Source organism: Bos indicus x Bos taurus, unplaced genomic scaffold (genome assembly GCF_003369695.1).
Source record: "Bos indicus x Bos taurus breed Angus x Brahman F1 hybrid unplaced genomic scaffold, Bos_hybrid_MaternalHap_v2.0 tig00000169_arrow_arrow_obj, whole genome shotgun sequence".
In the NCBI taxonomy this organism is placed as follows: Eukaryota; Metazoa; Chordata; class Mammalia; order Artiodactyla; family Bovidae; genus Bos; species Bos indicus x Bos taurus.
The window spans coordinates 20,333-89,147 of record NW_020867147.1 but is presented as its reverse complement, the minus strand read 5'-3'; the positions used below and the strand labels follow the sequence as shown (position 1 = coordinate 89,147).

Below are 68,815 nucleotides of genomic sequence, written 5' to 3'. Positions count from 1 at the left end.
AGCAACAGCTCAGAGACAGGGAACCTGGTGGTGGTGATGGGACCTCTGGAAGATGTCCAGGATGTCCTGGGGGTGAGTCAGAGCACGGCCACCACCAGGGCCAAGGCCCGGGGAGCTGTTACTTCCTGCCTTAAGAATATTTATCCCTGTACAGATTAAACTAAAAAAAAATATTTCCTGGCCTATTCATGGATAATAAGAAAAAAAAATTTAGAACATGAAACCAACAGATTTCTTCTTGAACAAGTTGGCAGGAAAACTCAGGAATTAAGGGGAAATATTTTAATTCTCAAGATACTGAAATTTACTGGCTTTCACCAAAACATGTAGTTAAGCAAATTGGTTAATTTCACTGCCCCCTCTCTGACTGTTACTGATTAAAGAAATGGTTCATGCAAATATTTGGATCAAGCCATGGATAGGGAACAATTGGCTAAATGGCTAAATGATTTTTAAAATATCCAAGTGTTTTTCAAAATATATTAAAATAAAAATTATTTTAGGTATATTTTTCCCATTATCCCTTGGGAAGAACCAGAAGGCAGAGCATTCTCCCCTGTTGCCTCATTTTTCTTGCTGTTTCCTTTCGTTCATCAGTACTCTTAATGTCCTTTAGATGTCCTTTAGATGGGCCATCATTCCTCTCTCTGATTCAGACTCTACACTTTTTACTTGTGAGTGCAGATTATCAGTTTTCTTTCTGAAGAAGGGGGTTGAGAGTAATTACACATGACAATTTCTTCTCTGTCATGTATGCTTTGAACATGAAATATTTACATACAACCTCAACTAGTGGACTGCAGGCGCTAAATGTGCCATGCCCTGGGTCTTGGTTCAGGCTGCTCTAACAGGTCCCAGAGTCTGGTGGCTCATCAGTGATAGAAGTTTATTTGTCACAGTCCTGGGGGCTGCAAGTGTGAGCTCAGGGTGCCAGCAGGGTGGAGTTCTGGTGAGAACCCTCTTCGGGGTTGCAGACTGCCAGCGTCTCTCTATGTCCTCACATGGTGAGGAGCAGCGAGGAAGCCAAGTATCTTGTGAGCCTCATGAAGACAGTAATCCTGTGCATGAGGAATCCCCTCTCATAATCTCCTCTAACCCTAATGATTTCTCTAATATCCCACTTCCTGATATGATCACATGGTGGGGGTAGATTTTAATATATGAATTTTGGGAACACACACATTCAACCTGTAACATGGTAACAAGAAGATACTGTGGCATTGTGTTTATTGCAGATTCATTAGACTATATTTCATTCTTGATGTTTATTTGAGGATAACACATTCCTTGATGCTGTCATCCCTTATTATGGCTCATTCATCCTGAATTGATTACTAATTAAATGTTATAATGCTACTGGGAACATGATTACCAAGAACTTGCCAAACAAATTCCACAGACTTTCAGTCTTTATAAAAAATGATGTTGACACCAATTACAAATTCCTTAACCCTTAAAAGGGACACTTAATCCTTCCAACATAGTTGAACCTGAGTTGTAAATATTCTCATTTCCAGGAGCCACCTGCTAAGACTTTATTTGAATAAAACAATCTAATAAGAAAATGGCAAATCCAGGTTTCAAAACCTATTATGTCAAATTCCAAACTCCACCTCCCTATCCATACCATAAACACTGTGCAAATTGTATGTATTGAACCATCGCTTATTTTCCTATTTCACTAACACACATTGTGCCTTTGTATTCCTTACCTTGCTTTTACAGTACTCTATATTTTCATTAGTTTATCGTCTACCTCCAAATTTCTAGATGAATTGAGCAATAGACAAAGTATCCTGATTATTTTATGTAATAAGCAAAATGAAATTATCAACTGGTAATTCTTTCTGAGAGTCTAAATGTGACTGACAAAGTTAATATTTCTAATAATTATAAAATATCATATTTAACTGTCCAAGATGATTCATATAGATTGCTCAATTAACTGTCACCATAAACTTGAGATGCATGATAGATAAGACCCTTGAGAATTATAGCCATTGCAAGAGATTGGATTACAAACATTTCAGTGAGTCTCTGTAGGAAACAGGCTTCCCTGGTGGGAGAGAATCTTTCAGTGGATTAAAGAATCCACGTGTCCATGCAGGAGAGGGGTGTTAGATCCTGGATTGGGAAGGTCCTCTGGAGGAGGAAATAGCAACACACTCCAGTATTGTCTGGGAACTCCCATACAGAGAAGCCTGGCAGGCTACAGTCCATGGGGTCACAAAGTCGAATAAGACTTAGCAACTAAACAATGAGAACAACTGTAGAAAACACCAAGCTGACAGGGCTCTTGTGGATTTAGGTTAAAAACAATGCTACCAAATTACATGAGTATGGGAAATGACTGGAAGAATAGAAGACGACATATGCTAACAGGTGAAATGTTAGGGATGGAGCAGAGCATCCCCGTTGCCATCAGCAGGGAGACCAGACTTTCAGAAATTCGGCACTTCAGCTGGGTCTCAGTGAAACAGCTCAGGTCCTGCACTAAGCTAAGTTCTCCAAGTTCCCTTCGCTGAGCCCCAGCGGCCAGGATGTGCACCTGAACTCTCAGTAATGCACGGGACGCACCTCCAGGTCCAGCGCCGAGAACTCCCGAGCAGGATCCAGGGAGAACCGAGGAGTCCCCTTCGACAAGAGTCTTGACCTGGCCAGGCGCCGCCATAGCCAAGCGAGCCCGTGGGGCCGCGGGAGCAGTGAGGAAGCTTCCTTTTTGGTCCCACTGCCCAGGGGAGCTTTAATGCTACTTTGCTCAGATTCTTAGATTTCTGCACCTGCCCCCATGTCCACCCTCGCCTTCCTAGGAGGAGATTTTGGCCAGAGTGGTTTACACCGGGCTGTTTATGCTGCGATTGATGGCTGGAAAATAGAGCATGTTGTGAAGTATTTTCAAATTCAGGATTGTTTCTGGGGAGAAAGACTAATTCTTTCAGGGATTCAGGGAAAAGGGAAAGGCACCTGAAGTCTGGACAGGAATCTATGAGATATTCGGACCCTCCAGTGTGAAGACTTGGGACAAGACTGAGACTTAATTTAAAGGGAAAATTATTTCATTTAATATTAATATCAATGGTTAATTTCTCTTGCAATGTTAACTGGTTAAAAATATTTCAAAATTTATAGTGAAAGCCGTTCAGTCATGTCTGACTCTTTGTGACCCCATGGATTATATAGTCCATGGAATTCTCCAGGCCAGAATACTAGATCAGATCAGATCAGATCTGATCAGATCAGTTGCTCAGTCGTGTCCGACTCTTTGCAACCCCATGAATCGCAGCACGCCAGGCCTCCCTGTCAGAATACTAGAGTGGGTAGGAATTCCCTTCTCCACGGATCTTCCCAACCCAGGGTTCGAACTCAGTCTCCCACATTGCAGGCAGATTCTTTACCAGATGAGCCATTAGGGAAGCCTAAGAATACTGGAGTGAAGCCTATTCCTTCTCCAAGGGAATCTTCCTGACCCACTCATCGACCTGGGGGTACCTGCATTGCAGGCGGATTCTTATAATTTATAAGTAATTACAAATAACTTAAACTTTATAAGTCTTAAATATCAAGTTAAGATATTTTCTCTAAGACAAAACAAAATGTTAAGTTCTTGGCTTCAGTAGAAACAAAATTATCAGTAATGTTTCCAAAATTTCTTCCTAGTTTATCTCACTTCATTGTATGAGCCGTATTTGACTAACAATGCCAAAGAATGCTAAAACTACCTCACAGTTACACTCATCTCACACGCTAGTAAAGTAATGCTCAAAATTCTCCAAGCTAGACTTCAGCAATACATGAACCATGAACTTCCAGATGTTCAAGGTGGTTTTAGAAAAGGCAGAGGAACCAAAGATCAAATTGCCAACATCTGCTGGATCATTGAAAAAGAAGAGAGTTCCAGAAAAACATCTGTTTCTGCTTTATTGACAATGCCAAAGCCTTTGACTGTGTGGATCATAATAAACTGTGGAAAATTCTTCAAGAGATGGGCATACCAGACCACTTACCTGCCTTTGAGAAACCTGTATGCAGGTCAGGAAGCAACAGTTAGAACTGGACATGGAACAACAGACTGGTTCCAAATAGGAAAAGGAGTCTGTCAAGGCTGTATATTGTCACCTTGCTTATTTAACTTATATGCAGAGTACATCATGAGAAACACTGGGCTGGAGGAAGCACAAGCTGGAATCAAGACTGTGGGGAGAAATATCAATACCCTCAGATATGCAGATGACACCACCCTTATGGCAGAAAGTGAAGAACTAAAGAACCTCTTGATGAAAGTGAAAGAGGAGAGTGAAAAAGTTGGCTTAAAACTTAACATTCACAAAACTAAGATCATGGCATCTGGTCCCATCACTTCATGGCAAATAGATGGGGAAACAGTGGAAACAGTGGCTGACTTTATTTTTCTGGGCTCCAAAATCACTGCAGATGGTGATTGCAGTCATGAAATTAAAAGAAGCATGCTCCTTGGAAGGAAAGATATGACGAACCTGGACAGCATATTAAAAAGTAGAGATGTTACTTTGTCAACAGAGGTCCATCTAGTCAAGGCTATGGTTTTTCCAGTGGTCATGTATGGATGTGAGAGCTGGACTATAAAGAAAGCTGAGCACTGAAGTATTGATGCTTTTGAACTGTGGTGTTGGAGAAGACTCTTGAGAGTCCCTTGGACTACAGGGAGATCCAACCAGTCCATCTTAAAGAGATCAGTCCTGGGTGTTCATTGAAGGGACTGATGCTGAAGCTGAAACTCCAATATTTTGGTTACCTGATGAGAAAAGCTGACTCATTTGAAAAGACCCTGATCCTGGGAAAGATTGAGGGCAGGAGGAGAAGGGGACAACAGAGGATGAGATGGCTGGATGGCATTGCTGACTCGATGGACGTGAGTCTCAGTGAACTCTGGGAATTGGTGATGGACAGGGAGGCCTGGCGTTCTGCAGTTCATGGGGTTGCAAAGAGTTGGACATGACTGAGTGACTGAACTGAACTGAACTGATGACCCAGTAACTATCGTAAATAATTAATTTCAGTTTACAAAATCCCTTTTTCTCTCATTTCTTTCAAACAAGGGTCTTCCCTTGTGGCTCAGACAGTAAGGAATCTGCCTGAAATGCAGATTCCAGATTCCATCCTTGGTTGGGAAGATCCCCTGTAAATGGCAACATACTCCAGTAGTCTTGCCTTGATCATCCCATGGACAGAGGAGGCTGGTGGGCTACAGTCTAAGGGGTCACAAAAGAGTCAGACTTTACCAAGCAACTAAACATAAAACGGTAAAAAATTCAAGAAGTTCACCTTGATAATATTTAATAAATAAAACATTGTTACAAATTTAATGAAATAAAAATGTGAATGTATTTGTTAAATTTTAATACAATGTAAACAAAAATATTTTATGTGGAAAAATGAATATGAGGAGACAAAAGAATAAATATAACAAAATAAATAAGCAAACAAACAATACAATCAGGGCAGTCTTCACTTCAGGACTGATGCACCTGCAGCCACAAAAATTTATATATATTCATTTACTACTGACAAAGTATTGGCTGAAGTAATTCAATAAATTTTGTGGCTAAAGCAGAAATTAGAGTCTTCTGAAATGGCCGCAAATGAGTGTGCAAAGATGATGGGGCATCTCAGTCAGTGAGAGTCATGTCAAGGTGAGTTCAGGTCTCCATCCATCATTCTTAACCTTTCTTGCAAGCTGGTTGATGAAGACAAGGATCTCATGATTTCCACTATGACGATTTCCCAGGCACAGTCACTGTATTCCTTCTCTTTCAGGTAGACATGGATGCCCTGGAAGTACCTCTTCACGGCCAGTGTGGGGCCCGTCCTTCCCAGGGCAGAGTCTTCCTCTCCTGTCACCGGGCCCAGGCAGGCGTCCAGGTCGTCCAGCTGCTGATGGAGTCCAGTGCGGAGCTGCTCCAGGAGGGTGGTGTCCCAGGCAGCAGAGGAGCGCTCTGTGTGGAAGAGGTTGAAGGTCTGCTGGAGCATCTCGTGGAGCACAGAGATGGCCTGGGCCTCCTGGAGCTGGCCGCCCTCCACCATCTCCTGGGGGAAAGCGAAGTGTTTTCTGTCCTGCAGACAGAAGCAAGGGGAGAGTCTCCTCATTTGGCCCAGGAACCTGAGGTTCTGCCTGCCAACCAGCACATGGTTCTGAGACAGGTCACAGCCCAGGGATCCTCCAGAGCTGTAGCTGACCAGCACCAGGGCCATCAGTAGAGAGAGCACGAAGGCCATGGGGAAGATGAGGCTGCTGCTGGGCTGGCTGAGATGGCGTCTGGTGGAACCCTGAGGTAGGTTCTCTGATGCCATGTTTTCTAAGCAAGGCCATTAAATAGAGAACACAGCAATTTTCATTTTCTAGTCATTTCTATACACTTTTACTTCCTTTTTTGATTTTCATTTATTTATTCTGAATATGGTCAAAGAAATTGTCATCAGTCTAAACCCTTAATTTTATCTATTTCCCAATAACTTCAAATGTACCCATCTACATGGATATTTATCAATCAAATGAGAAAGGTCTTTGTCTTACATCAGAAATAATGTAGGTTTCTTAGTACAAACATTATGACTCTTTCTCTTTCATGTGTAAATGTAGCTCTTCTCTGTTCCATGAACAGATCTTTGGCCCTGATCCTAGGCTCAATTTCTGTTTCTTACTTTACTTAGGAAGGCAGGCTCTGTATTTATCAGGGATTTACCACGTCACTCTAGCAAAGAAACTGTTTGAAACAAAGGATGGGTTTTCTTGAGTGTTTGATTTAGAGAAGAGGCTGATTATTGTGAGTCCATGAGCTCCTCCCATGTTTCTTTTCCTTCTAGAACACATTCCTGCAGGTCCATGTGGTTGTGCTTCAGGGAACCACGAAGGCAGGGCTATTACAGACATCACGCTTGCTTTCACCATTTTCGTACTGGAGACCTATTGTCTATTGCTGGCCCGGCCATTACCCCTACCAAGAATTCTGGTTCTTCTCAGATGATATGGGTGGGGAGACTCTAATTCCAGGATAATTGTATTTCCCCAGCAGCACCTCACTCACACGGGAGAGATCACATGGAGCCACCCCCTGTCCTCTGGAGTGACAGAGTCCCCTTGCTCACCTGCTGGGCTCCCTCCCTTAGGGCAGGCTCACCACATCCTGAGGACTCAAAAATCTCCTTTCTGTGGAGGGCTCATTTACTTGTGAAAATGAATCGTCTTCCTGAACCATCAACTCTCACCTGCAGTGTTTGTGTGAAGGACCCTAGTTCTCAGTGGTGACCTCCTCTTCTCTGACCCGTTTCCCCACGTGTCCAAAGTGTCAGCAAAGCTCAGTCCTTGAGAGCAAAAGTGCGTTTGTGCAAGTTGGTGGAGGAATTTCCAACTGCAGTTATTTTGCTTTTAGTAGATAAATAATATCTACCCTGCTAAGTATAGTTTTTATTATTCAACTCTTTTACTTAAACTGACACTTGTTCTGCTCAAACTTTCTGAGCTGGAGGATGGAGATTCAGTATTGGTGTTGTCTCTTGTTGGAAGCTTATGTCACAGAATCTAGTGAGTTACAGTTGTTCATTCAGGCAGTTGATTCCACCAGGCATCTCTGTTCCTCTGTCTCTGTTCCTCTGAGAATGCAGGGCAGTGAGACCCAGCCTACTAGATCAGGAGAAATAGTCTTCCTTCCTTGAGTGTAATTTTTCATTTAAACTTTTTATATTCACTTAGTGACTTCTTTTGGGTAGGCTCTGGGAGTTGGCAGGAGAAGGCAATGGCACCCCACTCCAGTACTCTTGCCTGGAAAATCCCATGGACGGTGGAGCCTGGAAGGCTGCAGGCCATGGGGTCGCTGAGGGTCGGACACGACTGAGTGAATTCACTTTCACATTTCACTTTCATGCATTGGAGAAGGAAATGGCAACCCACTCCAGTGTTCTTGCCTGGAGAATCCCAGGGACAGGTGAGCCTGGTGGGCTGGCTGCCGTCTCTGGGGTCGCACAGAGTCAGACACGACTGAAGCGACTTAGCAGCAGCTGTGAGTTGGTGGTGGACAGGGAGGCCTGGTGTGCTGCAGTTCATGGGGCTGCAAAGAGTCGGACACATCTAAGCGACTAAACTGAACTGAACTGACTGAGTTATTGGGCAAGATTTGTCTCATTGCTCCTGTTGTGGTTGCAATTCATGATGACGTAAGAACAACAAAGGGAAGTAAAGAAAGCCAGAGGGGCTGTATCTCTATCACTTTCAAGACGTCAGATTTTTTGGTTTCTCTTTGCAACTTTTCTAGAAAGTAAAAGTGCACAGTTTTTTTTGTGGGCAACAAGAAAACAAGAGTAAGTCTCAATGTCATGAATATGAAAGAAGAGAAGTGGTTTTCCCCTGACCCAGCATGCATTGGAGAAGGAAATGGCAACCCACTCCAGTGTTCTTGCCTGGAGAATCCCAGGGATGGGGGAGCCTGGTGGGCTGCTGTCTATGGGGTTGCACAGAGTCGGACAGGACTGAAGCGACTTAGCAGCAGCAGCGGTGACGTATTCTGAGTTAGCAAACTGCAGTGCAGCACAGCTGGGGACAAGTCTGAGGCAGAGGGAAACGATGAGGCCAGTGTGAACAACAGAAAGGCTGGGACAGGGCTGCTTCTTACAGAAGCTCAAAGGACAAGTCCTTGATCGGTTGACTGCTGTCAGCTTTGTAAGACCAGCCTCCTAATTTTTCTTTTCTTTAATCAACATTTGGTCAGTATAAGGGGAGAAGGAAGAAGTCATACTCACCAGCTCACAAGAGACAGACAATCAGAGCCCCAGTTGCTTCAACACTAATCCTCTCTGGCAGGGTCGACAAAACCAGCCTTGCTGAGCATCTGCGTAGGTGATAAATCCACTTGGGCAAAGAGAATATGCTTTGAAACAACTAGAATGAAAGGAAAGTAAATGATTCCAAAAGATCCTGATATTAGTCTAGCTAATAGTAGTTATGACATTAAAAATAATAACTGAATTTTGTTGATTACTAATCCTAATGATCTCCCTAATATTCCAGCTCTTGATACTATCACACTGATGGGTTGGGTTTCTGTGGGCTTTTAAAGAATTTTTAAAATATTTATTTCATGTGTTTATTTGGCTGAGGCATGTCTTAGTCGATGTATGCTGGATCTTGGATCTTGGTTGCTTCGTGCAGGATCTTTACTTAAGCCACGGGAAGTCTTGCTTGCCATGCAGAACCTAGTTTCCTGACCAGAGATCCAGCTCAGGCTCCCTGCTTTGGGAGCATGGAGTCCTGGCCCCTGGAGCATCAGGGAAGTCAAGGGGTAGGGTTTCAATATATGAATTTGGAGAACACACACACATTCAGTCCGTAACACGGTAGTAAGAGATACCAAGGTATTGTGTTTATGGCAAGGATTCATTAGGATCTATTTCATTCTTGATATTATTGAGGAATAAGAACACATTCCCTGATGCTGCCCTCACTTCTCATGGCACATCCATCCTGAATTGATTACTAATTAAATGTTACAAGACTACCGTGGACATGATTACCAAGGACCTGCCAGACAAATTCCACAGACTATCAGTGTTTATCAAAAATGACAGTGACAACAACTACAAATTCCTTAGCCTTTGTGAGGGACTCAGGCAATCCTTCCAACGTAGTTGAAACTGAGTTAATATCTTTGCTTAGAAGAGCCTCCTGCTAAGACTTTATTTGAATAAAATAATCTAACAATGAAATGGCAAATCCAGTTTTCAAAATCTAGTGTGTCAGATTCCACACTGCTGATGTAGACTGTCACACCTGCGCACACCGCATGTGCTGAGCCCTCACTTAATTTCCTGTTTTATTTGTAACACGAGATGCATCCTTGTGTTTCATACCTCGATGCTACAAACCTCTTGTTTCCATCAGTTCACATCTACCTCCAATTCTAGATAAGCTGATCGATTTACAACATGTCTGATTATTTTGTATAAGAAGAAAAATGCAATTATCAACTGGTAGTTCTTACTGAAAGTCTAAATGTGATTGACAAGATTAATAATTCTAATAATTATAAAATAATCATATTTAACTGTCCAAGATGATTCATATAGATTGTTCAATGAATTCTCACCATAAATTGGAGATACATGATGGACAAGATCCTTATGAGTTATGACCCCAGCAGGAGATTGGATTACAAACATTTCAGTGAATCCTCTGTAGAAAACACCAAGCTGATGGCTTTGTGAATGTAAGTAAAAAAACTACTTAAATCTTTTGAGAGGGTAACAGACAGGAAGGCCAGGGGTCTCCAAACAGAGGAAACAGGCTGCAAATGTCAGACACTTTCTTTCTCTCTCTTCAGTGGCAGGAGGAAACAAACTGGTGTTAGAATTGTTCCCCTTCTCCATACACATTTAGAAAGAGGTTTCTCTTAAACTTCTGTGTTGCCATAATGACACCTGGTTCCACCTGAACTGAACTTTTCCCAAACCTTGAGCTAACCAATGCATTTTTCTAATGGAAATGTTTGTCTTAAGCTAATAATGTACTGTGTATTTATCCTAGACTCTGTGTTCAAGTCAGTTCCACCTAAAGGCTCAGAACCGACTTGACAAACCAGTATGTTACACTCATAGAGTGTTCTCCTGATCTGTGTTAATGATACTGTATATTTGTTTGAAAATCTGCCTTTCTTCAAGATTCATGTCAATCGTTTTATGGCCAGGGATGACTCACCTGGTGCCAGTGTTGTCTCATGCATGTTGTGGGTGAGGGGCCTGGTGCCATCCTCTGAGTTTTGAGACATTTCCTGTCTCTAATTAGCAGAATGCTAGTAGCTAGTAGCTATATAGGAGAAGGCAATGGCACCCCACTCCAGTACTCTTCCCTGGAAAATCAAATGGACGGAGGAGCCTGGTAGGCTGCAGTTCATGGGGTTGCTAAGAGTCAGACACGACTGAGTAACTTCACTTTGACTTTTCACTTTTCTGCATTGGAGGCACCCCACTCAGTGTTCTTGCCTGGAGAATCCCAGGGACGGGGGAGCCTGGTGGGCTGCCGTCTGTGGGGTTGCACAGAGTCAGACACGACTGAAGCGACTTAGCAGCAGCAGCAGCAGTAGCTATATAACATCTGGCTGAAGACTAGCACAGGGCACTCTTTCTGCCCCCTTCTGATGTCTATGTCAGAAGCTTTCTCTATCTCTTTTATACTTTAATAAAACTTTATTACACAAAAGTTCTGAGCGATCAAGCCTCGTCACTGGCCCTGGATTGAATTCTTCTTCTTGGAGGCCAAGAATCCTGGTGTCTTTCGTGGTTCAGCAACAAACTTTTGCTTCCAAATTATATGAATTTGGGAAATGACAGAATAGAAGACGACCTAAGCTAACCGGTCAAATGTGAGGGATGGAGAGAGCCTCCCCATTGCCATCAGCAGGGAGACCAGGAGTTCAGAAATTCAGCCCTTCACCTGGGCCCCTGTGAAACAGTTCAGGTCGTGCACTATTAATCTCCTGAGCCCTCCAAACTCCTTTTGCTGCGCCCCAGCGGCCGGGAGGGGGCGCCCGATCTCTCAGTAACTGACAGACCGGCACCGCCCACCCAGCGGGACCCGCCTCCAGGTACAGCGCTGCCGGCTGGGGCTTCAGATCCACGGGGACAACAAGCGGGTCGCCGTGGGCAGGAGCCGCGACCGGAGCGAGGCGCCGCGGGGGCCCAGGGAGAGCTTGGGGCCGCGGGAACAGAGAGGAAACTTCCTTTTCGGGCCCCACTGCCCAGGCGAGCTTTGCGCCGCGTCGCTCAGAGCCTGATTTCTGCACCTCCAAATTCTAGATAAGCTACCATTGCGTCCATCCTCCCCTTCCTGGGAGAAGATTTTAGCCAGAGCGGTTCCACCGATGCCCTTTTATGCCGCGATTGACGACTGGAAATCGCAGCATGTTGTGGTATGTTTTCGGATTCAGAATTGTTGTGGAGTGAGTGAAAGTCGTTCAGTCTGTCTGACTCTTTGCGACCCCATGGACTATACAGTCCATGGAATTCTCCAGGCCAGAACACTGAAGTGGGTAGCCTTTCCCTTCTCCAGGAGATCTTCCCAACTCAGGGATTGAACCCAGGTCTCCCTCATTGCGGGCAGATCTTTACCAGCTGAGCCACAAGGGAAGCCCTTGTTTATGGGGAAAAGGAGTAATTCAGGGAAAGGGGAAAGGTATCTACAATCTGGACAGGAATCTACTAGATATTGGGACCCTCCAGTGGGAAGACTTGGGGACAAAACTGAGACTTGAAATGAAGCTCCTTGGTACAGGGAAAATTATTTCATTTAACATTAAATGGTTAATTTCTCCTGTAATGTTAATTGGTTGGAAGATGTTTTAAAATGTATAAGTCTTCAACTCACATCAAATTCAAATATTTTCCTTACGCCACAACAGTACTTTAAGTTCCTGGCTTTAATGGAAGCAAAATCATCAGTAATGTTTTCAATATTACTTCTTTGTATATCTCTCTTCATCTGATCGAAAGCCATATTTGACAAACTTGTGACCCAGTAACTACTTTGAATAACTCATCTCAGTTTACAAAATCCTTTTTTCCTCTCATTTCTTTTAACCAAAGGTCATATTAAGCATTTTTTTTAGTCAGTTTGTCATGGGAGAGTTTCATTAACTTTTCAAAATGTCTTCTCATATGGATAAGTTGTTTAAAAAATTGCAATTAAAATGCTTTTGATTTCAGCATAATGTGTGCTCAGTAGACACCAACTGTGAAATAGGCAGTTGGGCATATGATTCCAGCATGTGTCTTTGGAAGACATCATCATCAAGATAGATTTTTAAAGGCCTGAAAACTAGAGCAGGTCATGACCTAGTTCATCAATTTGAACAGAAGACAGTTCTGGACCCTGAACACAGGAAAACCACAAGTGTCTTTGTCACAAATGAAACTCAGACTGGATAGCAGCCAGATGGCAGGAGTGCAGTGTGAGTGTGGAGCCTGGGATCTGGTTGAGGGCCTTGCAATCTGTGTGTCTTCTAGCTGGAGATCACGGAGTTTGACTGAAAATGAATGATGACCTTCTTTACGTGAGTAAAGTGAGTGCAGGAGCAGTGGGTGCGTCTGTGTGGATCAGAAATTCACAGGGAAGCCGCGCTTGCAGTGGATGTGATGGGGAAAGGCCGTCCTCTATCCTAGTGCAGCGGTCTTCAACCAACGTCTCAGCTCCACAGCTCTTCTCCTCAACTCTACTCTGTGATGCTGGGGCTCTAGTTCCTTCCAGTACATTTCTCCTTTGCCTGCGGATTGTTTGCCTTTCCCATACCAGTTCCAAGGGTGGACTAGAAGGCTGGAAGGAATTTTCTGTTTTCCTGACTGGAGTATGACTGATAACAACCGCCATCAATTAGGGAAAGGAAAACTAATGGTTGCTGCTAGATGCTATGTGTCACCAGTCAGACTGGCAAAAAGTAAAAAGGATGATAAGATCCTGTTTTGGTCAGTGAGTGAGAATGTATAAGTGCTTATATGGTCTTCAATATGGATTAGTGTAGCCACTGTTGTCATGGACAGTTGGCAGTATGCATGTTTAAGGTTTATGTGTTTTGATCAATAAAATTGACTTCATGGCCCCGTGTTCAGAGAAAGACTCTCGCTTGGGTATAAGACACCTGCATACACTTGTAGCAGTCTCTCCTCAAAGGCACTAATTTCTGAGAAGGACCGACTCTAGGAGGTGACACTGCCGGCACTTAGGGACTGAAGTCTTCACGGAAAACAACTAGGATCAAACCCAGGACAGCCCAGGGCTGGAGAGCAGAGCCTCATCCTGCATGGCCCTTGCTCTTTTCTTCCCGCCTCTGCTTTGCTGCTGAAAGACTGAAACCCAACAGCGAGTTGAGAAGGTAATTTTAGAAATGTCTTCAAGAAGTAGTAGAGTAGTACTCTTACTAAAGAACAAGAAACATTATTAATGAGTAATGTGTGTGATATTCTGCAGTCCTATGAGATTTCTATGATTTCCCTATTATTCATTTTTATAGTAGATGAAAGCATTTTCTACTAATCCTTCTTTCTCAAAGAATTTCTATGAACTCCTAAGAATGCTTCTAGAAGTCTGAGATACTGAAATTGGAACTGTCTTCAGCATTGAGCACAGAAGAGTTCACAAACTAAACTGTGAGATTAGCACCCAAGTTAAATATTTTTACCAAGGACCTAGCATCTTTCCCGTGTTACCTTCCAGTCACTGCCTCCGGCCAGCTGTCCCGTCTGCTCCCTGTGGGCAGCTACTGTGGGACTCACTGTCCTGATCATTACTGCCAGGCACTCTTTTATGCTTCTTGTAGTATGGGCTCATTGATCCTAACAGTAGTCCTATGAAAAACTACTCTTATTTTCCCCATATTAAAGAAGAGGATCAAGACAGCATGCGTGCCTGCGTGCATGCTAAGTTGGTTCAGTCGTGTCGGACTCTTGTGACACATGGACTGTCGCCCACCAGGCTCTTCTGTCCATGGGATTTTCAAGAAAGGATACTGGAGTGGGTTGCCATTTCCTTCTCCTTAGTGTTTGTGATATTTTGCAGGGTCACACTGCTGTTAAATAGCAGAGCTGCAATTCAAAGGCTTTGAAATTTCTAGAACTCTCCTTTCACTTGCGCTCTCTTCCAGTGATTTCCACTCAGAGAAACTTTGAACCAGAAACCACCCCAGAACAGAGATCCTGTGTGGGAGGCAGTGAGGAGATTGTGTAAGGGAGTAGATTGTTCAGTAAAGCAGGACTGAGGGGAAGGTGGGAGGAAGAGTAACAGGTGTCGGGATCAGCCACTCAGCACCACATGTTGGCAACTTTTCTGGAGGAGATGAGTCTTCCCCCCAGATACTGACACCAACAGTTCTTTGCTGACTGGGTATAAATTAGTTTATCTGTGACTCCAGGACTAATTCATTTACCACAGTTTCAGAACTCCTTTATACCTTTTTTTTTTTTGGAGGGGTGGAATGGAGGGCTGCCCTCCGTAGCCTGCAGAATCGTAGTTCCCTGAGCAGATATCCATGGCACCTGCGCTTCCTATACTGGAAGCGTGGAGTCCAAACCACTGGACTGCCAGGGAATTCCAGGAATTCCACCTTTTGACAATCAAGTCCTGAGAAGTAATAGAGCCATTCCATAGTATACAAGGGCAAATGCTATTCCACAATAGGTTTATGTACACAAAATAAAGATTTAGGTCTTCAGAATGAAGAAACAAGTTTACCTTCATAAGAGTTTAATAAAAACAAATTAGAAAATTAAGGAAATGAACACATTTTCTAAATTTTATTAAAATGTAAACAAAATTTTATATGAAAATATAAATATGATGAGATAAAATAATAAATGAAAATATGTACATAAGAAACATGAATAACATCAGGGCAGTCATCGCTATGCACTGATTCCTGTGCAGCTGAATAATTTTATACCTACTTGCTTATTACTACTGAAAAAGGATTTATTTATTTAATTCAATAAATATTGTGGCTAAAGCAGAATTCACAGTCTTTTAAATGGCTGCAGGTGAGCGTACAAGGGTGATGTAGCATCTTAGTCAGTAAGAGTCATATCAAGGTGAGTTCAGGTCTCCATCCATCATCTTAACCTTTCTCGCAAGCTGGCTGATGAAGAGAAGGATCTCATCATCTCCACTCTGACAATTTCCCAGGCACAGTCGCTGTATTCCTTCTCTTTCAGGTAGATATGGATGCCCTGGAAGTACCTCTTCACGGCCAGTGTGGGGCCTCTCCTCCCCAGGGCAGAGTCTTCTCTCCCATCACTGCCCCAGGCAGGCGTCCAGGTCGTCCAGCTGCTGATGGAGTCCAGTGTGGAGCTGCTCCAGGAGGGTGGTGTCCCAGGCAGCAGAGGAGCGCTCTGTGTGGAAGAGGTTGAAGCTCTGCTGGAGCATCTCATGGAGCACAGAGATGGCCTGGGCCTCGTGGAGCTGGCTGCCCTCCACCATCTCCTGGGGGAAAGCGAAGTCTTTTCTGTCCTGCAGACAGAAGCAAGAGGAGAGTCTCCTCATTTGGTCCAGGAGCCTGAGGTTCTTCCTGCCAACCAGCATGTGGTTCGGAGACAGGCCACAGCCCAGGGATCCTCCCGAGCCGTAGCTGACCAGCACCAGGGCCATCAGTAGAGAGAGCACGAAGGCCATGGGGAAGATGAGGCTGCTGCTGGGCTGGCTGGGACGGCGTCTGGTGGAACCTTGAGGTAGGTTCTCTGATGCCATGCTTTCTAGCAAGGCCATTAAACAGGGAACATGATAGTTTTCATTTTCTAGTCATTTCTGTGCACTTTTACTTCCTTTTTTGATTTTCATTTATGTATTCACAGTATGATCGAAGAAAATGTCACCAATCTAAACTATTAATTTTTCCTACTTCTTGATAACTTCAAATGTACCCATCTACATGGATATTTATCAATCAAATGAGAAAGGTCTTTGTCTTAAGTCAGAATTAATGGACATTTGTAATTATATACATTATTGCTCTTTGTCTCTCATGCATAAATGTTGCTCTCCTCTTATCCGTGAACACATCAGGAGCCCTGATATTAGGCCCCTTTTTCCCCTCTTACTTTACATGGGAATAGAGGCTCCCTCAGCTCTGTGGTTCGGTATTTATTTAGGGATTTACCAGATCACTCTGTCAATTAAGTTCTTCAAAACAAATGATGAGTTTTCTCGAGTGTTTGATTTAGAGAAGAGGCTGATTACTATGAGTCCATGAACTCCTCCCCTGTTTCTGTTCCTTCTGGAACCCATTCCTGCAAGTCCATTTGGCTGTGCTTCAGGGAACCTGAGGTCAGGACTATTACAGATATCATCATTTTTTCCCACCATTTTCTTACTGGAGACTTGTTGTCCTCCACAGACTGGGCCAATACCCCCACCAGAATCCTGGTTCTTAGAGAACATTGGAGAGGAGACTCTCAATCCAGGATAATTGTATTTTCCCAGCAGCACCTCACTCACAAGGGAGAGATCACATGGAGCCACCCCCTGTCCTCTAGAGTGACAGAGTCCCTTCCTCCCCTTCTGGACTTCCTTTTTGAGGAGAGGCTCACCAAATCCTGTGGACTCGAAAATCTCCTTTCTGTGGAGGGCTTATTTGTTGGGAGAATTAATCATCTTCCTAAACCCCCGTCCTCTCCCCTGCAGTGTTTGTGTGAAGAACCCTAGTTCTCAGTGGTGACCTCCTCTTCTCCTGACCCATGTCCCCAGATGTCCAAAGTGTCAGCAGTGCTCAGATACTGAGAGCAAAGATGTATTTGTGCAAGTTGGTAGAGGAATTTCCAACTGCAATTATTTTGCTTTTAGTAGACAAATATTAACCGCTTTGCCAAGTATAGTTTTATTATTCAATCCTTTTACTTAAACTGTTCAAGACTTGTTCTGCTCAGCGTTTCTGAGATGGAAGAAGGAGATTCAGTGATGGTGTAGTCTCTCACTGGAAGCTTATGTCACAGAATCTAGTGAGTTACAGTTGTTCATTCAGGCAGTTGATTCCACCAGGCATCTCTGTTCCTCTGTTTCTTTCTCCCTCTGAGAATTTAGGATTGTGAGAGCCAGGTACTCATTCAGGGAGAAATAGCCTTCTTTCCTTTACTTGAGTGTAATTTTTTACTTAAAGTTTCTACATTCTTTTAGTGACTTGTTGGTCAGGATTTGTCTTGCTGCTTCTGCTCTGGTTCTAATTCACGTTGAGGTAAGAACAATAAAGCAAAGAAAGGCAGAGGGGCTGTAGCTCTATCATTTCAAAACTTTAGTTTTTGTTGTTGTTGTTGTTTCCCTTTGACACTTCCCTGGAAAGTAAAAGTCCACAGTTGTTTTGTGGGCAAAGAGAAAACTAATGTATTCTGAATGTCTGAAAGAAGGGAAGTGGTTTCCCCTGATGGAATGACTCATTCTGAGTTAGCAAATTCAATACAGCACAGCTGGGGACGAGGCTGTGGCAGAGGGGAAGCATGAGGCCAGTACGAACAACACGGAGCTTGGGGCATGGCTGCTTCGGACAGAAGCTCAAGGAAGGCCAAATCCTGGGTCAGTTGACTGCCCTTTGCTTTGGAAGATCAGCTATCTCAGTTTCCTTTCAATTAATCCATGTAGGATTAGTTTCAGGAGAGAAGGAAGAAGTCAAACCCACCACCTAACAAGAGCTGAACAACTAGAATGCCAATTGCTAGAACACGAATCCTCTTTGGCAGTGTCTTGGAGCCCAACCTTCCTGAGCATCTGCCTAGGTAACAAATCCGCCCAGGCAATGAGAAGATGCTTTGAGAAAAACTAAAAGGAAATGGAATTAAATGATTCCAAAAGACCCTGATCTTAATCAGGGAAATGGTAATTATGATATTAAAATAATCACTGAATTTTATTGCTTGCTACTAATGGACTAGCCACTTTCCAAGTTCTTTACAATTTTAACTGAATCCTCTCATTAACTCTTAGGTCACACGTACTTAGAATCCTGGAGAACAATATAAATCTGGACAAATGAACTATTCCAATAGCAGCAAAGATTCAAGGGCAAACCTTGGCGGCTTTGATTTGTCTGGAGGATCCCATTAAAAAATAAAAGGAAGGGTGAAAATCAGCATGACGTTAAGGAACCAATGAAGTAAGTGAGGAGGAGAATGAGATGACAAAGACCCCTTCAGTTCAGTTTAGTTCAGTTCAGTTCATTCGCTCAGTCGTGTCCGACTCTTTGTGACCCCATGAATCGCATCACGCCAGGCCTCCCTGTCCATCACCAACTCCCGGAGTTCACTCAGACTCACGTCCATCGAGTCAGTGATGCCATCCAGCCATCTCATCCTCTGTCATCCCCTTCTCCTCCTGCCCCCAATCCCTTCCAGCATCAGAGTCTTTTCCAATGAGTCAACTCTTCGCATGAGGTGCCCAGAGTACTGGAGTTTCAGCTTTAGCATCATTCCTTCCAAAGAAATTCCAGGGCTGATCTCCTTCAGAATGGACTGGTTGGATCTCCTTGCAGTCCAAGGGACTCGCAAGAGTCTTCTCCAACACCACAGTTCAAAAGCATCAATTCTTCGGCACTCAGCTTTCTTCACAGTCCAACTTTCACATCCATACAGGACCACTGGAAAAACCATAGCCTTGACTAGACAGACCTTTGTTGGCAAAGTAATGTCTCTGCTTTTCAATATGCTATCCATTTCAAATGCCACTATCTATTGTTTTGTAGGGCCACAGGATGTGGTCTAAAGTCAGCAGAACTAAGATTTAATTTAAATAGCGAAATCACTATTAAGCAGTTAGAAGGGAATATATTGTTCTGCCAGTTTAAAAATAAAGCAGGTGTTTGCTCATTGGCTAGTGGTTAGGATCCAGCACTTTCACTGCTGTGACCTGATTTCAGTCCCTGGATCCCTGGTTGGGGAAGTCCAATCACACAAGCCGTGCAGAAGGAAGTCTAAGCTTTTATGAGTGGTTTCTTCAATGAAATATAGTGAAATAACTTTATTATCCCTATGAGAAGTGAGCCCTCTTTTCTATATATTTTAAACTCTTGACCTTTCTTGTGAGTTTAAGTACAAAGAAAAAGCATCCTACAGTTTCTCGCCACATGAGCTCTGACGTTGCTCCTTCAGGATGACAATGAAAACATCTTTCCTCAGCAGGTTCTGCAGAATGAAGTCACTACTCACTGCAGTCCTGACCTCCAACACACCCTGATAGGAGTTCAGGATGGAGATCAGGAACGAGGCACTCTGTGCTCTGGGAAAACTGACACAGCAGGTCAGCAGAGAGTTAGATAATTTCCAGAGGAAATTTATGAACCCAATTTTGCACCTTCTCATGGGTAGAAAAGCTCTAAAATCCTTCAGAGAGACATCTGTTCCTCCTGATTCTCAGCCACATTCTCCCAAGATGTGAGCTTATCTGCACGTCATCCCTTCACCACAATCACATGCATACTGACCTCCCCAACATCCGTGGAGCAGTCCCTTAGAGCAGAAGAGAGGCTGACCTCCAGCCTGTAGTCCTCAGCAAGTCCTCCTGAAAAAATGAACTCCCACAGCCTGCTGTTCTCATTCTAAAGGAGGATACCTGCATTGCTCACCTCCAGTCCAGCTGGGTCATCCTGGTGTCGAGTCCAGTGAAGAACCTCTGCTCCTTGTTTTCCAGCTTCTGCTCAGGACGTGGCTGTTGAGGAGGCCTGTTTGTGACAAAAGGGAAAAACATATGTGCTTCCTAGACAGAAGCAGTGAAGATTTTTCTCCTTAGCAGGGAGAGACTGGCTTGAATTGTGAAGTAAGCCTCAATGCCTTATGTAGTTATCTTTTTTTTAAATTTCTAGATCAACTTATTAAATATCATTAAGTAATAGTATAGAATTGACATTGAAAAGTTATTTAGAAAATAATTTGTTAATAAAATTATACTTTTACCAGTAATAAAGGAATGTTTTTTACTTGTTTTAGGACCCTAATCCTCAAGAAGCTTTCTACAGCTCTCAATGTACTTTAAATGTCCTCCGAGGAGCTCCCCTGGTGGCTCAGTGGTAAGGAATCTGCCTGCCAAGGCAGGTGACACATAGGACTACACGTGGTCTAGAGGCTGTGAAGCCCGTGCACCACAGCCATTGAGCCTGTGCCTAGACCCCGGGACCGCCAGGACTGAAGCCCGAGTGCCCTAGAGCCCAAGCTCCTCAATGAGAGAAGCTACAGCAGAGAAGCCTATGCACCACCACTAGAGGGAAGCCCAGCTTTGGGCAAAAGTTCATGCAGCTATGAAGACCCAGTACAGTGAAAAATGAATAAATAAATTAAATTATATAAAAATTGCCCCTCTGACTTTACATGTAGCTATATGTGCTATGTGTCCCAACTGGGAAGAAGAGAAAGATGATTGATCCATCAATGTCCTCCTTCAAAATTGCCTACATTAAATACACGAATTTCCACAAAGATCTTTGTTACACTGAGAAATTGCGATCTCCCAGTCTGCACATTACTGACATATGTCCTGGGGGGATGGCTCTGTCCCACTGTTAATGAATGTTCTAAAGGCCTGCCTGTGACTCTTTTATTCAAGCTCGTTTGACTTTGTCTCTCAAAGATGCAAAGACATTATGGAGGAATTTAAGAACTTTGTGGACTGCATTGTCCCCAGGTACATCTTGCTCTGCTCTGAGATCCCTTGCTGGGTCCTAAGGAGGAAACATGTCTGGAGCTGTGACAGGAGTGGCCGTCTTGCCCCAGTGCAGCTCATCTGTGTGGTTCCATGTCCTGAGGACCTGCCGCTTTCCAGGGAACACTTTATACTTCTCTGTTCTCCTTGAGAGTTCTCAAACTGCGCTGACTTTCAACTCCAAGTTTGCTGCGCTTTGGGCTTTTTGAGCAAGTGAGACTCCTGACCCAGGCAAGCTCCTCCTAGTGCAATCAGCACGTGGAAGAGCCAGGTGGAGGCACAGAGGAGCCCCTGGAGTCTCCACCATTGTTCACTGTGGTGCGGGGTTCCCTCTATTTACTGTGTTTCTCTTTGAGGCGGGGCAGTCTGGACCTGCAGTGCTTGGCAGGCAGAGCAGGTGATCTCATAGGGGAGTGCCTGACAAATCTAGAAGTTTCACTCAGGTTCTGCTTTCAGTTGGTGGCTTTGCAGTCTTAAAGGAAAATGACAACCAGAAACCATAATGGAGAATGAAACAGCTATATGAATGAAGAGGACACCTTCATGCAGAGTGAATGAGGAGAACATGCTGGGGATTCCTACACCGGGAGGAAGTGAATGATTGTGGTATTTGAGTGTAAAGGTAAGATATTCACCTGACCTCTCACCAACTGACCACCATCTCTTCAAGCATCTCTACCACTTTCCAGGGAAACAACTTCGACAACCAACAAGAGGCAGAAAGCTGTTCCCAAGCTCTCATCAAATCCTGAAGCATGGATTTTTTGGATCATTGCTTTTACGTTACTTTTCTTTTGAAAAAATCTGAGTTACAAAACGTATTGGAGTAGTTATGTTCACTTCAAGGTCTTCAGAGCAACAAAAAACATAGGTAGAGCTTGTGAGTTTTTACTTCTAACATCCAAATCCTAAAGAAGGGACAAGGATTTACAAAATGCATTTTTTTAAATAAGCAGCCATTCAGGTTTGGTGTTTTAGGGAAAAAACAAAGTAAGATTTTTACAGTAAGAATTTAATGAGTGAAAAAAAATCACAAATTAACTAAATACAAAATATACATTTTCCCATAAATACACATACATAATATTATATCAACAAGATCATTTAAATATTTATAAATAGGTAAATAAATACTAAAATAGATAAATAATGGACCAGGTAGTGAATAAGTAGATAGATCAACTTCAGCATCTGTAAGGACCAAGTGCCTGTAGAGTAGAACATAATGTCACTTAATATTCCAGGAAATATTCGACAAATTGAATCAATTCAGGCCATGATGACAGCAGAAATGAGAGTCTTCCACATGGCAGTGCAGGAGGAAGTGTGGTCTGTTGGTCCATGAGAATCATTTCCGTGTTGAACCAGGTGTGTCAGTCCTTTCTCCTGAATCTCTCCTGCAAGTTGGTTGAGGAAGAGAAGGCTCTCATGACTTGTGCTCTGACAACCTCCCAGGCACAAGGGCTGTGTCTCTTCTCTTGCAGATAGAGAGTGAGTCTGTGGAAGTATTTCCTCACAGCCAGGCTGGAGTCCTCCTTGAGCAGGGGAGCCCCTCGCAGCCCCTCCTCCTGCCTCAGACAGGCTTGCAGGTCAGTGAGCTGCTGATCCAGTGCAGCGCGGAGCTTGTCGAGGAGGCTCTGGTCCCACACAGCAGCCAAGCCCTCTGTGCTGAAGAGCTGGAAGGTGTGCTGGGTCACCTCGTGGAGCACAGAGATGGCCTGAGCCTTCTGCAACTGGCTGCCATGCAGCGCCTCCTGGGGGAATGAGAAGTCATTTCTGTCCTGCAGGCAGGAGGAAGGGGAGACCCTCCTCAGTTGTCGCAGGAGTGTCAGGACCCTCCTGTTGGGCAGGCTGTGGGTGTGAGGCAGGTGGCAGTCCAGAGAGCAGATGGCGTTGCAGCTGAGCAGCAGCAGGGCCAGGAGGAAGGACCAGGCTGGGGCCATCTGGGACCTTGCAGATGCTTGTGGCCTGGGGAGGTGGGTGACTCTGTGAACTTGCTCTTAGTTCTCTGAAGACCTTTCTTCAGGCCTGTGTCTTAAGTAGGAGCCCATGGTTTCCATTTTCTGAAAGTTCCCTCTTGCTTTCTACTTTTGTTTTTGCTTTTCATTTTACACTCTCCAAATGGGTTAAGGCAGCATTTCTCAATCATTTTTTTTTTCATGTTGCCCTTCTTTCTTCTGACCACAGAGCCTTTTTAGATATATTTTAGGTGCCCTGATTGTGAAATTTTGATAGCACAGATATACTGGGTATGTTTTTATGTATTCTATGGGTATCTTTTCTCTGTACATAGAAAAAGGAAGTATAAATATTACTCTTTGTATTCAATGTAGAGTTGAGAATCATATAAAATTTTAAGCTATAACTTAAATGTGAAAGCTACTGATTTTTTAAAATTTATTATTTTATTGAGGATAATTGCCTTACAGAATTTTGTTGTGTTCTATCAAACCTCAACATTAATCAGTCATAGGTATACGTATATCCCCTCCCTTTTGAAACTCCCTCCCATCTTCCTCCCCATCCCAATCCTCTAGGTTGATACAGAGCCCCTGTTTGAGTTTCCTGAGCCATTCAGCAAATTCCCGTTGGCTATCTATTTTACATATCGTAATGTAAGTTTCCATGTTACTCTCTCCATACATCTCACCCTGTCCCCTCTCCCCATGTCCATCAGTTTATTCTCTATGTCTGTTTCTCCATTCAGTTCAGTTCAGTTGCTCAGTCATGTATGACTCTTAGTGACCCCATGAATTGCAACACGCCAGGCCTCCCTGTCCATAACCAACTCCCGGAGTTCATCCAAACTCTTGTCCATCGAGTTGGTGATGCCATCCAGCCATCTCATCCTCTGTCATCCCCTTTTTCTCCTGCCCCCAATCCCTCCCAGCATCAGAGTCTTTTTCAATGAGACAACTCTTCACATGAGGTGGCCAAAGTATTAGAGTTTCAGCTTTAGCATCAGTCCTTCCAAAGAACACTCAGGACTGATCTCCTTTAGAATGGACTGGTTGGATCTCCTTGCAGTCCAAGGGACTCTCAAGAGTCTTCTCCAACACCACAGCTCAAAAGCGTCAATTCTTCAGTGCTCAGCTTTCTTCACAGTCCAACTCTCACATCCATACATGACCACTGGAAAAACCATAGCCTTCATTAGATGGACCTTTGTTGGCAAAGTAATGTCTCTGCTTTTTAATATGCTATCTAGGTTGGTCATTACTTTCCTTCCAAGAGTAAGCATCTTTTAATTTCATGGCTGCAATCCCCATCTGCAGTGATTTTGGAGCCCAAAAAATAAAGTCTGACACTGTTTCCACTGTTTCCCCATCTATTTCCCATCAAGTGATGGGACCAGATGACATGATCTTCGTTTTCTGAATGTTGAGCTTTAAGCCAACTTTTTCACTCTCCTCTTTCACTTTCATCAAGAGGCTCTTTAGTTCCTCTTCACTTTCTGCCATAAGGGTGGTGTCATCTGCATATCTGAGGTTATTGATATCTCTCCCTGCAATCTTGATTCCAGTTTGTGCTTCTTCCAGCCCAGCGTTTCTCATGATATACTCTGCATATAAGTTAAATAAACAGGGTGACAATATACAGCCTTGATGTCCTCCTTTTCGTATTTGGAACCAGTCTGTTGTTCCATGTCCAGTTCTAACTGTTGCTTCCTGACCTGCATACAGATTTCTCAAGAGGCAGATCAGGTGGTCTGGGATTCCCATCTCTTTCAGAATTTTCCACAGTTTATTGTGATCCACACAGTCAAAGGCTTTGGCATAGTCAGTAAAGGAGAAATAGATGTTTTTCTGGAACTCTATTGCTTTCCCCATGATCCAGCGGATGTTGGCAATTTGATCTCTGGTTCCTCTGCCTTTTCTAAAACCAGCTTGAACATCAGGAAGTTCATGGTTCACATATTGCTGAATCCTGGTTTGGAGAATTTTGAGCATTACTTTACTAGCCTGTGACATGAGTGCAATTGTGCGGTAGTTTGAGCTTTCGTTGGCATTACCTTTCTTTGGGATTGGAATGAAATCTGAGCTTTTCCAGTCCGGTGGCCACTGCTGAGTTTTCCAAATTTGCTGGCATATTGAGTGCAGCACTTTCACAGCATCATCTTTCAGGATTTGGAATAGCTCAACTGGAATTCCATCACCTCCACTACCTTTGTTCATAGTGATGCTTTCCAAGGCCCACTGGACTTCACATTCCAGGATGTCTGGCTCTAGGTCAGTGATGACACCATCGTGATTATTTGGGTTGTGAAGATCTTTTTTGTACAGTTCTTCTGTGTAGTCTTGCCATCTCTTCCTTATATCTTCTGCTTCTGTTAGGTCCATACCATTTCTGTCCTTTTTCGAGCCCATCTTTGCATGAAATGTTCCCTTGGTATCTCTAATTTTCTTGAAGAGATCTCTAGTCTTTCCCATTCTGTTGTTTTCCTCTATTTCTTTGCATTGATCGCTGAGGAAGGCTTTCTTATCTCTTCTTGCTATTCTTTGGAACTCTGCATTCAGATGCTTATATCTTTCCTTTTGTCCTTTGTTTTTTGCTTCTCTTCTTTTCAAAGCTATTTGTAAGGCCTCCCCAGACAGCCATTTTGCTTTTTTGCATTTCTTTTCCATGGGGATGGTCTTGATCCCTGTCTCCTGTACAATGTCACGAACCTCATTCCATAGTTACGAACTCATAGTAGTGCTTTTTAGAGATATGAAACCCAGAAATCGGAATTCTCTTCAGCATGCAGCAAAGGAAAGTTCTCACACTGAAAACACTATGAAACCACTGAAGTTGAGAGAAAATACCTTTGTCAGGGGCCAGCACCTTTCCAGGGCTGCCCTCCAGTCACTGGCTCAGGGCGGCTGTCCTGTCTCCTCCCTGAGGGCAGCCACTCCGTGATTCTCACAGTCCTGATGATTTCTGCCAGGAGCGCTTGATGCCTCTTGTGTGATATGGACTCAATGAATCCAAACAGTAATCCTGTGAAAACTACTCTTACTGTCCCCATATTAAAGATGAGGAAACTAACCTGTTGTGTTTGTGAGATTTTTCAGGGTCACACTCTTGGTGAATAGCAGAGCTGGGATTCAGAGGTTTTAGAATTTCTAGAACTCTCCTTTCACTTGGGCTGTCTTCCTGTGGCTTCCACCCTTAATACACCATGTAGCTAGAAGAAACCAGCACAGAACAGAGCTCCTGTGTGGAGGCAGTGAAGGTATTGTGTAAGGGAGTGAATTGCTCAGTAAGGCAGTGCTGAGGACAAGGTGGGAGGCAGAGTAATAGGAGTCAGGAGCAGCCAGTCAACACCGTATGTCATCAGCTTTCCTGCAGGAGGTGACTGCTTCCCTCAGATATGTCTATCAACCATTCTGTAATGAGTGGGTATAGATTAGTTATGCCTATGACATCAAAATTAATCATTTTCTACAATTTTATAATCTCCTTTCTACCTGTTTTCTTTTTGGCACCTTCGACTGCTTATAGGATCTTAGTTCCCCACCAAGGCTCCTTGGAGGGAAAACTCACAGTCCTAGAAACTGCGCCACCAGAAAGCTTGAAGAATTCCACCTTTTGACAGACATTTGTTAGAAAGTGATAGAACTGTACCACAGTGTAAAATGAACAATTACTGTTTTGAGATAGGTATATATAGACAAAATAAGTATTTAGATTTTCAAAATTAAAAAACCTCAAGAAGTTTACCTTGATAAATATTTAATAAATAAAACAAATTACAATTTTAATCAAAGAGAAAGGGGAATATATTTTCTATATTTTAATGCAATGTAAGCATATACATCTTTTATACGAAAATATAAAATATTGAGATAAAATAATACATTAAATAAATAAAATATAAATAAATAACATCAAAGTAGTCATTGCTTATAGACTGATTCCCTTGCAGCTGAGTACTTGTATATCTACTTGCATACTAATACTGTATTACTATGATTTGACCTAACTAATTCAATAAGGTTGGTGGCTAAAGCAGAACCAGAGTCTTCCAAAATGACTACCCTTGAGTGTGCAAGGATGATGTGGCATCTTAGTCAGTGAGTCATGTCAAGGTGAGTTAAGGTCTCCATCCATCATTCTTAACCTTTCTTGCAAGCTGGTTGATGAAGAGAAGGATCTCATGATTTCTAGTCTGACGATTTCCCAGGCACAGTCGCTGTATTCCTTCTTTCTCAGGTAGACATGGATTCCGTGGAAGTACCTCTTCACGGCCAGTGTGGGGCCCATCCTTCCCAGGGCAGAGTCTTCCTCTCCCATCACCTGCCCCAGGCAGGCATCCAGGTCGTCCAGCTGCTGATGGAGTCCAGTGCGGAGCTGTTCCAGGAGGGTGGTGTCCCAGGCAGCAGAGGAGCGCTCTGTGTGGAAGAGGTTGAAGGTCTGCTGGAGCATCTCGTGGAGCACAGAGATGGCCTGGGGCTCCTGGAGCTGGCCGCCCTCCACCATTTCCTGGGGGAAAGCGAAGTCTTTTCTGTCCTGCAGACAGAAGCGAGGGGAGAGTCTCCTCATTTGGCCCAGGAGCCTGAGGTTCTGCCTGCCAACCAGCACGTGGTTCTGAGACAGGTCACAGCCCAGGGATCCTCCCGGGCCATAGCTGACCAGCACCAGGGCCATCAGTAGAGAGAGCAGGAAGGCCATGGGGAAGATGAGGCTGCCGCTGGGCTGGCTGAGGCGGCGTCTGATGGAACCTTGAGGTAGGTTCTCTGATGCCACTCTTTCTAAGCAAGGCCATTAAATAGGGAACATGGTAATTTTCATTTTCTAGTCATTTCTATACACTTTTACTTCCTTTTTTGATTTTCATTTATTTATTCTGAATATGGTCAAAGAAATTGTCATCAGTCTAAACTCTTAATTTTATCTATTTCCCAATAACTTCAAATGTACCCATCTAAATGGATATTTATCATCAAATGAGAAGGTCTTCGTCTTATGTTAGAATTGAACTACGTTTATAATTACACACATATTGCTCCCTGTCTCTCATGTGTAAATGTTCCTCTCCTCTTGTCCAGGAACACATTTGTAGCCCTCATCTTAGGCTCCATTTTCCCCTCTCACTTTACCTAGGAAGCCAGGCTCCCTCAGCCCTATGGTTTCCGTATTTATTTAGGGATTTACCAGATCACTGTGGCAGTTGAGCTCTTTGAAACAAGATGGGTTTTCTTTAGAGTTTGATTTTGAGAAGAGGCTGATTATTATCAGTCCATGAGTTTACCCCACGTTTTTCTTCCTTCTAGAACACGTTCCTGCAGGTCCATGTGGCTGTGTTTTAGGGAACCACAAATCAGGGCCATTACAGACATCACCCTTTCTTTCCACCATTTTCTTGCTGGAGACCTGTCGTCCTCCACAGACTGGGCCAATACCCCCGCCAGAATCCTGGTTCTACTTAGGGAACATGGGTGAGGACTCTCTACATCCAGGATAATTGTATTTTCCAGCAGCACCTCACTCCCAAGAGAGAGATCACATGGAGCCACCCCCTGTCCTCTGGAGTGACAGAGTCCCTTTCTCACCTGCTGGACTCCCTCCCTGCGGACAGGCTCACCACAACCTGTGGCCTTAAATTCTCCTTCTGTGGAGGGCTTGTTTATTTTTTGGGAAAATAAATTGTCTTCCTGAACCCCATCTCTCCCCTGGAGTGTTTCTGTGAAGGACCCTAGTTCTCAGTGGTGACCTCCTCTTCTCCTGATCCGTTTCCCCAGATATCCAAAATATCAGCAGTGCTCAGATGCTGAGAGCAAAAGTGTGTTTGTGTAAGTTGGTGAAGGAATTTCCAACTGCAGTCATTTTGCTTTTAGTAGATAAATAATATCTGCTTTGCCAAGTATAGTTTTTATTATTCAACTCTTTTACTTAAACTGTTCAACACTTGTTCTGCTCAGAGTTTCTGAGCTGGAGGAAGGAGATTCAGCGCTGGTGTTGTCTCTCGTTGGAAGCGTATGTCACCGAATCCAGTGAGTTACAGTTGTTTGTTCAGGCAGTTGATTCCACCCGGCATCTCTGTTCCTCTGTCTCTGTCTCCTCTGAGAAAGCAGGGCAGTGAGACCCAGTCTATTAGATCAGGAGAAATAGCCTTCTTTCTTTGAATGTAATTTTTAATTTAAACTTTTTATATTCACTTAGTGACTTATTGGACAAGATTCGTCTCATTGCTCCTTCTCTGGTTGTAATTCAGGATGAGGTGAGAACAAGAAAGGGAAGTAAAGAAAGCCTGAGGAGCTGCATCACTTTCAAGAGGTTAGATTTTTTTGTTTCTCTTTGCAATTTTACTAGAAAGTACAATTCCACAGTTGTTTTGTGGGCAACTAGAAAACAAGGGTAAGTCTCAATGTCATGAATATGAAAGAAAGGAAGTGGCTTTCCCTGACACAGTGATGTACTCTGAGTTAGCAAACTTCAGTGCAGCATAGCTGGGGCCTAGGCTGAGGCAGAGGGGAAGGATCAGGTCAATATGAACAACAGAAAGGCTGGGACATGGCTGCTTCTGAGAGAAGCTCAACGAAGGCCAAGTCCTGAGTCCATGGACTCCCCTCAGCTTTGTAAGACCAGCCACCTGATTTTTCTTTCCTTTAATCCATATGTGGTGTGTATAAGGGGAAAAGGAAGAAGTCACACACCAGCTCATGGGAGACAGCAATCAGAACCCCAGTTCCTAGAACACTAACCCTCTATCACAGGGTCAAGGAGACCACCCTTGCTGTGCATCTCTGACAAATCCATCTGGGCAATGAGAAGTTGCTTTGAAATGACTCGAATGAAAGGGAATGAAATGATTCCAGAGATCCTGATCTTAATCTTGGTAAAAAATAATTATGTTCTTAAAAATGGTAACTGAATTTTATTGGTTGCTAACCCTAATCTCCCTAATATCTCACCTTGTGATATGATCACATTGATGGGATGGGTTTCTTTGTTTTTTTTAAATAATTTTAAATGCATTTATTTTATGCATGTATTTGGCTTTGCCAGGTCTTGGTTGCGGCATGCTGGCTTTTCCATATTCCTTGCCTCAAATCGGATCTTTACTTGTGGCATGGGAAGTCTTGGTTGTAGCCTGTAGGATCTAGTTCCCTGACCAGGAACAAAACATCAAAATTCTAGGAGAGTGGACAACTTTCCTAGAATCTCTTCCTCAGCAAAGAACTTCAAGTGCTGTAGGATTTCTCTCCATTATGTACAAGGCCCTGCTCCAAAGGGAGGAAACTTGGGCTCCTGGGCACTTGATAGTCCTGCGGGCATTCCCTCTCCTAGAATGAACACTTAGGGATTCAACATGCAGACCCTTGCCTGTGTTAAGGAACTTGCCCTCAAAGCTTCTCTTGGTTGGACTGAGGGTGGAGTAAAGAGGTTACTATTGGCTATATTGATATGAAAGACAGCTATCATTCACTAAGTTCCACATTTTCAGGCTAATTTGCAAACTTTGAATTATTTGAATTAAAGGATGTCCTCTGTGACTGCTACTAAAGTTGTCTTGATGTTTAAAAGACGAAATGAAAGTCTGGTGTCGGCTACACTCAGGAGCCCCAGATTGTGTGAGAGTAGAGCTTCCTGCTGCTCCCAGTCCCTCCTCTTCATCAGCTCTGAGTACCGGCCCTCAGCTGCTCTGAGCGCGTGCTGCCTCCTTCCTCCTAGTCCTGCCTCCAAAGTCTTCTCCCCTGCTCCCAGGAGGGCAGTCATCATACCCTCCTGACGTTCCTGGAATCCACATCGCCAAGCACATTGTCACATATGCATATGTGGTCAGCACAGTTTGGTGAGAGAATGAAGAGAACTCTATGAATTAACCCATGTTCGTTATTATGCCACTATTATCTGTAGACGACTTGAACACAGGAGCAACAGTCCTGTAAACAACTGAAGAATCAAAGCTTATGTATTAGACCGTTAAAAAGGAATTGCAGAGAGATGTGGCAATTTTAAAATTGGTGCAATTTATAAACTGTCACAATAGATTATGGAGTCACACCTCTAAGTTCTCTTTTAGACTAAAGAAGAGAGATTGAGCCTCAGGTTTTTCTTTCAAGCTGAGTTGACTTATATAGATAAATATCTCCTTTTGGATTGAGACATTTCCATGAGTATATTTCATTTCCAGTGTAATAACACAAAAGAAGCATTGAAGCTGTGACATTCTCTGATGCCCAGAATAGAAGGGAAAAGTTTTTCAGTGGAGACAAAATTGGGAAAAGTGCAGAAAGTGACAATTCTGACCTATTTAAAGATCTTATTTGTGGAAAGGGGCTGGGAACGGCTTGATAAAGGCTGGCACAGCCCAACACCTGCAGCATCACCAAGCTCACCAGATGCCAAGCCCTTCCCTGATGACATGGAGGGTGATGTTCTCCAGCCCTGGAGAATGGTGATCATCACCACTGCCACCCTCTGAGAGACCAGGAAACCCCCCAAATCAACACTTCAGTGAAACTGAGTCCCATGGCTCCAGCTCAACAAGATGCTCAAATCTGCCTTTCCTGCGCCCCAGCAATGGGGAGGCCACCACAGAACTCCCTCTAACAGAGCAACTGGCCTTGCTCTCCCAGTAGACCTGTCCAGGTCCAGAGCCTCGAACTCCAACGCCACATCCACTGGGAGAACTGGGGAGTCCCTGTAGGCAGGAGCCTCCAGCTGAGCTAGATGCTTCTGGGGCCCAGGAAGCGCGTGGGGTCCCAGGAGCAGTGAGGAACCTTCGTTTTGGGGCCAGACTGCCCACGGGAGCTTTGCAGGGGTTTCGCTCAGAACTTGATTTGTGCACCTGCCCTGCTTCCATCCTGCCCTTCCTGGGAAAAGATTTTAGCCAGAGAGGTTTACACTGGTGCCTGTTTATGCTGCGACTGATGGCTGGGAATCTGAGCATGTTGTGGCATGTTTTCAGGTTCCGGGCTGTTTCTGGGGAAAAAGACTAATTTCGGGAGAGGGGAAAGGCATCTACATTCTGGACAGTAATCTAGATATTGGGACCATCCACTGGGAAGACTTGAGGACAAGACTGAGACTTACAGGAGCCCCTGGGGAAAGGGAAAATGATTTTACTTAATATAAATGGTTAATTTCTCCTGCAACGTTCAAGTAGTTGGAAATATTTTAAAATGTACAAAGAAGTCTAAAACTCACACCAAGTCTAAATATTCCTTATGCCCAAACAAAACTTTAAGTTCCTGGCTTCATTGGAAGCAAAACATCTGTAAAGTTTTCAAAATTGCTTCTTTTTAATCTCAGTTCAATTGAGGGAAAGCCATATTTGAGAAACTTATGACCCAGTAGCTACCTTAAATAATTAACCTCAATTTTCAAAGTCTTTTTTTCTTCTCATTTCCTTTATCTAAGGATCTTATGTTAAGCTTTCAAATTTATACATAGTTTTGCATTGGAGAAAAATATGTATATGTATATGTAAAAAATATACATAGTTTTATTAACTCTTTTAAAAGGTCATTTTGCATAGGTAAGTTGCTTTAAAATTCATAATCAAGATGTTTTTTATTTCAGCATAATGTATATTTTCACTTAATATAGCATTTCCTACCTAATAAGCATCTTATATGCCCTGATTGCATGTTGATTTCATGCCCACTAAATATCTCGGTGTGCTTGGTACAGTCATGTGATTATTTTATTTGCCAGTAAAATTTCAAAATGTTTAGATATTTTTTGTACAATACTAGCAAAGATTCAGTTCAGTTCAGTTCAGTCAGGTGCTCAGTCATGTCCAACCCTTTGCGACCCCATGAATTACAACACGCCAGGCCTCCCTGTCCATTGCCAACTCTTGGAGTTCACCCAAACCCACATCTATTGAGTCGGTGATGCCATCCAGCCATCTCATCCTCTGTCATCCCCTTCTCCTCCTGCCCCCAATCCCTCCCAGCATCAGAGTCTTTCCCAATGAGTCAACTCTTCGCATGAGGTGGCCAAAGTACTGGAATTTCAGCTTTAGCATCATTCTTTCCAAAGAACACCCAGGTCTGATCTCCTTTAGAATGGACTGGTTGGATCTCCTTGCAGTCCAAGGGACTCTCAAGAGTCTTCTCCAAGACCACAGTTCAAAAGCATCAATTCTTCGGTGCTCAGCTGTCTTCACAGTCCAACTGTCACATACATACATGACTAACTTATTCTAATTTGCAGAGGTAGAATTTTTGCATTAAAAATTGAGTTGAGCAAGTCACAGATACGGCCTAATCATCTTTAGGGTAGACATGAAATAATGGCGAAAGCTTAATACACACCTGTCACAGTAACAACTCTCACAGCTGTTTACTGTGTCCTTGATGCTTTATATAATCTACTCATTTAAGATAATTTTGGAAGTTGTTATATTAACATCATATAGAGTACAGAACATGAGATGGTATATTGAAAGGAGTACAATATTCTCATTATCCCTAATTTGATTTTAATTGGAGAATAATTGCTTTACAATGTTGTGCTGGTTTCTGCTGTACAACAAGTAAACCAGCTATAAGTACACATATATCCACTCCCATATCCTTATTTTAAAGCTGAGAAAACAGTAGCATAGGACAGAAAAATCGACTGGACGAAATGATGCAGGAACTTGAGGGAAAACTAAAGAGATGCCCAGATAACAAATATACTGGTCACCTGAGAAGACAAGAGTAACCCGCAAAAAATAAAGACAAAAAATGTAGCAAGATTGTCATTTTCAAACAGTTTAACTGGTAAAAATTCTTTTAAGCTTATCAGTATTATTATTAACATTCATTACACTTACACTTTTATAGATAACTCTGAGGACCAGTAGTATCCTACCATTTTGAAGGATGCTGGGTGTGAATAGGAAATGGAGACATGCTCCTGCTCTGGGGAGTCAATTCCTCCCCATTTAAGGGACTCTCAGTTAGAAGGTCCTGATGGAGGATGTGTGTGGGGGAGGGGAGTTTAAAATGAAAAGAAAGACTTTGATCTTGAAAAGTACAGATTATAGGAAATTCTTAAAATAATAAAAGTTGAAATATGCTGAATGAAATGTATAAATTGGTGGGATCTTTGTTGATCAGTTTTTATAAATGATCCCATTTGTTACTGTGGGAAATTGGATATACCTCAATAACAATATTTTCTGTGCAGCAGATTGATGTATTGATTTTTAAAATCTTTGTTAGAAAATGATACTATTTGAAGACAGACAACATACCTATTTCCAGCAATTAACCCCCTGTTCAAATCTCAGCCACATGTACGTTAGTTATTCCTATGACATCAAGACTAAGCATTTTCTGCAATTTCATAATTTCCTTTCTAACTTTTTTCTTTTTGTCACCCTCCACAGCTTAGAGGATCTTAGTTCCTCAACCGAGGTTCCCTGAAGGAAAAACTCAGAGTCCTAACAATGGCACCCACAGAAAACTCTCAGAATTCCACCTTTTGACAAACATTTCCTAGAAAATGATAGAACTGTTCCACAGTATAAAACGAACTAATCCTATTTTGTGATAGGTATATGTAGACAAAATAAGGATTTAGGTTTTCAAAAGAAAAACTCAAGAAATTTATCTTGATAACTATTTAATAAATAAACCACATAACAATTTTAATGAAATGGGGAAATATATTTTCTAAATGTTACTACAATGTAAACATACACATCTTCTATATGAAAATATAAATATGATGAGATAAAATATTACATTAACTAAATAAAGAATAAATAACATCAGGGCAGTCATTGCTTATGGATTGATATCCCTGCAGTTGATTATTTTATATGTACTTGCTTATTACTACGGACATGTATTGGCTGAGTTAATTCCACAAATCTGGTGGCTAAAGAAGAAACAAGAGTCTTCTGAAATGACACTACCAGAGTGTGCAAGGGTGATGTGGAATATTAGTCATTGAGAGTCATGTCAAGGTGAGCTCAGGTCTCCATCCATCATTCTTAACCTTTCTTGCAAGTTGGTTGATGAAGAGAAGGATCTCATGATTTCCACTCTGACGATTTCCCAGGCACAATCGCTGTATTGGTTCTCTTTCAGGTAGACATGGATGCCTTGGAAATACCTCTTCATGGCCAGTGTGGGGCCCATCCTTCCCAGGGCAGAGTCTTCCTCTCCCATCACTTGCCCCAGGCAGGCGTCCAGGTCATCGAGCTGCTGATGGAGTCCAGTGCGGAGCTGCTCCAGGAGGGTGGTGTCCCAGGCAGCAGAGGAGCGCTCCGTGTGGAAGAGGTTGAAGCTCTGCTGGAGCATCTCGTGGAGAACAGAGATGGCCTGGGCCTCATGGAGCTGGCCACCCTCCACCATCTCCTGGGGGAAAGCGAAGTCTTTTCTGTCCTGCAGACAGAAGCGAGGGGAGAGTCTCCTCATTTGGTCCAGGAGCCTGCGGTTCTGCCTGCCAACCAGCACGTGGTTCTTAGACAAGTCACAGCCCAGGGATCCTCCCGGGCCGTAGCTGACCAGCACCAGGGCCATCAGTAGAGAGAGCCTGAAGGCCATGGGGAAGATGAGGCTGCTGTTGGCTTGATGGAGATGGTGTCTGGTGGAACCTTGAGGTAGGTTCTCTGATGGCATTGTTTCTAAGCAAGGCCATTAAATAGGGAACATGGTAGTATTCATTTTCTAATCATTTCTATACACTTTTACTTCCTTTTTTGGTTTTCTGTTATGTATTCTCAATGCAGTCAATGAAATTTTCTTCCTTCTAGACTATTAATTTTGCCTTTTCCTAGTGACTTCAGTGCCCACGCGAATGGATATTTTTCAATCAAATGAGAAAGGTCTTTCTCTTAAGTCAGAATTGATGGACATTTGTAATTACACATGTTTATTGCCCTTTATCTCTCATGCATAAGTGTTTCTCTCCTCTCATCCATGAACACATTTTTGGCTTGCTCTTAGGCTCCATTTTTCCCTCTTTGGTTCCATTGTAAACCAGGCTGTGTCTGCTCTATGGTTTCCATATTTATAAGGGGTTTACCAGATCACTCTAGGAGTTAAGCTCTTGGAAACAAATGATGAGTTTTCTTTAGTGTTTGATTCATAGAAGAGGCTGATTATTATCAGTCCTTGAACTCCTCCCACATTTCTCTTCCTTCTAGAACACGTTCCTGCAAATCTCTCCCTTCAGGGAACCATGAGGGCAGGACCATTACAGACATCGCCCTTTTTGTCCACCATTTTCTTACTGGAGACCTGTCATCCTCCACAGACTGGGCCCATACCCCCAACCAGAATCCTGGTTCTTCTCAGGGAACACGGGTGAGGAGACTGTACATCCAGGATAATTGTATTTTCCCAGCAGCACCTCACTCACAGGGAGAGATCAGATGGAGCCACCCCCTGTCCTCTGGAGTGACTGAGTCCCCTTGCTCACCTGCTGGACTCCCTCCCTGTGGACAGGCTCAGCACATCCTGAGGACTCGAAAATCTCCTTTCTGTGGAGGGCTGATTGATTTGTTGAGAAAATAAATTGTCTCCCCGAAACCCCAACCTCTCCCCTAGAGTTTTTGTGTGAAGGACCCTAGTTCTCAGTGGTGACCTCTTCTCCTGACCCGTTTCCCCAGGTGTCTAAAGTGTCAGCAGTGCTCAGATGCTGAGAGCAAAAGTGTCTTTGTGCAAGTTGGTGGAGGAGTTTCCAACTGCAATTATTTTCCTTTTAGTAGATAAATAATATTTACTTTGCCAAGTATAGGTTTTATTATTGAACTCTTTTACTTAAAACTCTTTAACACTTGTTCTGCTCAGAGTTTCTGAGCTGGAGGAAGGAGACTCAGTGATGGTATTGTCTCTTATTGGAAGCTTATGTCACAGAATCTAATGAGTTTCAGTCATTAATTCAGGCAGTTGATTCTACTGGGCATCTCTGTTCCTCTGTTTCTGTCTCCTCTGAGATTGTAGGGCAGTGAGACCCAGGGTACTAGATCAGGAGAAATAGCCTTCTTTCCTTTACTTGAGCATAATTTTTCATTTAAACTTTTATATATACTTAGTCACTTATTGGACAATGCTGGTATTCCTGCATCTGCTCTGGTTGTATTTCATGATGAGATGAGAACAAGAAAGGGAAGTAAAGAGAGCCAGAGAGGCTGCATCTCTTTCACTTTCAAGATGTTGGATTTGTGTTTGTTTCTCTTTGCAGCTTTCCTAGAAAGTAAAATTCCACAGTTGTTTTGTGGGCAAGAAGAAAACAAGGGTAAGTCTCAATGTCCTGAGTATGAAAGAAGGGAAGTGGTTTTCCCCTGACATAATGATGTATTATTCTGAGTTAGCAAACTGCAGTGCAGCACAGCTGGGGAGTGACTGTGGCAGAGGGGAAGGATGAGGCCAGTATGAACAACAGAAGGACTGGGACAGGGCTGCTTCTTACAGAAGCTCAATGAAGGCCAAGGCAGTTGACTGCCTTCAGCTTTGTAAGACCAGCTAGCTGATTTTCCTTTCCTTTAATCCACATGTGATCAGTATACGCAGAGACGGAAGAGAGACAGGCAATCAGAACCCCAGTTGCTAGAACACAAACCCTTTCTGGCAGGGTTTAGGAGACCAACCTTGCCTAGCATCTGTGTAGTTAATAAATCCACTTGGGTAATGAGAAGATGCTTTGAAAAAACTAGAATGACAGGGAATGAAATGATTCCAAAAGATCCTGATCTAAATCTGGGTAATAGTAAAATTATGATATTAAAAGTAATAGCTGAATTTTATTGATTGCTAACCCTAATGATCTCCCTAATATTCCAGTTTGTGATATGATCACATTGATGGGTTGGGTTTCTACAGGTTTTTTAAGAATTTTAAAAATATTTATTTTATGTGCTTATCTGGCTAGGCCAGGTCTTAGTTGAATCATGCTGCTTCTTGGATCTTCCTTGCTTCATGCAGGATCTTTACTTGGGCCATGGGAAATCTTGTTTGCCACATGCAGGATCTAGTTCCCTGACCAGAGATCCAACTCAGGCTCCCTGCTATGGGAGCATGGAGTCCTGGCCACTGGACCATCAGGGAGTCTCGAGGGGTAGGGTTTAAATATATGAATTTGGGGAACACACACACATTCAGTCTGTAACATGGTAATAAGAAGATACCACGGTATTGTGTTTATGGCAAGGATTCATTAGGATCTATTTCATTCTTGATATTTATTTGAGGAGAAAGAACACATTCCCTGATGCTACTCTCACTTTTTGTGGCACATCCATCATGAATTGTTTACTAAATAAATGTTATAAATGTTATACTGTGAATCTAATTACCAAGGACCTACCATGCTTCCCTGGTGGCTCAGATGGTAAAGAATCCGCCTGCAATGCAGGAGACCAAGGTTCAATCCCTGAGTCAGGAAGATCCCCTGGAGAAGGAAATGGTAACCCACTCCAGTATTCTTGCTTGGAGAATTCCACGGGCAGAGGAGCCTGATAGGCTACAGTTATGGGGTCACAGAGAGTCGGACTCGACTGAGCGACTAACACTTTCACCAGACAAATTCCACAGACTATCAGTGTTCATCAGAAATGACAGTGACAACAGCGGCAAATTCCTTAGCCTCTGAAGGGACTCACTTAATCCTTCCAACATAGTGAAACTGAGTTAATATTCTCCTTTCCAAGAGCCCCCTGCTAAGACTTTATTTGAATGAAATAATCTAATAATGAATTTGTAAATCCAGATTTCAAAACCTAATATGTCAGATTCCAAACTCCCTGTCCACAGCATAAACCCCTGAGCACACTGCATGTACTGAACTCTCACTTATTTCCCTCTTTTACTTCTAACACAAGATGTCCCTTTGTTGTTTCATACCTCGATGTTACAAACCTCTTGTTTCCATTAACGTGTCCCTCCAAATTCTCAATAAGTTGAGTGACTTACAAAGTATCCTGATTATTTTGTATAAGAAGCAAAATGAAATTATCAAGTGGTAGTTATTACTGAAAAGGAAATGGAGAAGGCAATGGCGATCCACTCCAGTATTCTTGCCTGGAGAATCTCAGGGACAGAGGAGCCTGGTAGGCTGCTGTCTATGGGGTCGCAAAGAGTCGGACACAATTGAAGCGACTTAGCAAGCAGCAGCAGTTATTACTGAGAGTCTAACTGTGCTTGACAAAATTAATAATTCTAAAATAATTCTGAAACAATCGTATTTAAGTGTCCAAGATGACTCATAGATTGTTAAGTGATCCTCACCATAAAATTGAGATACATGATGGACAAGATCCTTGAGAGTTATGACCCCTGCTCAGATTGAATTACAAACATTTCAGTGAATCCTCTGTAGAAAACCCCAAGCTGATGGTACTTGTGGATATAGGTAAAGCATACTTAATGCTACCAAATTACATGAATGTGGGAAATGACTGGAAGAATAGAAGACGACGTATGCTAACGGGTGAATTGTGAGGGATGGAGCAGAACATCCCCATGGCCATCAGCAGGGAAACAGGAGTTCGGAAACTCAGCACTTCCCCTGGGCCTTAGTGAAACAGCTCAGGTCCTGCACTAAGCTAAGCAGCCCTCCGAGCTCCTTTTGCTGCGCCCCAACGGCCGGGAGGGGGCGCCCGATCTCTCAGTAACTGACAGACCGGCGCGGCAAACCCAGCTGGACCCGCCTCCAGGAACAGAGCGGCTAACTCGGGCGGCGGGTCCACGGGGAGAACTCGGGGGTCGCCCTCGGCAGGAGCCGCGACCGGAGCGAGGCGCCGCCGGGGCCCAGGGAGCGCTGGGGCCGCGCGAGCAGAAAGGAAACTTCTTTTTCGGGCCGGACTGCTCAGGGAAACTTTGCCGCCGCTTCTCTCAGAGCCTTTAATTTCTGCACCTGCCCTTGTATCCACCCTCCCCTTCCTGGGAGGAGACTTTACCCGGAGCGATTTAACACACCGGTGCCGGTTTATGCTGCGATTGATGGCTGGAAATCCAATGGCGCCTCACTCCAGTATTCTTGCCTGGAAAATCCCATGGACCAAGGAGCCTGGTAGGCTGCAGTCCATGGATCGCGAAGAGTCGGACAGGACTGAAGCGACTTAGCAGCAGCAGCAGATGGCTGAAAATCAGAGCATGTTGTGTTATGTTTTCAGATTCAGGACTGTTTCTGGGGAAAAGGCCTAATTCAGGGACAACGGGGAAGGCATCTACAATCCGGACAGAAATCTACTCTATATCGCGACCCTCCAGTGGGAAGGAAGACTTGGGGACAAGACTGAGACTTAAAGGAGCCCCAAGGGAAAGAGAAAATTATTTCATTCAATATTAATATAAAAGGTAAATTTCTCCTGTAATGTTAGTTGTCTGAAAAATCTTTTAAAATATATGTTAAACTCACATCAAGTTGAAATATTTTCTTATGCCACAACAGTACTTTTAAGTTTCTGGCGTTAATGGAAGCAAAATCATCAGTAATGTTCTCAAAATTGCTACTTTGTATATATCTCTCTTCACTGAGGGAATGCCATATTTGACAAATTATGACCCAATAACTACCTTAAATAACCAATCTCAACTTAAAAATTCCTTTTTCCTCTTTTAACCAAGGATCATCTATTAAACATTCATTTTTTTTATGTAGTCAGTTTTTCACTGTAGAGTTTCATTAACTTTTTCAAAATGTCAAATCATATGGATAAGTTGCTGAAAAACGTGCAGTCAAAATGCTTTTGATTTCAGCGTACTGTGTGCTCAGTAGGTACCAACTGAAATAGGCAGTTGGGTATATGATTCCAGCATGCATCTTCGGAAGGGATCACCATCAAGACAGGTTTTTAAAGCCCTGAAAACTACAGCAGGTCATGACCTAGTTCATGAGTTTGAACGGAAAACAGTTCTGGGCCCTGAACACAGGAAAACCACAAGTGTCTTTGTCACAAATGAAACTCAGACTGGATACCAGCCAGATGGCAGGAGTGCAGTGTGAGTGTGGAGCCAGGGCTCTGGTTGAGGACCTTGCAATCTGTGTGTCTTCTAGCTGGAGATCACGGAGTTTGAACAAAAACGAATCATGAACCCCTTTACATGGGTAAAGTGACAATGCAAGAGCAGTGGGTGCATTGTGTATGGATCAGAAATTCACAGAAGAAACCTGCATTTCCAGTGGATATGATGGGGAAGGGCTGTCACCTGCTCTAGCACACTGGTCTTAAAACTAAAGTCTCAACTCCACAGCTCTTCTCAGCTCTACTCTGTGATGCTGGGGCTCCAGTTCCTTCCAGTATATTTCTCCTTTGCCTGCAGATTGTTTTTCTTTCAGAGTTCTCCCGAACCAATTCCAAGAGGTGGACGAGAAGGCTGGAGTATGACTGATGACAGCCGCCATCAATTAGGAAAAGGAAAACTAATGGTTGCTGCTAGATGCCATGTGTCACCAGTCAGATTGGCAAAATTGAAAAGGATGATAAGATCCTCTTTTGGTCAATGAGTGAGAACATATAAGAGCTTATATGGTCTTGAATGTGGATTCATGTAGCCATTGTTGTCATGGACAGTTGGCAGTGTGCATGTGCAAGGTTTATGTATTTTGACCAATAAAATTGACTTCATGGCCCCGTGTTCAGACAAAGACTCTCACTTGTGTATAAGACACCTGCATACACTTGTAGCAGTCTCTTCTCAAAGGCACTAATTTCTGAGAAGGACTGACTCTAGGAGGTGACACTGCCGGCACTTAGGGACTGAAGTCTTCACGGAAAACAACTGGGATCAAACCCAGGACAGCCCAGGGCTGGAGAGCAGAGCCTCACCCTGCATGGCCCTGGCTCTTTTCTTCCTGCCTCTGCTTTGCTGCTGAAAGACTGAAACCCAACAGCAAGTTGAGAAGGTAATTTTAGAAATATGTTAAAAAGTAGCACAGGACTACTCATACTAAAGAACAGGAAACATTATTAATGAGTAATGTGTGTGATATTCTGCAGTCCTATGAGATCTCTATGATTTCCCTATTATTCATTTTTATAGTAGATGAAAGCATTTTCTACTAATCCTTCTTTCTCAAAGAATTTCTGTGACTTCCTAAGAATACTTCTAGAAGTCTGAAACACAGAAACTGGAATTGTCTTCAGCCTTGAGCACAGGAGAGTTCACACACTGAATATACTATGAAACTAGCACCCAAGTTAAATATTTTTACCAAAGACCCAGCATCTTTCCAGTGCTGCCTTTCAGTCCCTGCCTCAGGCCAGCTGTCCTGCCTGCTGCCTGTGGGCAGCTACTCTGGGACTCTCCCTGTCCTGATTATTTGACCAAGCACACTTTTATGCTTCTTGTAATATGGACTCATTGATCCAAATGGTATTCCGATGAAAAGCTACTGTTATTTTCCCGATATTTGAGAAGAAGATCAAGATAAAATGCATGCCTGCATGCATGCTAAGTTGGTTCAGTCATGTCCAACTCCTGTGACCCATGGACTGTAGCCCACCAGGCTCCTCTGTCCATGGGATTTTCAAGGAAGAACACTGGAGTGGGTTGCCATATCCATCTCCTTACTGTTTATGATATTTTGCAGGGTCACACTGCTGTTAAATAGCAGAGCTGCAATTCAAAGGTTTTGAAGCTTCTAGAACTCTCGTTTCACTTGTGCCCTCTTCCAGTGATTTCCACTCAGAGAAACCCTGAAGCCAGAAACCATCACAGAACAGAGCTCCTGTGTTGGAGGCAGTGAAGATATAGTGTAAGGGAGTGGATTGTTCAGTAAAGCAGGACTGAGGAGAAGGTGGGAGGAAGAGTAAGGTCAGGATCAGCCACTGAGCACCACATGTTTGCAGCTTCCCTGGAGGAGGGGAGTCCTCCCCCCACATCCTGACACCAGGCATTCTTTGCTGATTGGGTATAAACTACTTATACTTGTGAATTGAGGGATAATCATTTACCACCGTTTCAGAGACTCCTTTCTACCTGTTTTTTTTTTGGGTGGAAAGGGCTGCACTCCACAGCTTGCAGGATCTTAGTTCCCTGAGCAGGTATCCATGGCACCTGAGCTTCTCACACTGGAAGCATGGAGTCCTATCCACTGGACTGCCAGGGAATTCCAGGAATTCTACCTTTTGACAATCATTTCTGAAATGTGATACAACTATTCCATAGTATAAATGGACAAATGCTATTCCCACGATAGGTTTATGTAGACAAAATAAGTATTTAGTTCTTCATAATGAAAAAACAAATTTACTTTCATAAAAATTTAATAAATAAAACAAATTAGAAGATTAAGGAAATGAACATATTTTCTAAATTTTATTACAGTGCAGAAAAACATTTTTACATGAAAATATGATGAGATAAAAGAAAATAAATATGTAAATAAACATAAATAACATCAGGGGAGTCATCCCCGTGCAGTTGAATACTTTTTATATCTACTTGCTTTTTGTTACTGAGAAAGTACTATTGATTGAATTCAGGAAACATTGTGGCTAAAGCAGAAATCAGAGTCTTCTGAAATGACCTCAGGGGAGCGTGCAAGGGTGATGTGTCGTCTTAGTCAGTGAGAGTCATGTCAAGGTGAGCTCAGGTCTCCATCCATCATTCTTAACCTTTCTTGCAAGGTGGTTGATGAAGAGAAGGATCTCATGATTTCCAGTCTGACGATTTCCCAGGCACAGTCGCTGTATTCCTTCTCTTTCAGGTAGACATGGATGCCCTGGAAGTACCTCTTCACGGCCAGTGTGGGGCCTGTCCTTCCCAGAGCAGAGTCTTCCTTTTCTGCCACCGGGCCCAGGCAGGTGTCCAGGTCATCCAGCTGCTGATGGAGTCCAGTGCGGAGCTGCTCCAGGAGGGTGGTGTCCCAGGCAGCAGAGGAGCGCTCTGTGTGGAAGAGGTTGAAGGTCTGCTGGAGCATCTCGTGGAGCACAGAGAAGGCCTGGGCCTCCTGGAGCTGGCCACCCTCCACCATCTCCTGGGGGAAAGCGAAGTCTTTTCTGTCCTGCAGACAGAAGCGAGGGGAGAGTCTCCTCATTTGGCCCAGGAGACTGAGGTTCTGCCTGCCAACCAGCACATGGTTCTGAGACAGATCACAGCCCAGAGATCCTCCTGGGTTGTAGCTGACCAGCACAGGGCCATCAGTAGAGAGAGCCTGAAGGCCATGGGGAAGATCAGGCTGCTGCTGGCCTTACTGAAGCAGCATCTGCTGGAATCTCGAGGTAGGATCTCTGATGCCACTCTTTCTAAGCAAGGCCATTAAATAGGGAACATGGTAATTTTCAGTTTCTAATTGTTTTAATACACTTTCACTTCCTTTTTTGATTTTCATTTGTGTATTCACAATATGATTAAATAAAATGTCATCAGTTTAAAGTATTAAATTTACATATTTCCAAATAACTTCAAATGTACCCATCCAACGATATTTGTCACTCAAATGAGAACGTTTTTATTATTCAACGGTTTTACTTAAACTGTTCAACACTTTTCTGCTCAGAGTTTCTGAGCTGGAGGAAGGAGATTCAGTGATGATGTCTCTCACTGGAAGCTTATGTCACAGAATCTAGTGAGTTTCAGTCATTCATTCAGGCCGTTGATTCCACTGGGTATGTCTGTTCCTCTATCTCTTTCTCCCTCTGAGAACAAAGGATAGTGAGAACCATGCTACTCATTCAGGGAGAAATAGCCTTCTTTCCTTTACTTGAGTATAATTTTTCACTTAGTTCTACATTCTTTTAGTGACTTGTTGACCAGGATTGGTCTTGCTGCTCCTCCTCTAGTTCTAATTCACCTTGAAGTAAGAACAATAAAGCAAAGTGAAGAAAGGTAGAGGGGCTGTATCTCTATCATATGTAAGACTTTAGTTTTTTGTTGTTGTTGATTCCCTTTGCCACTTTCCTAGAAAGTAAAACTCCACAGTTGTTTTGTGGGCAAAAAGAAAACTAATCTAAGTCTGAATGTCTGAATATGAACGAAGGAAAGTTGTTTTCCCCGACACAATGGTATCTTCTGAGTTAGTAAACTTCATTGCAGCACAGCTGGGGATGAGGCTGTGGCAGAGGGGAAGCATGAGGCCAGTATGAACAACAGAAAGGCTGGGCCATGGCTGCTTCTGACAGAAGCTCACTAAGTCAAGTCCAGGGTCAAGTGACTGTCCTTTGCTTTTCAAGATCAGCTACCTCATTTTTCTGTCAATTAATGCATGTAGGATTAGTTTCAGGAGAGAAGGAAGAAGTCAAACACATCACCTAATATGAGATAGAGAACTAGAATGCCAATTGCTAGAATACTAACCTTCGCTGGCAGTGTCTTGGAGACCAGCCTTGCTTAGCATCTGTCTAGGTAAATAAATCCATTCAGGCAATGAGAAGATGCTTTGAAAAAAACTAGAATGAAATACAATTAAATGATTGCAAAACATCCTGAACTTAATCTGGATATAGTAATTATGATATTAAAAATAATAGCTGAATTTTATTTCCTGCTACTAATGGAGTGTCAAGCTGGTTTTAGAAAAGGCAGAGGAACCGGAGATCAAATTGCCAAAATCTGCTGGATAGTTGAAAAAGCAAGAGAGTTCCAAAAAACATCTATTTCTGCTTTATTGACTATGCCAAAGCCTTGGACTGTGTGGATCACAATAAACTGTGGAAAATTCTGAAAGAGATGGGAATACCAGACCACCTGACCTGCTTCTTGAGAAACCTATATGCAGGTCAGGAAGCAACAGTTAGAACTGGACATGGAACAACAGACTGGTTCCAAATAAGAAAAGGAGTCTGTCAAGGTTGTATATTGTCACCCTGCTTATTTAACTTATATGCAGAGTACATCATGAGAAACTCTGGGGTGGAAGAAGCACAAGCTGAAATCAAGATTGCCAGGAGAAATATCAATAACCTCAGATATGCAGATGACACCACCCTTAAGACAGAAAGTGAAGAGGAACTAAAAAGCCTCTTGATGAAAGTGAAAGAGGAGAGTGAAAAAGGTGGCTTAAAGCTCAACATTCAGAAAACAAAGATCATGGCATCTGGTCCCATCACTTCATGGGAAATAGATGGGGAAACAGTGGAAACAGTGTCAGACTTTATTTTTCTGGGCTCCAAAATCACTGCAGATGATGATTGCAGCCATGAAATTAAAAGACGCTTACTCCTTGGAAGGAAAGTTATGACCAACCTAGATAGCATATTCAAAAGCAGAGACATTACTTTGTCAACAAAGGTCCATCTAGTCAAGGCTATGGTTTTTCCTGTGGTCATGTATGGATGTGAGAGTTGGACTGTGAAGAAAGCTGAGTGCCGAAGAATTGATGCTTTTGAACTGTGGTGTTGGAGAAGACTCCCGAGAGTCCCTTGGACTGCAAGGAGATCCAACCAGTCCATTCTAAAGGAGATCAGTCCTGTGTGTTCTTTGGAAGGACTGATGATGAAGCTGAAACTCCAGTACTTTGGCCACCTCATGTGAAGAGCTGACTCATTGGAAAGGGCTCTGATGCTGGGAGGGATTGGGGGCAGAAGGAGAAGGGGACGATAGAGGATGAGATGGCTGGATGGCATCACCTAGATGGATGTGGGTTTGGGTGAACTCCGGGAGTTGGTGATGGACAGGGAGGCCTGACCTGCTGCAATTCATGGGGTCGCAAAGAGTTGGAAACGACTGAGCAACTGAACTGAACTGAACTAAATGGACTAGTCGTTTTCAAGCTCTTTATAATTTTAACTGAATCCTCTCATTAACTCTTAGGGTCCCACTTATATTTTTCTCCCACTGGAGAAAAATATAAATCTAGACAAATGAACTATTCCAATCATAGCAAAGATTCAAGAGCAAACCTTGGGGGCTTTGATTTGTCTGAATGATCCAATTAAAAAAAAAAAAGGAAGGGTTCAAATGAACATGACATTAAAGAACCAATGAAATAATTGATAGGAGGAGAATGAGTTGACAAAGACCCCTCAATCCATTTCAGATGCCAAAGGGTCATGACCTATTGTTTTGTAGGGCCACAGTGTGTGGTCTGCAGTCCGCAAAATTGCAATCTAATTATAAATAGTCAAAATCACTATTAAGTAGTTGGAAGGGAGTAGATTGTTCTGCCAGCTAAAAGAAAAGCAGGAGTTTGCTCATTATCTAGTGGTTAGGATCCAGCACTTTCACTGCTGTGACCTGATTTCAATCCCTGGTTGGGAAGTCTGATCACACAAGCCTCCCGGAAGTCTAAGCTTTTATGAGTGGTTTTTTTCTATGAAATATAGTAAAATGATTTTATTAACCCTATGAGAGGTAAGCCCTACTTTCTATGTATTTAAACCTCTTGAACTTTCTTGTGAGCTTGCTGCTGCTGCTGCTGCTAAGTTGCTTCAGTCGTGTCCGACCCTGTGTGACCTCATAGACGGCAGCTCACCAGGCTCCCCTGACCCTGGGATTCTCCAGGCAAGAACACTGGAGTGGGTTGCCATTTCCTTCTCCAATGCGAACAAAGAAAAAGCAGGTAACAGTTTCTCACCACATGAGTTCTGACGTTTCTCCTTCAGGATGACAATGAAAACATCTTTCCGCATCAGGTTCTGCAGAATGAAGTCTCTACCCACTGCAGTCCCTGACCTCCAACACGCACTGATAGGAGTTCAGGGTTGAGATCAGGAACGAGGCACTCTGTGCTCTGGGAAAACTGACACAACAGGCCTTCTGATAGTTAAATAATTTCTGGAGAAAATTGATGAACCCAATTTTTACAAATTCTCATGGGTAGAAAAGCTTTAAAATCTTTCAGAGAGACATCTGTTCCTCCTGATTCTCAGCCACTTTCTCCCAAGGTGTGAGATTATCGGCCCGTCACCCCTTCACCACAGTCGCATGCATACTGACCTCCTCTACATCCGTGGAGCAGTTCCTCAGAGCTGGGGGAGGCTGTCCTCTGGCCTGTAGTCCTCAGCAAGTCCTCCCAATAAAAAGAACTCTCGGGAGTCATGTTTTGGGGTTTTTTTTTTTTTTTGGTTGACAAGGTCCCCTTCCAGGACACCTCCTCAGGTAACCTGCTGTTCTCATTCTCAAGGAAGACACCTGTGTTTCTCACCTCCAGTCTAGCCGGGTCATCCTGGTGTCTACTGATGGAGTCCAGTGAAGAACCGCTACTCTATTTCCCAACTTCTGGTCAAGATGTGGGTGTTGAGGAGGCCTGTGTGTGACCAAGATGGAAGCGAATGTGTGCTTCCTAGACAGAAGCAGTGAACATTTTTCTCCTTAGCAGGGAGAAACTGGCTTGAATTGTGAAGTAAGCCTCAAAGCCTTGTATAATTATCTTTTTAAAAAATTTCTAGCTCAACCTATTTAACATCATTAAGTAATACTATAGAATTGACACGAAAAGGTTATTTAGAAAATAATTTGTTAATTAAATTATATTTTTAGCAGTAATATCAAAATGTTTTTTACTTGTTTAGGACCCTAATCCTCAGGAAGGTTTCCAAACCTCTCAATGTACTTTACATGTTTCCTGAGGGGCTTCCACGGTGGCTCAGTGGTGAGGAGCCCACCTGCCAATAGGACCACATGCGGTCCTAGAGGATGCGCACGCTGCAGAACAGCTGAGCCGTGTGCCGCAACTATTGCCCTGTGCTCTAGACCCCGGGACCCCCATTACTGAAGCCAAGTGCACCGGAGCCTGTGCTCCCCAACAAGAGGAGCTACCACAGTGAGAAGCCTGTGCACCACAACTAGAGAGGACCCACCTTTGCCACAACTAGAAGAAAGTCCAGGCAGCAATGAAGACACAGCACAGTGAAAAATGAATCAGATCAGATCAGTTGCTCATTCATGTCTCTTTGCGACCCCATGAATCGCAGCACACCAGGCCTCCCTGTCCATCACCAACTCCCAGAGTTCACTCAGACTCACGTCCATGGAGTCAGCGATGCCATCCAGCCATCTCATCCTCTGTCGTCCCCTTCTCCTCCTGCCCCCAATCCCTCCCAGCATCAGAGTCTTTTCCAATGAGTCAACTCTTTGAATGAGGCGGCCAAAGTACTGGAGTTTCAGCTTTAGCATCATTCCTTCCAAAGAAATCTCAGGGCTGATCTCCTTTAGAATGGACTGGTTGGATCTCCTTGCAGTCCAAGGGACTCTCAGGAGTCTTCTCCAAGACCACAGTTCAAAAGCATCAATTCTTCGGCGCTCAGCCTTCTTCACAGTCCAACTCTCACATCCATACATGACCACAGGAAAAACCATAGCCTTGACTAGATGGACCTTTGTTGGCAAAGTAATGTCTCTGCTTTTGAATATGCTATCTAGGTTGGTCGTAACTTTCGTTCCAAGGAGTAAGCGTCTTTTAATTTCATGGCTGCAGTCACCATCTGTAGTGATTTTGGAGCCCAGAAAAATAAAGTCTGACACTGTTTCCACTGTTTCCCCATCTATTTCCCATGCAGTGGTGGGACCGGATGCCATGATCTTCGTTTTCTGAATGTTGAGCTTTAAGCCAACTTTTTCACTCTCCTCTTTCACTTTCATCAAGAGGCTTTTGAGTTCCTCTTCACTTTCTGCCATAAGGGTGGTGTCATCTGCATATCTGAGGTTATTCATATTTCTCCCAGCAATCTTGATTCCAGTTTGTGTTTCTTCCAGTCCAGTGTTTCTCATGATGTACTCTGCATATAAGTTAAATAAACAGGGGGACAATATACAGCCTTGATGAACTCCTTTTCTTTTTTGGAACCAGTCTGTTGTTCCATGTCCAGTTCTAACTGTTGCTTCCTGACCTCCATACAAATTTGTCAAGAGGCAGATCAGGTGGTCTGGTATTCCCATCTCTTTCAGAATTTTCCAGTTTATTGTGATCCACACAGTCCAAGGCTTTGGCATAGTTAATAAAGCAGAAATAGATGTTTTTCTGGAACTCTATTTATTTCAAAAGTCTCTCTGACTTTACATATAGCACACAGTGCTGTATGTCCCAGCTGGAAAGAAGAGAAAGATGATTGATCCGTCAATGTCCTGAAGATTGCCTACATTAAATACATGAATTTCCACAAAGATCTTTGTTACTTTGAGAAATTGTATTCTTCCAGTGTGCATGTTACTAACATATGTCCTACAAGGAAAGCTCTGTCCCACTGTTGCTAAATGTATTAAAATCCCTGCCTGTGCCCCTTCTATTCAATCTTGTTTGATCTTTTTTGTCTCTCAGAGATGCAAAGACACCATGATGGAATTTAAGAACTTCTTTGGATTGCATTATCCCCAAGCACCTCTTGCTCTGCTCTGTGATAACTTGCTGGGTCCTAAGGAAGAAAGAAGTCTGCAGCTGTGACGGGAGTGGCCCTCGTGCCTTCCAGGACTCTGCAGGCTGCTGTGCTGTGAACGTCACCCGTGCTGGGGACACAGCTGGTGGCCAGGCACTCGTGCTCTGTCTCTGTGCTCTCAGCATTCGCTTCAGTCTTCTCAGTCTCTGAAAAGGAATGTTGTGGAGAAGCACTTGCCTCAGTGTAGTTCATCTGTGTTGTTCTGTGTCCTGAGGACCCGCTGCTGCTCCAGTGAACACTTTAAACATCTCTGTTCTCCTTCCAAGTTCTCAAGCTGCTGCTGCCTTTCAACTCCAAGTGTCCGGTGCTTTGGGCTTTTCTCAAATGAGATTCCTGAACCAGGTGAGTTCCTCCTAGTGCAACCAGCACATGGAATAGCCTAGGTAGATGCTCAGAGGAGCCCCTGGTATCTCCACCGCTGTTCACTGTGGGGCGGGTTCCCTCTATTTACTGTGTTTCTCTGGGAGGCTGGACAGTCTGGACCTGCAGTGCTTGGCAGGCAGAGCAGGTGAAGTCATAGGAGAGTGTCTGACAGATCTAGAACTTTCACTCAGGTTCCGCTTTTAGTTGGTGGTTTGCAGTCGTAAGGGGAAATTGACAACCAGAAACCATAATGGAGAAGGACACAGCTGTATGAATGGAGAGGACACCTTCATGCAGAGTGAATGAGGAGAGCACGCTGGGGATTTCTACACTGGGAGGAAGTGAATGACTGTGGTATTTGAGTGTAACGATAATATATGCACCGGACCTCTTGCCAACTGAATAGCACGTCTTCAAGCATACCTACAATTTTTTCCAGGGAAGAAAATTCCACAACCAACGAGAGGCAGAAAATCCTTCCCAAGGATTCATCAAATCCTGAAGGATGGATTTTTTTTTTTTTTTGATCGTTGTTTTTAGGTTACTTTTTTTGAAAAAAATCAGAGTTACAAAAAGCACTTGAGTGGTTATGTTCACTTTAAGGTCCTCAGAGCAACAAAGAACATAGCTAGAGCTAGAGTATTTTTACTTCTAACGTGCGAATCCTAAAGAGGGCTCAAGGAATCGTAAAATGCATTTTTAAATTAAGTTGCCATTCAGGATTGATGTTTCTGTTTTAACAAAAAAACAAAGTAAGTCTTTTACAGTAAGAATTTAATAAAGGAAGAAAAATCATAAACTGACTAAATACAAAATATACATTTTCCCATAAGTATACATACATAATATTTTATCAACAAAATAATTTAAATATTTATAAATAGTTAAATAAATATTAAAATAGATATATAAATGTCCAGGTAGTTAAATACGTAGATAGATCAACTTTGGCATCTGTGAGGAACCAGTGCCTATAGAGTAGAACATGATGTTGCTTAATATTCCAGAAATCATTTGCCATATTGATTTATTTCAGGGCGCAATGACAGCAGAAATGAGAGTCCTTGACATGGCAGCACAGGAGGACGTGTGGTCTGTTGGTCCGTGAGAATCATTTCCGTGTTGGACCAGGTGTGTGTCAGTCCTTTCTCCTGAAACTCTCCTGCAAGTTTGTTGAGGAAGAGAAGGCTCTCATGACTTCTGCTCTGACAACCTCCCAGGCACAAGGGCTGTGTCTCTTCTCTTGCAGATAGAGAGTGAGTCTGTGGAAGTATTTCCTCACAGCCAGGCTGGAGTCCTCCTTGAGCAGGGGAGCCCCTCGCAGCCCCTCCTCCTGCGTCAGACAGGCTTGCAGGTCAGTGAGCTGCTGATCCAGCGCAGCGCGTAGCTTGTCCAGGAGGCTCTTGTCCCACGTGGCGGGCGAGCCCTCTGTGCTGAAGAGCTGGAAGGTGTGCTGGGTCACCTCGTGGAGCACAGAGATGGCTTGAGCCTTCTGCAACTGGCTGCCACCCAGAGCCTCCTGGAGGAATTCGAAGTCATTTCTGTCCTGCAGGCAGGAGGAAGGGGAGACCCTTCTCAGTTGTTGCAGGAGCATCAGGACCCTCCTGTTGGCCAGGCTGTGGGTGTGAGGCAGGTGGCAACCCAGAGAGCAGATGGCGTTGCAGCTGAGCAGCAACAGGGATAGCAGGAAGGACCAGGCTGGGGCCATCGGGGACCTTGCAGATGCTTTGGCCTGGTGAGGTGGGTGACTCTGTGAACCTGCTCTCTAGATTCTCTGAAGACCTTCCTTCAGGCCTGTGTCTTAAGTAGGAGCTCATGGTTTCCATTTTCTGAAAGTTCCCTCTTGCTTTCTACTTTTGTTTTTGCTTTTCATTTTGCACTCTCCAAATGGGTTAAGGCAGTATTTCTCAATCTTTTTTTTTTCATGTTTCCCTTCTTTCTTTTGACCACAGAGCCTTTTAAAATATTTTTTAGGTGCCCCCACTGTGAAATTTTGATAGCAGAGATAAACTGTGTATGTTTTTATGTACTCTATGGATATCTTTTCTCTGTACATAGAAAAAGAAAGTATAAATCTTACTTTTTGCATTCAATGTAGATTTAAGAATTACATAAAATTTTAAGCTATAATTTAAATGTGAAAGCTACTGATTTTTTAAATTTATTTTTTTATTGAAGGATAATTGCTTTATAGAATTTTGTTGTTTTCTATCAAACCTCAACATTAATTAGTCACAGGTATACCTATATCACCTCCCTTTGAAACTCCTTCCCATCTCCTTCCCCATCCCACCCCTCTAGGTTGATACAGAGCCCCTGTTAGAGTTTCCTGAGCCATTCAGCAAATTCCCGTTGGCTATCTATTTTACATATGGTAATGTAAGTTTCCATGTTACTCTCTCCATACATCTCACCCTCTCCTCCCCTCTCCACATGTCCATAAGTCTATTCTCTATGTCTGTTTCTTAATTGCTGCCCTGCAAATAAATTCTTCAGTACCATTTTTCTGTATTCCATATATGTGTGTTCAAATATGATATTTATCTTTCTCTTTCTGACTCACTTCAGTCTGTATAACAGGTTCTAGATTTCATCCACCTCATCAGAACTGACTCAAATGCATTCCTTTTATGGTTGAGTAATATTCCATTGTGTATATGTACCACAACTTCTTTATCCATTCATCTGTCAATGGACATCTAGGTTGCTTCCATGTTCTGCTAAGTCACTTCAGTTGTGTCCGACTCTGTGCGACCCCAGAGACAGCAGCCCACCAGGCTCCCCCGTCCCTGGGATGCTCCAGGCAAGAACACTGGAGTGGGTTGCCATTTCCTTCTCCAATGCATGAAAGTGAAAAGTGAAAGTGAAGTCGCTCAGTCGTGTCTGACTCCCAGCAACCCCATGGACTGCAGTCCACCAGGCTCCTCCATCCAAGGGATTCTCCAGGCAAGAGTACTGGAGTGGGTTGCCATTACCTTCTTCTGCTTCCATGTTCTAGCTATTGTAAATAGTGCCACAACGAACACTGGGATACATGTGTCTTTTTCAACCCTGGTTTCCTCAGGGTGTATGTCTAGGAAGGGGATTGCTGGGTCATATGGTAGTTTTATTCCTAATTTTTAAGGAATCTCCATACCATCTTCCCTAGTGGCTGTATCAATTTACATTCCCACCAACAGTGCAAGAGCTTTCCCTTTTATACACATCCTCTCCAGCATTTATTATTTGTAGACTTTTGGATGATGGCCATTCAGACCTGTGTGAGGTGATATCTCATTGTGGTTTTAATTTGCATTTCTCTAATAATGAGTGATATTGAGCATCTTTTCATGTGTTTCTTAGCCACCTGTATGTCTTCTCTGGAGAAATGACTGTTTAGGTCTTTTACCCACTCTTTGATTGGGTTGTTTGTTTTACTGGCATTGAGTTGTATGAGCTGCTTGTATATTTTGGAAATTAACCCTTTGTCAGTTCTTTAATTTGCTATTATTTTCTCCCATTCTGAGGGTTGTCGTTTCACCTTGCTTATAATTTCCTTTGCTGTGCAAAAGCTTTTAAGTTTAATCAGGTCCCACTTGTTTACTTTTGGTTTTATTTCCATTACTTTTGGAAGTGGGTCATAGAGGATCTTGCTTTGATTTATGTCATCGAGTGTTCTGCCTCTAAGAACATCGAGTGTTTTCCTCTAAGAGTTTTATAGTTTCTGGTCTTATATTTAGGTCTTTAATCCATTTTCAGTTTGTCTTTGTGTATGTGTTTGGGAAGTGTTCTAATTTCATTCTTTTATATGTAGCTGTCCAGTTATCCTAGCACCATTCATTGAAGAGGCTGTCTTTGCCCCATTGTATATTCTTGCCTCCTTTGTAAAAATAAGGTACCCATAGGTGCATGGGTTTATTTCTGGGCTTTCTATCTTGTTCCATGGGTCTATATTTCTGTTTTTGTGCAGTAACATGCTGTTTTGATGACTGTAGCATCACAGTATAATCTGAAGTCAGGAAGAAATAGAAATTATGAACAACCCAATTAGAAGCACTGTAACTGCATTCTTCTTTCTCAAGACTGCGTTGGCTATTTGGGGTCTTTTGCGTTTCCACAAAAACTGTGAAATTTTTTGTTCTAGTTCTGTGAAAAATGCCATTGGTAATTTGATAGGGATCACATTGAATTTGTAGACTGCATTTGCTAATATAGTCATTTTGAAAATATTGATTCTTTCTACCCAGGAACATGGAAAATCTCTCCATCTGTTTATGTCATCTTTGATTTCTTTCACATGTCTCATAATTTTCTGTGTAAAGTTCTTTTGTCTCCTTAGGTAAGTTTATTCCTAGATATTTAATTCTTTTGGTTGCAATGGTGAATGAGATTGATTCCTTAATTTCTCTTCCTGATTTTTCCTTGTTAGTATATAGAAATGCAAGTGATTTCTGTGTATTGATTTTGTATCCTGAAACCTTACTAAATTCACTGATTAGCTCTAGTAATTTTCTAATACTATCTTTAGGGTTTTCTATGTACAGTATCATGTCATCTGCAAATAGTGAGAGCTTTACTTTATCTTTTCCAATATAGATTCTTTTTATTTCCTTTTCTTCTCTGATTGCTGAGGCTAGGACTTCCAGAACTATGTTGAATAATGGTGGTGAAAGTGGACACCCTTGTCTTGTTCCTGATCTTAGCAGGCATGCTTTTAGCTTTTCACCATTGAGAATAATGTTTGCTGTAGGCTTATCATACATGGCCTTCACTATGTTGAGGTAGGTTCCTTCTATGCCCATTTTTTGAAGAGATTTAATCATAAATGGGTGCTGAATTTTGTCAAAGTCTTTTTCTGTGTCTATTGAGATGATTATGTGGTTTTTATCTTTCAGTTTGTTAATATGGTATATCACATTGATTGATTTGCATATATAGAAGAATCCTTGCATTCCTGGAATAAACCCAACTTGATCATGGTGTATGAGCTTTTTGATGTGTTGCTGAATTCTGTTTGCTAAAATTTTTGGAGGATTTTTGCATCTATGTTCATCAGTGATATTGACCTGTAGTTTTCTTATTTTGTGTTGTCTTTGTCTGGTTTTGGTATCAGGGTGATGGTGGCCTCGTAGAATGAGTTTGAAAGTGTTCCTTCCCCTGCAATTTTTTGAAAGAGTTTTAGAAGGATAGGCATTAGCTCTTCTCTAAATGTTTGATAGAATTCTGTGAAACCATCTGGTCCTGGGTTTTTTTTTGGTGGGGGGGGAGATTTTTTTTATCAGACCTTCAGTATCAGTGCTTGTAATTGGGTTGTTCATTATTTCTATTTCTTCCTGGTCCAGTCTTCAAAGATTGAACTTTTCTAAGAACCTGTCCATGTCTTCCAGGTTATCCATTTTATTGCCATATAGTTGTTCATAATAGTATCTTAAAATCCTTTGTATTTCTTCATTGTCTGTTGTAACCTCTCCTTTTCATTTCTAATTTTGTTGAATTGATTCTTCTCTCTTTTTTCCTTGATGAGTCCAGCTCATTTCAGTTCAGTTCAGTTCAGTCACTCAGTCGTGTCCGACTCTCTGTGACCCCATGATCACGGCACGCCAGGCCTCCCTGTCCATCACCAACTCCTGGAGTTCACTCAAACTCATGTCCATCGAGTGGGTGATGCCATCCAGCCATCTCATCCTCTGTCGTCCCCTTCTCCTCCAATCCCTCCCAGCATCAGGGTCTTTTCCAATGAGTCAACTCTTCCCATGAGGTGGCCAAAGTATTGGAGTTCCAGCTTCATCATTAGTCCTTCCAATGAACACCCAGGACTGATCTCCTTTAGAGTGGACTGGTTGGATCTCCTTACAGTCCAAAGGACTCTCCAATACCATAGTTCAAAAGCGTCAATTCTTCAGCGCTCAGCTTTCTTCACAGTCCAACTCTCACATGCATACATGACCACTGGAAAAACCAGAGCCTTGACTAGATGGACCTTTGTTGGCAAAGTAATATCTCTGCTTTTCAATATACTGAGTCCAGCTAAAGACTGCAATTTTGTTTATTTTCTCGAAGAACCAGCTTTTAGTTAGTATTAATTTTTACTATTGTTTCTTTCATTTCTTTTTCATTGATTTCTGCTCAGATCTTTATGATTTCTTTCCTTCTACTAGTTTTGGGGGATTTTTGTACTTCTTATTCCAGCTCTTGTAGGTGTAAAGTTAGGTTGTCTATTAGATGATTTTCTTGTTTCTTGATGTAGGATCATATTGTTATAAACTTCCGTCTTTGGACTGCTTTTGCTGCATCCCATAGGTTTTGAGTTGTTGTGTTTTCATTGTTATTTGCTTCTAGAAATTTTTTATTTCCCTTTTGATTTCTTCAGTAATCTGTTGATTATTTAGAAATGTGTTATATAATTTTCATGTGTTTGTGTTTCTTACAATTTTTTTCTTGGAATTAATATCTAGTCTCATAGTGTTGCGGTCAGAGAAGAAGCCTGATACGATTTCAATTTTCTTGAATTTACCGAGGGTTGATTTGTGACCCAAGATGTGGTCTATCCTGGAGAATGTTCCATGTGCACTTGAGAAGAAGGTGTATTCTTCTTAATTTGGGTGGAATGTCCTGAAGATATCAATGAGATCCATCTCATCTAATGTATCACTTTAAGACTTGTGTTTTCTTAGTAATTTTCTGTTTTGATGATCTCTCCATTGGTGTGAGTGGGGTGTTAAAGTCTCCTACTGTTATTGTGTTACTATCGATTTCTCTTTTATGTCTGTTAGTGTTTGTCTTATGTATTGAGGTGCCCCTATGTTGGGTGCATAGATATTTACAATTGTTATGTCTTCCTCTTGGATTGATCTGTTGATCGTTATGTAGTGTCCTTCCTTATCTCTTGTAATCTTCTTTAAGGTCAGTTTTGTCTGATACGAGGATTGCTACTCCAGCTTTCTTTTGCTTCCCATGTGCATGGGATGTATTTTTGCATCCTCTCACTTTCAGTCTATGTGTGTCTTGAGGTCTGAAGTGGGTCTCTTGTAGACAGCATATATATGGGTATTGTTTTTGTATCCATTCAGCCAGGCTGTGTCTTTTGGTTGGAGCATTTAATCCATTTACGTTTAAAGTAATTATTGATATATATGTTCCTATTGCCATTTTCTTAATTGTTGGGGGTTGATTTTGTAGATCCTCTTTCCTCTGTTGTATTTCTTGACTATATAAATCCGTTTAACATTTGCTGTAAAACTGGTTTGGTGGTACTGAATTCTCTTAACTTTTGCTTGTCTGAAAAGCTTTTTATTTCTCCATCAATTTTGAATGAGATCCTTGCCAGGGGCAGTAGTCTTGGTTGTAAAATTTTCCCTTTCAGTCCTTTAAATATATCCTGCCATTCCCTTCTGGCCTGCAGAGTTTCTGTTGAAAGATCAGCTGTTAAGCAATGGGGTTTGCCTTGTGTGTTACTTTTTCTTTCTCCCTTGCTGCTTTTAATATTCTTTCTTTGTGTTTAGTCTTTGTTAGGTTAGTCAGAGAAGGCAATGGCATCCCACTCCAGTACTCTTGCCTGGAAAATCCTATGGACGGAGGAGCCTGGAAGGCTGCAGTCCATGGGGTCGCTGAGGGTTGGACACGACTGAGCAACTTCACTTTCACTTTTCACTTTCATGCATTGGAGAAGGAAATGGCAACCCACCCCAGTGTTCTTGCCTGGAGCATCCCAGGGACGGGGGAGCCTGGTGGGCTGCTGTCTATGGGGTCACACAGAGTCGGACACGACTGAAGTGACTTAGCAGCAGCAGTTACATTAGTATGTGTCTTGGTGTGTTTCTCCTTGGATTTATCCTGTATGGGACTCTTCGTGCGTCTTGGACTTGATTGACTAGTTCCTTTTCCATGTTGGGGAAATTTTCAACTATAATCTCTTCAAAATTTTTCTCATACCCTTTCTTTCTCTCTCTCTTCTTCTTCTGCTGCTGCAGCTGCTGCTGCTAAGTTGCTTCAGTCGTGTCCAACTCTTTGCAACCCCATAGATGGCAGCCCACCAGGCTCCCCCGTCCCTGGGATTCTCCAAGCAAGAACACTGGAGAGGGCTGCCATTTCCTTCTCCAATGCATTAAAGTGAAAAGTAAAAGTGAATCGCTCAGTCATGTCCAACTCTTTGCAACACCATGGACTGCAGCCTACCAGGCTCCTCTGCCCATGGGATTTTCCAGGCAAAAATCCTGAAGTGGGTTGCCATTGCCTTCCCCGTTCTTCTTCTGGGACCCCTATAACTCAATTGTTGGTGCATTTAGTATGGTCCCAGAGGTCTCTGAGACTCTCCTTAGTTCTTTTAATTCTTTTTACTTTATTCTGCTCTTCAGAAGTTATTTCCACCATTTTACCTTCCAGCTCACTGATTTGTTCTTCTGCTTCAGATATTCTGCCATTGATTCCTTCTAAGAGTATTTTTAATTTCAGTAATTATGTTGTTTGTGTCTGTATGCTTATTCTTTAATTCTTCTAGGTCTTTGTTAATGGATTCTTGTTTTCTCCCCATTTCCCTTTCAAGACTTTTGATGGTCTTTACTATCATTATTCTGAATTGTTTTTCAGGTTGTTTGCCTATTTCCTCTTCATTTATTTGGACTTCTGTGTTTCTAGTTTGTTCTTTCTTTTGTGTAGTATTTTTCTGCATCTTCATTACTATTTTTTTTTAATTTATTTTGTCTGAGGTCTCGTTTTCCCAGGTTTCAAGGTTGAATTTGTTCTTCCTTTTGGTTTCTGCCCTCCTAAATTTGGTCCAGTGGTTTGTGTAAGTTTCTTATAGGGTGAAATTTGTGCTGAGTTTTTGTTTCTTTGTTCTTCCTCTAATGGGCAAGGCTGAGTGAGGTGGTCGTCCTGTCTGCTGATGGTTGGGTTTGTATTTTTGTTTTGTTTGTTGTTTAGATGAGGTGTCCTGCACAGGTTGCTGCTGGTGGTTGGGTGATGCTGGGTCTTGTATTCCAGTGCTTTCCTTTGTGTGAGTTCTCACTATTTGATAGCCCCTACGGTTAGTTCTCTGGTAGTCTAGGGTCTTGGAGTCAGTGCTCCCACTCCAAAGGCTCAGGGCTTGACTTCTGGTCAGGAACAAAGATTCCACAAGTGGTTTGTTATGGCATTAAGTGAGATTAAAACAAATATCCAAAAATGAGAAACCAAAGATGAATCCCAGACATTGGGAGTTACAAAATCAGGTAAATAATAATTAAAATAATGGAATATGCACATATACAGATACACCCATGAGCAATGTCAAAACAGTCCAACAAAACTAAAGTACAATAGACTGGCCCGGTGAACAAAGGAAATCAAAAATTATATTTACCAGTTAATCCAAAACTAACTAAAGCACAGACTGAAAAACAAAGCTAAAGCAAGGTGCCAAGTAGGGAATAAAGCAATGAAAACAAAACTAAGAAATATGTTGAGAGAAAAGGAAAGAAAGAAGTGAAAGAAAGAATAGATATGCAAAGTTAAATAGAGGTAGGTGAAGAAGATTTATATACATTAAAAATTAACTGCAAGGGGAAAAGAGCAGAAGGAAAGGCACACAAAGGAATGAGTGTAGAAATAATATAATACGTTTAAAAAATTAAAAGTTAAAATTATAAAAAAGAGAAAAGAGAAAAAAACAGAAAAATAAAGAAAACAGGAGAAGAAAACAAAAGGATAACTCTGCAGAACTGCAAAAAGCCTAGCGTAGATGCAGAGGCCTCTACCAATAAAAAGTGTGACCGAATATACACGCATATGTATACATCCATAAGCAAAATCAGAACAGTCCACCAAAAACAAAGTACTATAGACTGACCCAGCACACAAAGGAACCAAAAAGTGTATCTACCAGAACAACACTAAGAAAGCTACTGAATTATACTTCAACTTTATAAAAAATATTCCGAGTGAGTTTTAATGTCATGTGTTTACTTATATGAGTAGGAATGTATCAAATTACATGTGCAAATAGAACTTACATAAATACTTTATAATAATACCAAGGTATAGACACTCTTAAAAGTCATTCACAGCTGCTCAAATCATTGAATAACTTAAAATAGTTCTTTAATATTTATTTTAGGTACTTAACATTGAATTTTTTTTCATATCAGAACGTAATTTTTCGTTTTACTTCATGATAGATATTTATCTGGATATTATCAACTTTTTTTTTTCTGTTCAACACTTGGATATATTAACAGCTATAGTAGAATTACATAAAAATATATATTTTTGTATTTTATTTACAAATATAAAATTTTCCATTTTTTAATTTCTGGAGCCCAAATCACACTGAGGTTCAAACATAAGCAACATGCCCAAGACATCCAATGGTTGCTCATAAGTATGGAAAGGCCACCTCTCACAAGATGACTTTGAGATCAAGCAAAGGATGGAGAGAAAGTCCTCTAGTGAACCATCAAGTCGCCTTAGGTTGCACCACTGACCTTGTATACAATTTGTTTATATTCCATAAACTCAATCTCAATGCTCCTCTTATGTATGCTACACAAGAAATGCCAAAGAGAGAAATAAATACTAAGGAGTCCGATTTTGTTGTATCAGATTGGGTTTTGAAGTGTAATAATAAATCATTGTAATGACAAGCTTTGTTCATGTTTCAGAAAACTAATGTCTGCATGTGTGGAAGCATATCATCCCCAGTGAGAAAGCATGATTTAGGAATCACCATCCATGTGAATCTCTGTCTCTGTACATTTGCATTAAATTTCATATTTTCCAAATGACTTTCAAGTTACAATCCAAATCTATTCTTTTAAATAAAAGGAAACCATCTTTGTAATTAATTCAGAATGCAGAAAAAATTGATTATTTCATGGGAAGATTTAACTTTTGGCTCTGCTCCTGAATTCTTCTGATTTTACAGTGGATTTTATGTTGTCTTGTCCCCTTATGTTCCAAACTTCAAATAAGAGATATGTGACCATCTTTGGCAAATCAGCTCTGTAGTGACTGAACTCTGTCTTCTTCTCTGTGGTATCCTCTGTACCAGGCCCAGTGTAATCGCTCAACAGGTTGTTTCGTGGTTATTTACTTATTTATTCACTTCTGGATGCACTGGGTCTTCACTGCTTGCCTGGACTTTCGTCAGCTGTGGCAAGTGGGGATCGCTCTTCCTCGCAGTACCCGCTTTACTTGCTGTGCAGTCCTCCTCAGGCTGTAGCGTGCAGGCTTCAGGAGTTGCAGCGTGTGGACTCTAGAGCAGGGTCTCAGTAACAGGGGAGCACTGTCTTAGTTGTTCCGTGGCAGGTGGACACTTCCTGGACCAGGGATCGAATCTGTCTCTCCTGAAGAAAGATTCTTCTTCACTGCACCATCAGGGAAGTCCTCAACAAGTAATTGTAGCTAAAGCAGTTTCTCAGATTTCCTCCTACTACTGGAAGGCATTTACAAATGACCCAGCTATTTTGCTTCATCTGGGCCCTATTTCCTGGAATTATAATAGACAGCATCTGGTATTTCCACTCTATTCCTGCTGGTACCAGTCATACTGAGTTTGTTGCTAAAACCACTAGGCGTCTCCTTCCTTGAAGGCACATGTGGTCTGGGGATTCAAGTAGCAAGTGCAACATGCTTTTCAGCCTTTGCCCAGCACTATGTTAAACTCAGGAGGATGCCTCACCCCTAATTGTCCTCAACTAGGTCATGATTCCAGAAAACATCTACTTCTACTGCATTGACTGGGCTAAAGCCTTTGACTGTGTAGATCACAACAAACTGTGAAAAACTCTTCAAGAGAAAGGAATACCAGGCCACCTTACCTGCCTCCTGAGAAATCTGTATGCAGGTCAAGAAGGAACAGTTAGCACCGGACATGGAACAAAAGACTGGTTCCAAACTGGGAAAAGAGTACATCAAGACTGTATACTGCTAGTCTGCTTATTTAACTTATATCCAGAGTACATCATGTGAAATGCCAGGCTGGATGAAGCACAAGCTGGAATCAAGATTGCTGGGAGAAATATCAATAACCTCAGACATGCAGATGACACCACTCTTACGGCAGAAAGCAAAGAGGAACTAAAGGAACACTTTCTCTAAAGATGAAAGTGAAAGAGGAGAGTAAAAAAGCTGGTTTAACACTTAAAACATTCAGAAAATGAAGATCATGGCATCTGGTCCCATCACTAGGGGAAAGAATGGAAAGAGAGACAGACTTTATTTTCTTGGGCTCCAAAATCACTGCAGATGGTGACTGCAGCCATGAAATTAAAAGACACTTGTTCCTTGGAAGAAAAGTTATGACAAACCTAGACAGCATATTCAAAAGCAGAGACATTACTTTCCCGACAAAGGTCTGTCTAGTTAAAGCCATGTTTTTTCCAGTAGTCATGTATGGATGTGAGTGTTGGACTATAAAGGAAGTTGAGCACCAAAGAACTGATGCTTTCGAACTGTGGTGTTGGAGAAGACTCTTGAGAGTCTCTTGGACAGCAAGGAGATCCAACCAGTCCATCCTAAAGAAAATTAGTCCTGAATATTCATTGAAAGGACTGATGCTGAGGCTAAAACTCCAATACTTTTACCACCTGATGTGAAGAACCGACTTATTAGAAAAGATCCTGATGCTGGGAATGATTGAAGGCAGGAGGAGAAGGGGATGACAGAGGATGATATTATTGGATGGCATCACTGACTCAATGGACATGAGTTTGAACAAGCTCTGGGAGTTGGTGAAGGGCAGGGAAGCCTGGCATGCTGAAGTGCATGGGGTCGCAAAGATTTGGACACGACTGCAGGACTGAATTCAACTGAGGTTATGACAGGAAAGAACATGCCCGGTGTGATATACAGAGCCATGTATCTGAACTCAAACTCTCCCTGAGGCTCATAGCTGAGAGCAACAAGGCAGTTTACCACAATACTCTTGGTGTATCTTTACCAACATGGCAATTAGTAATACAGTGATCCAGATACTTCAGATAATCCTCACAAAGAATGATGAATGATCATTTTCATGCTCCATTTTATTCCACTGCATTGGCTGTTGAATTCCATTTCAATATGTTTTCCAGTATTTGACACGTAATAATTAAAGCCTTATGACAGGTTGAAAATCTAGAGTTTGGATATGAATCCCTGATTTCCTTTTTTTTAGTCTGCTAACCTGCTCATTTTTTTTTTTTTTCCTGGCTCAGGGTGACTATATTCTTACAAGCATGTAGACTTTAAAGCCCTTTATGTTCTGAATGGTTCAGACAGTTCAGTTCAGTTCAGTTGCTCAGTTGTGTTCGACTCTTTGCGACCCCATGAATTGCAGCATGCCAGGACTCCCTGTCCATCACCAACTCCCGGATTTCACCCAGACTCATGTCCATCGTGTCGGTGATGCCATCCAGCCATCTCATCCTCTGTCTCTCCTTCTCCTCCTGCCCCTAATCCCTCCCAGCATCAGAGTCTTTCCCAATAAGTCAGCTCTCCGCATCAGGTCACCAAAGTATTGGAGTTTCAGCTTCAACATCAGTCCCTCCAATGAACACCCAGAACTGATCTCCTTAAGGATGGACTGGTTGGATCTCTTGCAGTCCAAGACACTCTCAAGAGTCTTCGCCAACAGCACAGTTCAAAAGCATCAATTTTTAGGCACTCAGCTTTCTTCACAGTCCAACTCTCACATCTATACATGATCACTGGAAAAACCATAGCCTTGACTAGACGGACCTTTGTTGGCAAAGTAATGTCTCTGCTTTTTAATATGCTATCTAGGTTGGTCATAACTTTCCTGCTAAGGAGTATGCATCTTTTAATTTTGTGGCTGCAGTCACCATCTGCAGTGATTTTGGAGCCGAAAAAATTAAGTCTGACACTGTTTCCACTGTTTCTCTATCTATTTCCCTTGAAGTGTTGCGACCAGATGCCATGATCTTCATTTTCTGAATGTTGAGCTTTAAGCCAACTTTTTCACTCTCCTCTTTCACTTTCATCAAGAGGCTTTTTAGTTCCTCTTCACTCTGCCATAAGGGTGGTGTCATCTGCATATCTGAGGTTATTGATGTTTCTCCTGCAATCTTGATTCCAGCTTGTGCTTCCTCCAGCCCAGTGTTTCTCATGATATACTCTGCATATAAGTTAAACAAGCAGGGTGACAATATACAGCCTTGACGTACTCCTTTTCCTATTTGGAACCAGCCTGTTGTTCCATGTCCAGTTCTAACTGTTGCTTCCTGACCTGCATATAGGTTTCTCAAGAGGCAGGTCAGGTGTTCCCATCTCTTTCAGAATTTTCCACAGTTCGTTGTGATCCACACAGACAAAGGCTTTGGCATAGTCAATAAAGTAGAAATAGATGTTTTTCTGGAACTCTCTTGCTTTTTCAATGATGCAGTGGATGTTGGCAGTTTGATCTCTGGTTCCTCTGCCTTTTCTGAAACCAGCTTGAATATCTGAAAGTTCACAGTTCACATATTGCTGAAGCCTGGCTTGGAGAATTTTGAGCATTACTTTACTAGCGTGTGAGATGAGTGCAATTGTGCAGTAGTTTGAGAATTCTTTGGCATTGCCTTTCTTTGGGATTGGAATGAAAACTGACCTTTTCCAGTCCTGTGGCAACTGCTGAGTTTTCCAAGTTTGCTGACATATTGAGTACAACACTTTCGCAGCATCATCTTTCAGCACTTGAAATAGCTCAACTGGAATTCCATCGCCTCCACTAGCTTTGTTTGTAGTGATGCTTTCTGAGGCCCACTTGACTTCACATTCCAGGATGTCTGGCTCTAGGTGAGTGATCACACCATCATGATTATCTTGGTTGTGAAGATCTTTTCTGAATGGTTAGCACCCCACAAAATTCATATCTTGAAGTCCTAAACCCCAAACTAATCATATCATGTGACAGACCTTTGGGGATATTCTTAGAGTGTGGGGATGGAGACCTCACAAAAGAAAATAGTGCCCTTATAAAAGAGGTGGATATAAACTACTCCCTCTCCTGCCCTGTGATCATACAAGGAGAACTCTGCAGTGTGAGACCTGAAGCAGGCTCTCACCACAACTGGACCATACTGACATCCGGTTCTCGGATATCCAGACTCAAGAACTAACTTGCAGCAATACATTTCTGATCTTTGCAAATACCCCGTCTATGCTCTTTTGTTGAAGAAGCTTGAATACTAAGATATAACATGCCATATTTTATCCTAAGAATACCTCCAGGAGTCTGTAAAAATACCTGAAAAGAGAAATCAACTTCCTCAACCCCATTTCCTAGACATTTCTTCTAGGCTGTAACATTTCTTGAGTTCAATCAATATTCATGTAACATCAATTCACAAGGATGGTAATGTTAGGAGAAACAATAATACCAACATCTGTTAATAGATATGATGTGATAACACAATAGCTTAAATATTCTTCATGGTTCTACCAGGGAGGATATGATGAACTACTGTGTGAGAGAATTTTTAAAGATCATTTGCAGAAATATTTTCTTCAAGTTTGCATTTTCAATATTTGAAAAGTGTAGAGTGGAAGACCCACTGTCCACTTTTAGTTCAGTGATTCTCAAGTACTTGCAAGGAGCTGCCTGATCACTCTTTCCTTGTCTCCCTCAGGTAATAAGGAAACACTTTGTCTACACTTGTAGATGTTTTCCTCATTGGCCTATGCCTTTGGGAGTCAACCTAAATGCTTCTTTCAAATAGTCTATGATGCTGTGAACTCTGAGTGACAGCTCTGTCATCTTCCCCAAGCTGAAACTGTGATATAAGAGTTTGTCAGAGTGTGTGCAACAAGAACATTGGATTTCCCCTTGCACACCCACCCAGAGCTTCATTAGGACAAATAGTGCAAAAATGAAAAAATGGTCTTGTGCACTGAACTTGTCTTCTCCTCTCTTAATCATCCAATAATTTTCCCAACTTCCTTGCCATGAGACTCCCATGAGATTAAGTTCAGGCCGTGTAATGTGAGAAGTGCTATTACCCCATCTAGTCCTGGTCCTTGGAAGCATCCCATGTGATCCAGCAGACTTTTCTCTTTGCCTTCAAGGAGAATAGACTCAAGTGCTACAGGCAAATTTGGAGTCACAGGTTGATGATGGAAAAAAATCTCAAAACAATGGCACCAATGTTCTCAACTCACTCTTTGGAGGAGAGCAAGCTAGAAGATTCACCTGATCAAGGCCTGCATTGTGTTCTTCGAAGAAGGAAAGAGAAGTGTCCAGTAGATCAAATTCCTTACACTTTGCTGTTTACACGTTAAAGAAGCTAAGCTTTAGGTTAACTGACAAATACCTTTAACAACATACTCTCTTAACTTTTCCATAAAAAAAAATAAATTTCATATGTTGAAAATAACAAATACCCTTAAAACACATAAAAAATCTTTTAAATTATGTTATAAAATTATTTATTTAAGAAAAGAGATTGCGATTCTCTGTCTAAATATTTTTGTAAAATTGTGATTTTCATTTCAGACATTTTTCAGCTTGTAAGCAAACAGATGGTCACTTTGGAGGCTTAAGCAAACAACAGTCTGATTGAATGAAAAGTTGTCACAAGTGTAATTTTCATTGTATCTGTCGAATTATTTTGAGGATTCTTACATGAGGGAAAGGCACTTTTCAATTTGCACTCTGACAACCTCCCAGGCACAGGGGCTGTATTCCTTTCCCTTCAGGTAGAGATGGATTCCTTGGAAATACTTCCGGACAGCAATTCCCAAATGGGGACAATCCAGAGCCACTTCTTCCAGCTGTTCCAGGCTCTCATTCAGGCTGGAGTAGTTTGTTGAGGAGGGCGCTGTTCCAAGCAGCACAGCTGCTCTCCGTGGTGAAGAGGCTGAGATCTGCTGGAGCATCCGTGATGCTTATTGTGATGTTATTGGTGATAACAGGTGCCTTGAGTCATCTGGATTGGGGTGATATTCTCTCTTCTCCAAGGAAACTTGAAGTGGTGTCTGTGCTCTAGGCATGACTGAGAGGGGATCGTTTCATCTGTTTCAAATGTATGAAGAATTTGTTGTCAAGAGAACAAACAGAGATGGAGCAGAGCACCACTCCCGCCACTAGCAAATAGATCTTGGCTATAGTTTCCGCGATTCACTGAAAGGCCAACAGGCGGCGCGCGGACACCGCTAATCAATGAGCGAAAGGTTTCTTCCCCTGGTCCTGGCACAGTGCTCTTCTCTGGGCGTTCACAACAGGGCGGATGATGTCTTCTTATCGGTTTTATTAGTGAGTTTGCGAGTTCTGAGACCGTTTCAGTGGGTGTGGCAGCCGTTTCAGCAGGAAAGGCATCGCTGCTCAGAGACTAAGTTGGTGCTCCTTGAGTAGTGCACTAAGAAATCTTCAATCTGAGCCCTAGCCAGAGACATTTTGTGTGGTAGCAAGCCTGGAACCTTGTGTTTTCTGCTTTCCCCTGAGTGTTGTGCTTTCTTTTCGCACAGAAACTTGAGCGAGGCCACTTCTACAAAGAAAAGGCGTTTTGGGAGGCGTTTGAAGCGGAGAATCAGAGCGAGTTGGGGGCCGATTTTACAGATTCGGGCTCCTTTCTGGCCCGATGAAAGGACAGCTCACGGAAAGGGAAACTTGGCGGCGGCCATGGGACGACTGGACGGTGTTGGGGACGCCCTGCGGGTGAGTCGGAGCGCGGCCACCCGAGGACAGGGGTGCTGTGCGCCCCTGGAGATGCCCTGGGACTCTCGGGGTGTCGTTCAAGGAACTGGCCTTGAAGTAGGGAAGTATTAAACAGCTGAACAGTTGAACAGTTCAGCTGTTCAATATTGAATACTGTTCAATATTAAACAGTATTGAACAGCTGAAAGTAAGAATATTCAAACTCACAGCGCTGTATTTTTATGCATTTAAATTTATATTTAATTATATATGTCTCATTAAATATTAAAATTTTTATTTTGAAATATTCTTTAAATATTAAATATATGATATTAAATATGTGAGTATTGAAATATTCATTTTATGAAAATATTTAAATGTTAGATAATATATTAAAATATGAGTTAAAATGATATTAATATTTATTAGTATTTTATTAAATTCTTTTTAAGCTATGGTTTATTTATACTGAAACAAAAATTTAATATGATTTTACTTTCCTGGCTTTAATGGAAGCCAA

General features: G+C 42.5%; 5 protein-coding genes and 2 pseudogenes across 5 annotated transcripts; all 7 read right to left on the bottom strand.

The window, feature by feature from the left end:
- Positions 1 to 5,501: 5,501 nt before the first annotated feature.
- Positions 5,502 to 6,290, bottom strand: LOC113888613 (interferon omega-1-like). The gene has a single exon (XM_027535652.1). It carries the CDS (start codon positions 6,250 to 6,252, stop codon positions 5,665 to 5,667), a length of 588 nt encoding a protein of 195 aa, XP_027391453.1. The 5' UTR covers positions 6,253 to 6,290; the 3' UTR covers positions 5,502 to 5,664.
- Positions 6,291 to 15,548: 9,258 nt separating this feature from the next.
- On the bottom strand, positions 15,549 to 16,299 carry LOC113888610 (annotated as a pseudogene).
- Positions 16,300 to 22,424: 6,125 nt separating this feature from the next.
- LOC113888612 (interferon alpha-H-like) lies at positions 22,425 to 23,132 on the bottom strand. The gene has a single exon (XM_027535650.1). The coding sequence runs from the start codon at positions 23,116 to 23,118 to the stop codon at positions 22,549 to 22,551; it is 570 nt and encodes a 189-aa protein (XP_027391451.1). The 5' UTR covers positions 23,119 to 23,132; the 3' UTR covers positions 22,425 to 22,548.
- A 4,109-nt stretch (positions 23,133 to 27,241) lies between these two features.
- On the bottom strand, positions 27,242 to 27,829 carry LOC113888611 (interferon omega-1-like). Its single transcript, XM_027535649.1, has one exon. It carries the CDS (start codon positions 27,827 to 27,829, stop codon positions 27,242 to 27,244), a length of 588 nt encoding a protein of 195 aa, XP_027391450.1.
- A 7,238-nt stretch (positions 27,830 to 35,067) lies between these two features.
- LOC113888609 (interferon omega-1-like) lies at positions 35,068 to 35,996 on the bottom strand. Its single transcript, XM_027535648.1, has one exon. It carries the CDS (start codon positions 35,728 to 35,730, stop codon positions 35,068 to 35,070), a length of 663 nt encoding a protein of 220 aa, XP_027391449.1. The 5' UTR covers positions 35,731 to 35,996.
- Positions 35,997 to 43,636: 7,640 nt separating this feature from the next.
- Positions 43,637 to 44,356, bottom strand: LOC113888604 (annotated as a pseudogene).
- A 7,415-nt stretch (positions 44,357 to 51,771) lies between these two features.
- Positions 51,772 to 52,757, bottom strand: LOC113888607 (interferon alpha-A). Its single transcript, XM_027535645.1, has one exon. The coding sequence runs from the start codon at positions 52,438 to 52,440 to the stop codon at positions 51,871 to 51,873; it is 570 nt and encodes a 189-aa protein (XP_027391446.1). The 5' UTR covers positions 52,441 to 52,757; the 3' UTR covers positions 51,772 to 51,870.
- Positions 52,758 to 68,815: the final 16,058 nt, after the last annotated feature.

Excerpts from the sequence above, each read along its gene's own strand:
- LOC113888613 (XM_027535652.1), bottom strand. The coding sequence starts at position 6,252 with ATGGCCTTCGTGCTCTCTCTACTGATGGCCCTGGTGCTGGTCAGCTAC.
- LOC113888612 (XM_027535650.1), bottom strand. The coding sequence starts at position 23,118 with ATGGCCCCAGCCTGGTCCTTCCTCCTGGCCCTGCTGCTGCTCAGCTGC.
- LOC113888611 (XM_027535649.1), bottom strand. The coding sequence starts at position 27,829 with ATGGCCTTCCTGCTCTCTCTACTGATGGCCCTGGTGCTGGTCAGCTAT.
- LOC113888609 (XM_027535648.1), bottom strand. The coding sequence starts at position 35,730 with ATGCCATCAGAGAACCTACCTCAAGGTTCCACCAGACACCATCTCCAT.
- LOC113888607 (XM_027535645.1), bottom strand. The coding sequence starts at position 52,440 with ATGGCCCCAGCCTGGTCCTTCCTGCTATCCCTGTTGCTGCTCAGCTGC.